The sequence below is a fragment of the Pararge aegeria genome, chromosome 9 (assembly GCF_905163445.1).
Source record: "Pararge aegeria chromosome 9, ilParAegt1.1, whole genome shotgun sequence".
In the NCBI taxonomy this organism is placed as follows: Eukaryota; Metazoa; Arthropoda; class Insecta; order Lepidoptera; family Nymphalidae; genus Pararge; species Pararge aegeria.
Genome location: NC_053188.1, coordinates 11,245,955 through 11,318,043, shown reverse-complemented (window position 1 = coordinate 11,318,043; position 72,089 = coordinate 11,245,955). Strand labels below are relative to the sequence as shown.

The window sequence follows — 72,089 nt, the reverse complement described above, 5'->3', positions numbered from 1 at the left end:
CAAGACATTTAATTAATACTCATTTGTCCTTCCTAATGACGGTGCTTTTCCTGTTAAAAATAAAGAGTTTTTAAAACTGAAAGTTATGAAAGTGTACCTAGGACCTGAGCGGAGTTCAAAAAAGACTTCGTATTAAAAGAATATACTCGCGTAACGTACGAGTATGTCTGAAATATGGGAGCTCCGTCTTATGTTGCAGAAGTACAAGATTTTTAAGTGAAAACTTCTTTATCCATTTTGAGTGATTTTCGGTAGAGGAAAAACTTACGGGTTGGCGCTCCAATGACCTCGACATACTCGTGTCGATTGCGCCAGACTAGGTACGCGTAGTATAAATGCATGTGTACATCATTGTGTAAACTCAACTATAACACGGATAGTGTTTGCTTTTTGGATGGGTAAAATCTCGTGAATTTGGATGAAGGACTGCTTAAATTTTTGTAATTCCATAGTTTTGAGTTTTCATTTCTGTTAAATTGTCAATGTCAATTAAATTATTCCCGTGATTTCACCAGTGGGCAATATCTCACTTCCGTAGTTATATAATGCTAGCTTAAAATGAAATGGCGATTTTTTTTTTAATCAGTTAATACATAAGACTGCGTTAAATTAAGCTCATATGATTATTTAAACGACAGAATAAACCAAAAAATACGGTTATAAAATGTTTGTCTTTTAAATTGGTTTTTTTGTATTGTATATTATATTTCGAACTCTTAAGCCAATTTTGACCAGCATTTTAACAGGTCGGTAAAGAATTATACAGGGAGTGATACAAATTCCTTTTTTATCTTTTATCCCCTTTAGAAGATGACATTAAATGGATTTTAGAAAATCCTATTGCCTAAAAGTAAAGCTACCGTTATCGTTTTGAAGGATAATGGATGAAGACTACATTTTGCTTTTAAAATACGAACGCACCGAGCTCCTTTCTAGACCAAAATCACTTTATTGATTTCAGTCAAGCGCTAGTATATATTCAAAAATCATTATATTAAAAGGTTGATCTTTCAAGCAAGCTATAATTTTTAATAGGTTAATAAAGTCTTCTAGTAAACGAATATTTCTTGAACACAAAAACAAGATTAGTCGTACTTATGCGACTACCTAAAGGGGTAGACTGGAGTTCAGAAGTGTCGGGCGTCTCGACAAGATAACAGTGATCGATGTGCTGCTTTTAAGCCGCTGTAAGCTACTTATACCCACTTACTGATTTTGGGTTGCCAAGTTTTTTATACCTAGAGTTTGCTTATGTTTAATTACCGCAGCCTATACCTGCTCTACATAAAAAAAAAACCGAACAATGGCCTTGCCTAAAGACGATGGTTCTGCTGATTTTTAAAAAGCTTATTTTAAGACATGATTTTACTATCTCGAAAATATTTATATAATTAAAAAGCGTGATGAAGGTAACGTAGTAAAAAAACTCATAAAGGGGGAAAAAAACCATTTATTTAGTTAGCCAGTTTGTTATTATATATTAGTTTAGCCTAATTTCATGATTATAAATATGAAACATGAATAACATTGGTTTTGATGCTCAGTCAGTAATTGAGTCCTGCATTGTGTTTAAATAATTATAGTTTGTATAGGGAAGCTTTAATGTCGATATAGAATCTAACAATGCATTGTTGTGAGATATAGAATCCAACACAGATTAGTTTTTCTCTCTGTCTATCTGTCTGTCTGTTTGTCAGTAAATACGTCTGCCTGTTTGCCGCTGCTCATGAAGCTAAAATTAGTAACGAATTTATGCCATTTGTTACACTGTATGCCATTTGTTTTGGTTTGGTAGTTTCAGAAATACAAACAAACCGTTTTGATTTAGGTACAGAGAAAAAAACCTTCGCGATCTTATTCACGTTCGCTTTCTAAATGACCAATGTAACATAAATACTTTGTTCAATAAATATACTGGTTTAGTAGATTTACAAAAAGTTGTAAATATTGGATAGAATATTGGATAGAATATTTATAACTTTGCGGAAATCCATAATATATTATGAAAATGAAGCTTAATTTGCTATACCCCGCGAACAGCAGCCGAATCTGTATGGTGTAATTTATAATTACATACTTCAATCCGTATACTCCACACCAAATAAACTAACTTTTTTTCTCTCTTTATTGCACAATTATTAATCGGCATACAAAAAGCGGACTTAATGTTAAAGCATTTTCTACCAGACAACCTTCGAACGTGCGAACTTTCTTAAAAGTTAATAGTAAATTATCAATTCTTCATATTATATTTTCCCATCGCGACAGTAGTAGTGTTTAAGGGATTAACTCGACGTGGATGCAATCACCAAATTACTCGTCCGTTTAAAACAAATCACGTGATGCGTGAGTTCAATTAATCCAATACACCTAACATTCATTTAACATTCAGTAAGCAATTCAGAAAGGCCGCGTCACATAAAAAGAGTCCTAATCAAGCAGTTCAGTGATTTAACGAATAACTTGCTAATGTAAAAAATATTATTTTCAAGCTAAGTTTGCTGTGGGTTCTTGCCAGTATATACCCCGTGCGTACCGCGAGATAATTATGTCTTCTCATTATATCGTCTTATAACATAGAAATAGGAGAAAAAGAACCTAGAAATAATAATTATCTCGTCTCTTGCACTTTAGCCCAACAGGGAGCATTTCACACCATCGTTTTAGTAGTCCCTATTCTTTGATCTATTCTGTGGTTTTTGTTTCGACTACTTACTTTAAGGCTAACTACACTAGTTATTATTTGATCCAAAATTGGCGTTTTGTAAGGATGTAACATAAAGACGATTTTAAGAAATATAATATATTTGTTTAATCAAAGTACTATTACCTATGTACCATTGCTATCTATGCACTTTGGCCATCTCATAAGTAGTTCATTGATCCCTTTACTAAACAAACAATTCGGACCGGTATCAAATAAATCTTGGAAGGGTCTTGGGACTGCACCATTGGAGTTGGATGTATTCCCTTCCAAGTTGGCGTAAAGCGATTGATCAGCTTCGGTTGTTTAACAGCTAGCTTTTCCATCGTGGTTTGCAGTTGCTGAGACAATAGACATCCGCCGTAATCGTCTGGCCAGATTTAAGAAAGCTGCAATACACCGGCACTAACCCGCCAAACACTCAAATTTTTTTTTTGAGTCAATTTACGCTTTGGGCAGAATTTGGCTGGTTCGTCAAGGTACAGTGATTATCGTATAGGAGGTTTCATCAAAGATAATGATTCGATTTTAAATCCCTTTATTATTGTAATGAAGGGATTTTAAATCGAATCATTCAGATTTCAAAACGAATGAGGTTGTGGCCAAAAAATAATTTTCTTCTATGAGAGAGGAGGCTTTTGTCCAGCAGTGGGGCGTTAATATGCAGCGGATGTTGATGATGTATTGTTTCTCATACTACATTCATGCACTAAAATACTATACGTAGTGCTGGCTCGTTTGCTTTATTAACAAGTTTTCCATTGCCCTAGTTACTCCCCGGGTCTTCAAGTATCACTACGCAAAAAACTGCGTGTACCAGTTAACTACAAGATAAAGATATGTCTTTCTAAACTCACGTGAAGCTTAATCAAGAATGGTGACTCCACGTTACACAGTGACAATGAGCCCTACAATCCATCGCGCTATTTTAAACAGAGCTACCAAGCTTGCATAATAGCAAAAGAGCTTGAATAACAAACTGCAACGTCGGTAATGTTACATTTTGCTATTTTTATAATGTGCTGCGTCAATGCGACCATCTTTAAAAAAACTACAAAATATAAATGAAGAACTCAAAGCGCAAATTAACTTAAATGTCCCAAAATGCATTTCGTGCTTAGTTAAGATTTCAACATCATAGAAAGTTAGGCACGCCCTGTCTGTCAGTGCATCTTTTACGTGACGCGAATTTAGGAGCGAGCCAGTGAGCCGAAAACTTAACTATAAGCTACACATATAACATTACTAGCTACGGAATATCGGTTCGGGATAATTGTTTCCCAGTTACCAGTTCGAAGTTAGGATGGTGGTCTATCTACTACTACTACTACTTGGAGAGCATGTCAATCTCGCGGTTCCAGTTATTAACACTCAGATGTGATATGATTAAAACCCATCAGCCCGCTTTGGAGCTGCATAATTGGTTATGCATGCAGTTATACCCTTTTTCCAATAGGAGAAAAGGCATGTGCCCAGCTGTGGGATTTTAATAGGATGTTTATGATCATGATCGTGCTGATGATAAGAGCGATATTCGTGCTTAACATTCAAAAAGCAGCAAGTGACAGACGATCTTGTTTTAAGCACAAGGTCATACGTGTAATAGGTTATTTTAGATATATTGAAACAGTAAATAGGTTCTAACCAAGATCAGTAAAAAATTATAAAACGGACACTAATTGCTACGTTTTCTATGGGCCGTCATATCTCGTAATTTATTGATCGGAGCCTTCGAGCCCTACGCTGCCCCAATGCGGATTGGCTGGGTTTTTACTAGACGGTGCAAATATCCGTAAAAATATATACTAACTCAACCCTGCGGGTGCTTGGCTCTGGTCGCCTAGATAAGATAACATTGATGGATAGTTCTGCACTTAAATCCTAAAAGCTACTAACATGGTATGATAGCGAATGATATATATAAAAACCTATACACTATGTATTTAGTGTCGATCCAGATTGACGCAACATGCGATTTGTTTCTTAAAATATAATAGCGACCTATTTCCACCAGTAATATTTTAATTTAATTGTACTTACATAGCGGAAATGCAGCTAAAATTCTTGCGACCATTCCGCATGGCCGTGACTTGCATAATAATACTTAGCATAAGCATTGAGATAACTTTTAACTTTTTAAAATAAGAAAAAATTAAAGAAATTTAAAAAAAAAATAAAAAAAAAGGAGACAGTTTTTTTTTGGCAGACTAGCAATGGTAGCGTAGAAAAGCGAAGTTTGGTGGTGGAAAAAAGTGAATAGCGTGAAAATCGCTAGTGAGATTTTAAGGCTCACATTGTTTCTTATCGATTTCTCAGTGCTTCGATAAGACGAGGTCAGGGTAATCATACCATTGTTTGCAATTCATTAATATACTCGTACTTCACAATTTTTGGGGGGTCTATTCCCCATACAAAAACGATTGTCTCATTTAAATAAGCATCAAACTTATCCATCTATAATATCTAGATTTAATTTTTTTTTGTACTAGATATGTTATACTAACAGTTTAGTTTTGCCTAAATTTCGTGAAGAGTCGATGAATATAATTGGACATAGAGGACAGAACTCCTCAGCGCACAGCAGCGAACCCCTCACTAAAGGCTTAACAATACTGAATACGTAAGAGTTCTGCTAGGACTAAGTAAAAAACGTTACAATTTTTCTGTGTTAACCTTTAGCATTCGTATCAACTATGCGATTGCGATTCTTTCCTTAACGATTTCCATTCTTTGTTAGTGAAAGTAGCTGAGACTGATGGATACCAAAATATCTTTCAAATTTCCAAATACGGGCCCCCATCCATTTACTGACTTGGGTCAACGTTGCTTACCCAGCGCTATTGACTAATATGTAGTTCTGCTGTTAAGCCACACATTATTAATTCAAGCATTTGTAATATGGAATTCAAAGTATTTTAAATAAGGCAAAGTGGAAGTAGGTCCTTGGGACAGGCATTTGGAGAGTTCGCCATAATGTTCTCAATTTGGGAGAGAGGATATGATGATGATGATGAGTAAATAATACTCACATTTTCTGTATGTGAACGTTGTACTTTCACACAGAGAACAGACGCGCAAGCAAAAACAGATACACGGGTGACTCCGCGATTCACTCCGTTCGCAATTTGGGAATTTATTATTTCTGAATTTCTCCGATACCAACGTGACGCTAAGCTATTAAGCGTTCTTAGTAGCACAATAAAACTGTCATAAATCTAGTAACACGTTATCCTTTATCTACCAGGTTTTTTAAGCAAATAAGTCACATTGCAGTGAAAGGCTATTTAGAAGTAGACAAAAAGAAATGTGATTGTTAATTATGTTTTGCCAAAAAATCCCGGATTTTCCTGGTTTCCCTTTACCTCCTTACATGTAAATGCAAAGTCATAGTTAATACTCGCGATCCCCAAATGAATAACTGCCAATTGCCAAGCTGGCACGGTACCAGCTACGGTTAGATCTCAAATTAGGATATAATTTTTCACCTGACTTACACCATTCTCCTATCGAAGCTTCGTGTTTTCATGAATTAAAAAAGGGTTAATCCGAAACATGGGATTAATTTATGTATTTACCAGTTAAAACGTTCTAAGAAACCTCAAACAGATAAGGATATATTCAGATAGAGTTATAACGCTATTTAACAAAATTTCGATCCATTGATATTGTTTATTAATTCATATTTCACTACTCGTACGATAATCTCTAAGTGGGTTACCATCATCAAACCATTACCAGCTGACAAGGCCACCCCGAATGAGTAGGGTTTAGGCCGTAGTCTACCAATCCTGGCCACACCTTTGAGAGCATTATGGGGAAATATCAGGAATGCACATTTCCGTACGATGTTTTCCTTCACCGTTGAATGAAGTGATATTTTTATTGCTGAAAATGTACTTAACTTAAAGAAGTTAGAGGTGCGTGATGGGATTCGAACTCGGCCCCCCAAAAAGCAAACCAAAGCCTTACCCACTGGCATGCACAGCAATTTGTTTCGATATTAACCCCAGTTTTGATTCAACAATGAGTTTGCGTTAAGTTTCGCAAGTAATATTCCAGTTTCGAATAAAGCAATATTAAAGTTAAATTTGAATATGAATACTTCCTACCTTTTTGTTATAATTATAATATATGCAAGAATAGGCGTTATAATTAATATATATTTTATCTGCACTGTGTTAACCAATAACAAGCTTTTTTCTAACGATTAATATACTGTACTCTTAAAAGTTCGTAAATTCAGTTGCATAATTTAATGTATTCTTTTCTTTTTCGTTTCCATATATATCCTATTTTGAGTGCCTTTATTGCCGTTGAATATTCAGGCATTTGATGTGTTTGAGAAAAGATCAATCCGGCTGTAATTTGATACACAGCGCTCTTTTGTCTGGTACACAGGTTTTGAGCACTACATTTGGAATTTAATACGAGTCGAGCGATTGTGATTCGAGTTGAAAGTAGAAAAGATTGATGCAATAGTACACTTTATTGCACACGAATTCCATAGGAATGACATAAATAAACTAAGTCTAATATAATTTCTGCTATCTCCATGTGTGAACCAATAACTTCCGTGCGTATGATGCACAAAAACTCGAAATTATTTTGATAGTCAAAAGTGCTTATAATCTGGCCCTACTTGAAATAAATGATTGTTGAATTTTGTATTTTGAATTTTGAATTGTGGGTGGTGTGGTACATTATTGCAATTTTCTTAAGTACCTCCATTTTTTTAGAAAATTAATTATTCTTATTACTTTATGTTACTTGAATAAAGCTTTCTTTTGGCGACGAAATGGTTGAAATTGTTTCAGTACTGTTGGAGCTTTTTCGTTTGATTATGGGTACCTGACAAGGAAAAATCCTTTCCTCTTTATAATAATAGTCTTTTATAACGCCTTCGAAAATTCAGAACCCCGCTCACCGCGGTAACGATCCATTTTTCATTATTATTAATATTGAAATGACTGCCTCATTGGTCTAGTGGTTAGAATATTTAACTACGGATTACGAGGTCAGGGCTTAGAATCTCGCGTCGGGTCTTGTTAGTTATCGGGTTTTTCTGTTAAAGAATTTTCTGTACCAGCCCGGAGATAGAGAATTGGCGGAGTTAACCCCGTCGCCTCGGATAGCACGTTAAGCCGACGGTCCAGGTTATTACCTACCTACCACTTACTCGTGAAATATTAAAAACTCTCGAATTGGAGCAGCGGGATGGTTCTACGCTCTAAAACCTCTCTCCATTGGGAGATGATACCATGCCGCAGCAGGGGCATACACGAGGGTCGAATATTCAAATAGGTTTACTATAAGTACTTCATTGCACAAAAATACGTGTAGTAACGTTTATCTTCATTTGGCGGCAGGCGTCACTAGCGATTAGTCAGCCATGCGCCGCCCGCACAGAGACATCAAGGTAAATGGGCTCTGAATCGCTTTGATCGTTTTTCCGGAAGGTTAATGAATTCTCTCGCTCCAATAAACATTTCGGTTCAACGATTACAAGAGCTCTATTTTAATTTTGTACTTCATTTATCGATACAAATTTAAAATTATCGATACATTCTTTTTCAATTCACGTCATAGAAAAAAATTAATTGAAGATTTTGTTGTTCTAGGTCGTTCTCTATTTGTCGTAGATCAGTCCATTTACTCCCACACGCAGAGGTTAGAAATGGTCTGTAAGCCAACTTCCTTGCTGATAGTCGCCAAAGGCAACCTGTGCTATTTACTGGGACCGCGCCTGAATTCTTCATTGTCCTTGGAGTTATTGCTTTGGGTTGTTCCGTTCGGATGTTTTTGTTAAGTCGGATAGTGTCATATAGTGTTGTAGATGCCCGCAGAAAACATCCGTCCAGTAATTTGGCTTGAAAAAAGGCTTTAGATTAGGCGACCATTTACGAAATATATATATGTAACATAATGTAAGCACGCACGTCACGTAATATAAAGTAAGCATTGACATGGTATACTTAAATGATTGTGTCTGTACTTTAGAATAAATGTCTTTCCAGGAATCTGGCACAACCACGAGAATACAGTGGCGATGAGCGGGGGAACCCGTCGCGGGCGATAATACAGCGCACGCCCGCGCTGGTCTCCCTCCCCGTAGTACGCGTGCCCGCACGCCTACCCCGTAGCCATGGTGCGAGATAAGAAGTCGCCGCTCAAGACTGACTCCCAAAAATGTAAGTTTAGTACCATTAAGTATATTATTTCAACCGATAATTCCACGAAAGCTATAAGAAACTTCTACAGCTGCAGAAAGTACTCACGCGGTCCAATTGCAGTCGACCCTGCAGAAGCTAAGATACACGAAAAGCAACATGCGAACGCTTCGCAGAATCTATAGTACCCATCCATATATACCGTTTGGAAAGTTTATTGGTTGATGATTAGCTTAATTGCAGCTGTTCAAAATTTAGGTAAGGAACGACTGTACCTACTCTGAGAGTTATTTATTTTTAATAGGTATATAGCTAAAGCCGGAAACACATTAGTAAAACCCCACCCATCCAACTACAGGTTCTATCAAAGGCAAAATACACGGTTTCACATCTCTTTGCGTAGCGTCAGAGGTTGGTTTGAATATCTGTGCTTTAATACTTTTTATTTCGAGCGGTTTTCTACTACCCTACCTACATCTCCTAAAAATAATAGAAACAGTAGGTACTTTATCGAAATCGCAACAGTAAAATGCAATACTTAATCCAGGCGAAAATTTGTCGGGGAAGGACCGGAATTGTTCCCTTGGGACCTACCTCCACTTGCAGTGTTGGCTTCCATCCAATATAGCACGTTAGCGCTAGTCTATTCATATTGGCCGTTAGGATACTTCCTGCAGTCAAAGGCTTCCAGAGAAAATAACCAGACTCCATTCAGATCCAAGGCAATTTTAAACAGATCGGTGCCCTTCCCCTAAATAAAGATCTGAAATTTTGAATAAGAAATCGTAGCCCTAAGATCTAGGACATTAAAAATTTTAGACTATATTAGTGATTTATCACGAAATAAGATCGCGCAGTAAGAAAAAAAAATAGAATCATATTACGTTTACATTTATTATTATACATTTTTTATTTATGAATATTATTACGTATTTGTTATTAAACAACATGATATGACTTAAATTAAAAGAAACTTAAATGACTGAAGTTGAAGAATGAAGACTTAAATGAAAAGCCGTTTTTGGCATTGTTGAAGTTGAACGTATAATATAGGAAAGTTAAAATACTAATAATAATTAAAAAGTTACAATAAAAGTAACATAATTATTGCTTGTGGTGCGTTTATCATGTCATATTACATATAGACCAGATTAAATTCAGAAATTATAAATTCCCAAATTGCCCCTGCCGGGAATCGAACCCGGGACCTCCAACTTAAATTCAAAGCGCTCACCATTGCGCCAGGGAGGTCGTCATAAGTAAATTTTCTTTAAACTTAATTATCTATGTTCTTACAGACGGTCTGACATTGACGAGATTATTCAAGTTGCAACTTCGTAACTAGCATTTTGCTAAAAGACAGAAGAAATATGGAGTATGCCAAGAATACGAAATTATTAATAATGGGTTACGTTAAAAAGTTAAATAGTAAAACGATATACGAGAAGCGTGACTATGGGACTACATGGACCCTTTTCAATCATAGCGACATTGTATCAGTCTCTGTGAAGCTTTTCGAGGCGTCAACAAGCGTGTTGGAGGCGATAAGCTTTTCTTTGAAATCTCCTATATTTCCTGGATCGAGTTTCGGATAGGCGGATAAATGGGTTCATTACAGAGGATGGAGCGTCAGAGGATTTAGGAGGCTTCCCTTGCCAATTCCCAGCATCCTTTTACTTTAGTTTAACGTAAACAAATAGTAGCTAACTTATAGTTGTCATTCTTACTGTGCGATACAACTATGGGGTTTTTTATTCAAGTATCAGTATTACATTAAATTAACTTATTTGTTGTGTAGTTGTGATGAACTTAAACTTGCGTTTTTTTTTTAATTTTATCTATTTGGAGACGAACAAGCGATAGCAATATATTTTATAACTAACGATAATAGGCTATAGGCATTGAAATTGAATTTATATAAAAACCCAATACAAATTCAATACTATGAGAGGAAATTGGGTCATATATCGCATTATTTGTGTATCTTCAGATATTTATTTAGAGTTAAGTAGAAAGGAAACATTAACTGAGATAGATTTTTTTCTAGAAAATCAATCTGAATGTTAATTATTTACTTTAGTTTGTAATTATTATTTCCCTTGTAAATAAATAAATAAAAGCTAGATTAAAAAAAAAATTGAATGTCATATTAAAAAAATATTCAGAATCTCGTATTATTCTTTCAATCATTATTTAAATCAATATGATTTTCATATTAAACCATACCCTAATTAATGAACCTAATGGCTTGTTATTAATTTTCATTGTGATCATCAATCTTAATACCAAGTAGGTACGTATATTGTTAAGCTTCCTAAAATGAAGAAATGATTCCCGAATGGGACCCGGATACCTGGATGCGACCCTGATTTATTGAAGGTTATAGGTCTCTATCTTATTTGGAACGAAATAAACTCTAATAAACCATTTAAATTTCGTCGTATCAGTAGTATTTTATATATTGGATAGAAGCAGGCGTTCCTTTGCGGAATTCCATGATATCCTCAGGAGATATTGACTTTACAATGAATAATTGTTAAGTTGATGTTTACTTAACCATAGATGGTACATTGCCGAAGATCTGTTTGGTGTGGAGTATAAGAAAATTGAAGAAATTATAAATTACACCTTACAGATTCTCCTGCTTTTCGCGGAGTATAGCAAATTAAGTTTAATTTTCATAGTATTTTATATTTTTACTTTGTAAATTTTTTGCACAAAGAATAAATCTTATTTGCGCATGCATTTTAACAAGTAGGTAAAAATGCCGACAAAAGGACATAAATTCTTGTGATGGACGGATCCCCCAATTGATCCATTTACAATCAGGGGATTGCTAGTGGAACAACATATTCATACGAACAGTGCAACACTTCGCATGCACGGCATGCAAGGTACACATTCTGAAAAGTGCCTGTGTCAACCTGAGGCAACCATGCGCTCCAGACTGGAACACAGCATTACAACAATACTGTTTTGCGGCACATATAAGCATGGCGGTAGTATTCGAGCGAGCTTTGTCACAAAAAGCTCTACTAATACTGTAAATAATGTAAATATATAAAATATGTGTAGTCAACTGGGGATCACGATAATAAATAATCACTTTCATAAATAAATATGTCCGCCAAATTGGGAATCTAATTCTTTTACAAGTTACATTTCAAAGAAATTAACCTTGAAAAGAAAACTAGGTAAAGTTTAAACGTAGTAGTAAAATTGATAATGCGATATAATTATACTGAGACTCAGATAATATTAGGACAATCTTCAATAAGAACGCATTCTACGGACAGGAATTTATCGATCGCAATCAAATAAAGTTGTGACTATAAACAACGTCTTAATTGGACCTTGGAATTCATACCGCATTCCAATTTGTCTGATCAGTGAATGGAACTGTTGGTAGAACGTGGTTAGAACTATCCTACCTAGTTATTTCTTCTTCGACATCTCGTACTATTCTTGTTCGAAGTTACACAAAGTACTATTTTAATTGAAATAAATCCTTAGGGTCAGCGTAGACCGAGCTATATTCTACTGCGAGACGTTTTTTCCCCCGTTTAATTAATTTTAACCTTATCCAACTCAGTTACTTGACTAGAGAACTAAATGTTAATATAAACAAACGAACAATGCATGAATACATTCGAGCTTTACAATTTCATTTGAATTAGTCGAGATATTTACTTATCCGTGAAAATCTACGAGAGCGTGTGGTTTAACAGTTATTCTCTAAAACCTTCAACACTTTGACACCTTTATTTATCACTGTAATAGGTATACAAGTAAATGTAACTTTATTGTCTGTCTGGGATTTTTTAATATTTTTATTAAGCTCAGAAGTCTAATGATTAATTACACTAACATCATCATCATTCGTAACCTTATAATGCTTTATTGTTGCTAGACACACGCCTCTTTTCTCAAAGGAACAGAAAACAGAAATTACGCGTTGACTACGTAAAAAAGGCTAAATCCAAATTATATTACTATAATAGTATTCGACTGCACAAACAAGAAGGACGTAATTCTTGTATACCTACATATTTAGGTACTTATAGTGATTTTGTTTAAGTATGGTGTGGGTGATTTAGCTCGCTCGCTCACTCATTGAAAATAATACTTTGGTACCTCAGTGAGGTGTGCAAACGGCAACATGCTGCAGCGGAAAAACTGTAGTTGCCTATATTTTTCAACGATAAGCAACACTGATTAAAAACCAGAACACGTTATAAATATCGTTACAAAAACTAAGTAGTGCACGAATGACGATGCATTAATGAGTGCGGCGGCCCCTTATAATCTGCTTTACACATGCACTTTGAATTTTTACTTTCTTTTCGCCCATAATGTTTGGCTTCAGGGGTTGTGTATGTCACACATATTACTGCGATAGAACTGGGTGATTGAATAAACGAAATGGCACTGAATTATTGGTGCGAAAATGTTAAAAGTGCGCCATTGGTAAGGCACTCAATCTGGAAGCTTTAATTTGGAAATACATGCTGGCGTACGAGGCACGGCAGCAGGGCTAGCACGGGCAGGAAATAAAAATTATATCCCCCGATTATATCCCCTTACAAGGGACATAATTTAAGTGTCCACCTGCTAAAGCACGGGAATATGATAAAACACGACATAGTTCATACGTGATTCGTAATAATTTTAAATGATCATTATCAACACATTACTGGCTCTCTACAGGGCACGGATCTCCTCTCAGAATTGTTTTCGAATATGTTGTATAAAGCCGGCGATTAGTTATGCAATGATTTATCTTTTTCTATCATCAGAAATTCGGCATTCGAAAGAAGATGATTAAACATTATGTTACCATACAACAGCTTTACAATTTTTATACTTAGTAGTTAGTACTAAAGTATCGGGATGATTTTCAAGGTGCGGAAGTACTAATATTTTAAATTCAAAGTTGTGTTTGTTTGGTTTTTTTCATTTATATGGTCAGTTAGACAATTGCACTGCTTTTGATTTTTCACTGCAATAGTTCGTATCCTGGGAATAAACATAGGATACGTATTATCATCAAAGAACACTTGATGTTTCGCAAGATATAAAAATAGACTTTTATTAGTTTTGCACGGATTCTAAGTTAACAGATTGTATTAATTTTCTTAATACATTTTATCTTCTTTACTTAATAAGTTTTTTACATAGCACGCTGGACAGGTAAAGTATTCTCTTTATCCCGGGGAAACAAAAAACTAAAGAATTTTCAAGAAACTCAGACAAACCTGGATGAGACGTCCAGCACCATATCTAAAAAGCATCGATTTTCTTACAGGATTTCAGATGATCTCAGTTGTATACACAAAGATCGGAAAGACAAAACATTTCATCAGACAGACGAACTTTGGTATTGTTCACAATTCTTTTGTCTTTCCAAATCTTTGATAGCTTTTTACCAACTGATCTCGTCCCGAATAGATAGTGATTTGTGACAATGATAGTAAAATATGGTGATAGTGAGAATAATTATTTTTCTCGACGACCATTTTCGCAACTGCTTTGCTAAGGTTATTAGTCATGTAAAGTTCGTATGTATTACAAAGAGAGAATAACATCACATGAACCACGAGTGTTGCCAAAATAACTGGAGCTTAAAACGCAAATTGTACAATGAATTTTGCTAGCGAATTCTGCAGGTAAGTCTATCGACTTTTTGTCGCTGCAGTTACAAATAGTACATCGTAATCCTAATGTGCACGTATGGATGCAATTGCATGCACATTATTTAATCAAGGCTAAACATTTTTGAAAAAAGAGTTTGTTATACAACTAAAAAGCAAGAAATAAATATTTTCTGCAACAGTTTAAGTCGGTGTCAAGTAAAGTGTATCAAGTTACTATGAAACTATGGATCATATACTTCGTATTCCTTTTAATATAGTAACAAGGAAAGTACCAGTAATATTCTACATTTTACTGGGAACCGATTTAAAAATGTTGTAGAAAATATTTATTTCTTCCTTTTTGGTTGTAAGTATAAGAAAGTCGGTTAGTTTTTGTCAAAAAAATATTTGATGGGTTCTGTGTCGCACGCATTAAACCATTTTGATATCCTGAAAGTAAACTGGAGCAAAAAAATATACAGACTTGAAGTTTCTTTTTTTTTTGTGGGCCAAGACCCCGAAGGCATTCTTCATATTTATTATTTTTATATGTATTCCGTATGACAGATTGTATTTTGTTTGTTTATTTGATATTAATCTTCAGAAAAACCGAGGGATACGCATGCATGGTAAAAATATATTAAACCAATAGAGAGACGAGGCAAAACAACGTCGAAATAATACAAAGGTTTCGATTTCGTGACATTGAAGTCCTATCCACTAGGCTATCACCGCTTTTTTTCACCGAAAGCTTTTATATTCTAGTTCAAAAAAAGGAAGAGGTTCTCAATTCTGTTGTATGTAATATGTAAACATTTTATTGCACACCACATACAAAAGAATTAATACAATTTCTTACTCGATCCCAGTTCCACAGCGATATCGTGACTATTAATGTGCAGATTTTGCTCCACTTTTTCACAGATGTCATCCACTTTATGTGTAACAAAGCAACCAGTACGAACTTTCTCCCCATCGTAAAAGTTTTTGATGAAACGTTTGAACTGACCTATCTTAAATAATACTGTGTTATAAATACTGTGATAAGTCCATTACAAGCACGATTTTATTATATTTTACTTTACTCATTTTCTGAAAGGTGAACATGGGAAATCGAGCTTTTAGCTTCACGATTTTGCGTGACATTCTTGATTGGATCATATTAGGTTCTCTGCTCTGTATCGGTTAGATTTTATTACCTTTAGCTGTTCCCCTAAGGTAAGTTCTTACACGTATTAATATTATAATTTTTGAACCGCATACTCATACAAATAATCTTACTATCGCTATAGGGATTTTTGAGTGTATTTATAATACAATACCAAAAATCAAATCTTTCCTATTTATAAAAGTAAAATGTAGACAATTATATAGTTTACAAAGTTAGTTTGAATAGTTAACAAAGAAAGTACCTAGTGCTTTACAAAAAGGAATCGTATAGGTACAAAGTACTTCTATTTATACTTGGTTACTTCACATTCTTCTTGGCAATGGAAAGTACCAGTAATTTTACTGGGAACCGATTTAAAAATGTTGTAGAATATATTTTATTTCTTGCTAACTCTTTACCCAAATGAACAGCCCAAAAATCAAAGTTCTTTTGGAGTTACCTAATATATGATGAATCATTTACCGAAAGTGTAACGCTACAGTGAGACACAATAAAAATGCGCCACCCTTTGCTTCACCTGTAGCAATACTAGATTTGATTTAAATGTATAATGTCACAGACGCACTGCGGATATGGGTAGAACAACATTTTATGTTAATAGGTATTATAGGATTACCCACTTTGCAAGTATTTTACTCGTGAAAACAAAACAGCGTACCCTTAGTACAGGATTTAATACTTCGCAAGCGTCGGTTTTACGATTATAAAGAACAAGCACATCTAACGTTTAACGTAATTAAAGTTTTCCAAAATGTTCTCAAAGAGTTGCGGAGTCCACCAATCCGCACTGGGCCTGGTGGGTGGACTACGGCCTTAACCTTTCTTATGTTAGTAGTTTACATTAATTATGGGTAATTTCATGTATGTTAATATCTTATTTGTATTTATATGTAATATATTTATACATATATATTTTATTTATATATTTATATATTTGTATAATTTTTAAATCTTATTTATTGCACCACCTACCTTTTTTTATGTTTTTTTATTTTACGCCATTGGTTACCTGGAAGAAATCGCTATGTAGCGATAAGGCCACCAAATTGTACTCTCTCGCTATGTATTTATATCTCTGTAACTACTTTTTTTCTTTGGTGTACAATAAAAGTGTATTCATTCATTCAAGGAGACCCGTGCCCTGTGGGCCGGTAGTGGGTTGACATGAAGATGACTACTCTAGAAGAATACAATTATTACTCTGCTATCAGCAATGGCTACTGTGCTATCACAGATCACTATCATCGTCTGCGATCACTAGTCCGTCTGCCTAGTGGGTAATGTGGTGATTATGTGCAAATCCTCCCGCAGGAAGAGGCCTTTCGTCCAGTGGACTGTTATAGGCTATTGATGATGACGATGACTAGCAATTGCCAAGGACTTCTCCCGCGTTTGTTTCGGTGTGTATAACCCCTCAGGATAATTCGATTCAGACCGGGCGCATTGTTGGAGCAGATAATGGATAAGTACTATAAAAAAATAGTGGCGAATTTTTTTGTTTAAATATAGATAGAGTTAAAGTAAATTAGATTTGAAAATCCTAAATATGTGGTATCGGCGATCGGCTTAGGCTTTGGGGTTAGGTACGATTCGCGAGGCGTTTTCTTTCTCCCGAGCTACTTTCGCGGGGCAGAAGTTCTTCCCCGGCGTTGTGTTTTAAGCTTTTCTGCCATCTTGGCTGGTGGTAGTGTTGGCCAGTTTGACACGATCTTGCATTAAGGTGAAAGCATCACGGGTGCAGTCTAGACTCTAGAGGAATATCTAAACTGAAAGTCCTGGATTCGCGATGGATTACGTAATTTCTCTGGGTTCTCACAGTTCGTAAAAGTCGTATATTCGACCTATAGGTTTTCATTCTAAAGTTTTTATTATCTGTGTATGTATGGATACTTAATTAAATTATAATGGACCTTTACTTTAGGACTGAGGTCATAGTGTTTTGATACTCGAAAATCATCAACGTAATCGCGAACTCGTAACAAGGGTGTACTGTACTCATTAATGCGTTGTCACCCATGCACCAATTCCCTTATGTAATGGTACTTTCAACGTGTTCCAGTTTTTAATCCGAGTTTTCCTGCCTCGTCGGTAATTGTGTTGTTATTTAACTTAAAACGGGCACTAATTGGTACTATTACTCTTTGAAGTGGTAAAAGTCGTTTTACCGTCGATGTTAAGAGAGTAAGCAACATAAATAATTTTATTTCTAACCGAGCGACTCTGTATTTGACTCTGAATTTCTACCTACTGTATTTTGTATTTTACTTGCGTGAAATTACACTTCGTCCTCCTGCCGTCCTTAACAGTGTATGAGAGCCATCAATAAGTCCAAGAAGAATAAGAATCTATACAAATATTATCTATTTACCTATTTATATTGTAAACTAGCGAAACCCGCGCGACTTCGTCCGCGAATAAGTCGACTTAAAAACCACGTCAATTATGCCTATCCAAAAAACCACATCACGTCGTCTAAAACTCCGTTGCGCGGATACTGAAAGACAAATAGGGAAAAAATAGCTAAGCCATCCTGTAGAAGCTGTTCGCTTTTCCGGGATAAAAAGAAGCCTATGAGCTATGCCAGAATATGTTGTAGGTATCTCTGCCAAATTTTAGCCAAATCGGTTAATTCGTTGTGGCGTTAAAGCGTAACAAACATCCATCCATACATACATCCATTCATCTATTCTCACATACATTCGCATTTATAATATTAGTAGGATGGCACGCATACATTCGATCGTTGTCCCTTGCTGACTTGCTGTTATCTGTGAAGAATTATGTCCTTGATCTCCGACAATATTCATCAGATCAGAATAAAAAAAGAATGATTAAAATCGGTTCAAATTTAACGGCGATATGAAGTAAAATTGATAAAAAATTTCATCCCATATCTATAAAAAGTATCCTATATGTTGACCCGGGATATCAGCTACCACTGTAAAAATTTTATTTAAATCCGTTCAGTAGTTTTCACGTGATGCCCGGACAGACAGACAGACAGACAGACAGAATAAAATTAAATAAAAATCTGTTTTGGACTCAGTATCGATCTTCCCCCGGTCAACATTTTCAAAATATATTCAATGTACATGCGGTTACGTCATAGAAGAAAGGCTGTTCGTTTTTATCTCAGTCAGTCAGGACTGAGTCTTATATATACTTCTAGATTAAGAGTAGCACCACAGAGTAAAAAAAATCATCTTTTAAATAAAGACACGTGATGTAAGTCATCTTAGTCATACCTATGGAGACTTTTTCTACATAGGCCCATCTTAGGTACAGTGTAAAAAAACAATATATTTATGATAAAAAAACTGTACCATTGGTCCATTAGTTAACCACCATCGACTATTCATCACTCGGGTTCAATCTTCGGGTTACGCCAAAAATTGATGGATACTGGATTATACTGGAGGATACTGGGCTAATTATTTTTTTTTAATTCTTAGTTATTACCAGCCAGGAGTGTAAAATATAAATTGTCCATCCCCGTGTCGGTCAGGGAAATCGTTAAAAGCCACCAAGCCGGAGCAGTACTAGCGTGGTAGGTCAATGCTCTGAAACCACTATTTCCTCTGTTCTCAACAGGGGCAGCACATTAATAAACAGGGGAAGCAATGCAAAAATAAATCCATTAGTATGTTTATTAATATATGTGTAAGTTCTGTTTATGAATGTTTATTATAACCTATATATAATCACAATATATGTGATTAGAATATTTATTTTGATAAAATTTTGTATGTATCTATTTAGGGTTTAATTATAGTACTTATAATATGTAATTTTATGTAAGTTTATTGTGTGTTTTAAAATAAAAAAATCGGTTTTCTTTTTACTTTTTCTTTTTTATCTGTGCACCAACCACCAGTTAACTCCTTTTTTATTCTTAACCTTTAGTGTTTGCCTGGAAGAGATCATTACCAATGATAAGGCCGGCCTTACCACTGGTAGTTAGGTTACTCTTTCAAACTATACAAGAGGTGTTATAAAGTTGAATAAAAATCCACTCATAAAGTTGTAGTTGTTTTTCCTTTAAGTAAAATCATGCTGAGCCAATCTTCAAGAAATAAAGCTTATCGAGAGCTTTCTTTATAATTTCTTAGCCTTCATTTTGTCAGAAAGCTTTAATTCGGAAAACGAATAAGGATAGCTTGCGAAAATTTTAACGAACTACATATAAGTAGCGTTATAAGAAGGTCGAAACAAACAAAACGCGATTTTATATTCTATTCATGTACCGCAGTTCTACCTTGCGTAAGAACGAGGCAAAATTAACACCGACTCGTTAGCAGCGAAAACCTTTTCCTTGCGAGGTCAATAAATAGTCTTCCTTAATTTCCAAGAAAAACTTGCTTCGTAACGTTTACGAAGGCTTTATGTAATCCCTTGAGTTGGGCTCGAATTTAAGTCTATTAAGTTTATATAACCACTTATGTACTTTATCTAGATTTTATATTCTTTATTCCTATACTTCACAAAATGGGCCTTGATTCTTTATTACGGAATGTAATGCATACACTCTGTGACGTAGACAGTACGTGCAACAGTGTATGAAAAGGCGGCAAATTTCTCTCAAAACATTAATTTAGTACGCATAATACCATAGAGAGTAACAATGACTCATACGAGGCGTAGGTGGTAAAGCTTATGCGTCAGTAAATATTTTATTTTATTTATTTCGAATACATAAATACAGCATGTAAATGAAAACCGATATAATACTTCACAAGCTTTAGAGGTATCTAAATTAAGTAGTCTCTGAGACTTATCTGTGAAACCGAAAACCTAATAGTTTTTGAGTAAACCACTGCTATAGTTTTTACTGAAAGAAATCAGAAACAGCCCTAACATGACATTCAAAATTAAAATCATGTGACTCCTGTCACTTTATTACAAACGCGTCGCGTAGCTTAGATGCGCGAATCTATTTTATACATTCAATTTGGGTAATCATAAGTAAATACTTAGAATGTTTTTAATTGGTTTGTTTTAAAAAACAAATATGCTTCTTTTGATTTCTTATTATTACAGAGTGATTCTTTATGAAATATAATTTTGGATCCTTCAATATTATATCGTAATTATGAATAATATCGTATCTAAGAAATAATTCGGAATTTTACACGTTGAATGTGAAATTCAGAATAAAATAACAGCGGCCGCCACGCCATTCGGCACGGGACATGACAAAGCTGCACCGCGTAAAATAATAGTCAATTTGCAGTAATACTTCCCCGGACGAGCTCTGTCACAAAAAGCTCTTCTACTACTATTTAAAAACTCATTTAAGAAAGGTTATCTTCAAGGTGTAAATGCTTCCATGGGATAGTCTAGTTTCCCGTTAGCTCAATGGTGGTTCCACCATTCGGATTTATATTTTCGAGATGAATAAAAACCTAAAACACTTTTTGTATAAAACAAAATGAAATACCAAATATGCGACGACAATGAATAACGTTACGGTATTGCGTGCTTGATCCTCGTCGATATTTAATAAAATGTGTTTCAGCGGGAAATAAAATCGCCGTCGGGATGAAAGGGTCCCGCCGTTCGGCGTAATTGCTTTGCCATGAAATATAAGTTTAACGACTGAACTTTGTCCAGATCATGTGCTCTTCTTTGGCCTTTACTCTTGCATTTTTTAACAGTAATGGTGCACATAAATATGCGGAAGTTGCCATTTTATTTAAAACGTTGCAGTTGACATTTATATGTTTTATTATTTACAATTCGCATTTGTGTAACCGCTTTTGCCTGTTGGAAAACTGTTGAAAATCTTATTGCAATTATTTCAAATGTTGCAGTTTTTTTAGTCAAATTCATAGTTCTCTCGTTAAAATTTTGAATTTTAGTCTGTAGTGAAACAAGATTGAGCCAAGAGCCTAATAAAAAGCATCACATATGCAAGATTTTCGCTGTCATTGAATGATAATTTAACCCCATGAAATATTAGAACTCTTCTATCAAATTTTAATGATTATTCATCATTCAACGATTTTTCCATCCGAATGAGTGAATATGGCTTTTTTTGCATTAAAGAGCGTCGGTCGTCGCTAAAATTCTTATCACTTACCTACACCTGACAATCTCGTCAAAATAATAATTCTAAAACTAAGCTCCTCGTTTATGTACCTGTAACCTGTAACCGGTTTCGGAGGTCAGATAAAAATAGCGTTCCAAGAAAAAACTTGTCGCACAGTATAAGAAATAATAGTACTTATTAATGAACTTAAAAAACGTTGCAAACGATATAAAACCTACCCTGGGTAAACACGATCGCATATAAACCATACCGAGATTTATCAAAAAATATATAAGTTGTGAACATCTAATACAGCGGGTCGTTGGTGTTGCGAACCTTCATAAGTTTCCCTTTTTTAAGGACTTTCTAAGAAATAAATGTTTATATCGAAAGTTCAAAGTACATAATCATCAAAAAAATGTTTCTTTAAAACTACTCAATATTTTATTTTTGATTATATCATATTTTTTTTTAGTAAAACATTCTTGAATGCACGTTTTTCCCGTGTTTCTTTTTTGCCAGCCATCCTGTGTTGTCAATGTTATTAATGTCTGCACGTTGACCCTGTAGTAACTGCCCTTTGAGCAAACTTTTCAGACATCGACAACCGGATTGGAAATGGAAAAATTGGCATGTCTCTGCTCCTACTTGCTAATAAATTTGCCTAACTTGCTATTGCACTTGGATCTATATATACTTATGTTTATGTATATGGATACAACTTTATGTCTAACTTACTGTTGGCACTTCGTGGCTATACGCCGGTGTTAGTCAGCGTTCAGGTTTTCCCAAGGATCCTAATTACGTAAATACTTATTATTGCTCATAATATCCATGACTTTGGTCTTTGCTGAACCGTATTAATATAGGCAGCTGTGTAAAATTAAGCCTTAAAAGTTGAGTCACTGAATTTAATAAGACTTAATAAGAGTTAGAATTAGATGCCTAATTGAGGAGGCAGTCAATTAGGCATCTAATTCTCAAGGAAATTTTATCAAAATCGTGGCATATTATGAAAATTAACTATATTATCCACTATTTGATTGATTGATTGTCAGCTTGCTCGCTTGCTTGCTGGGTTTGTTTGCTTGCTTTCTTGCTTGCTTGCTACCTTGCAGCAAATAATTGAGCCATCAAAATAATGCCGTGCATCAAAATAGTACTAGAACATAATCTTTAATTACAGCACAAATGTTTATTACGACCATCAAAATACTTCGCAACCTCGGGTAAACAAAAAGTATTTTATAGGCAATAAAGACGTCCCAGGTGTACCGTTTACCTGGTTTTATTACTTAAAGGCGATTGATAAGATAACTTTCCTTGTATTATTTCAGAGGAAAAAGTTTAGATTCCAATTTGATTACCATTATTATTGTACCCCATGATAATAAATTTCAGTTTTTGGAAAATCCGCTAAAACTTTTTCTATGCTAATAATTAATCTATATCTGTCTCTAAAATGCAAGGTATCTTCACGATGGGTTATTTACTACTAACTACTGCGGTAAATGTTTCCAGTTGCTAGTCTATATCCGGGATGCATGTTATATTGTTAGATATTTGTGCCAAATTTTACTGAGATAGGTTCAGCCGATATTCTGATGTATGTATTGTATTTATGATATGTTAAAGTACATATTAGTTAATTATTTTTATTTTTTAAAATATTTATTATATTATGTGTTATTTCATTTGTTTAATCTAGTTATGCGCATCCTGCAGTCTGTTATCCTTTTGTTTTCCTTATCCTAAGGCTGCCTGGAAGACATCTCTACGAAGCGATAAGGCCGCCTTTTGTATACTGCTTCTGTCTGTGTTTTTTTATTCTTCTTCTGTATTTTTGTTATTTATTATTTGTGTGCAAATAAAGAGTATAAATAAAAAAAAAATGTGCCCAGGTAAAGACAGTGCTACCAGTTAGTTATGCAATTGCTCTTTTCAAATGTCACCATTTTACATTAAAAGAATATGTTTATTCTATCTTGTGTGCAACCGGTCCTTTATTCAGTTGCTCTTTCTAAATGACACCATTTAACATTTTAACATCATCATTCTATCTTGTGGGAAACAGACAGTGGTACCAATTCTGATTTACTTATTTTCTAAAGTAAACAACTTAACAGTTTCAAAAGTTGCGCTGTCCATTCTGCTACCTATGTCTATTTAATATAGTTCCGAGATGTTTGTTAAACAGATGTTGTTAACATGTGGAAACAGACAGTGGTACTTTTGAGGTGAAAGTGTGTTTGTTGTTATCAACATAACTATTAATTTTTTTCTGTCTGTCTGTTTTTTTTCGGGCTCGGTATTTTAGAACCACTTCCAAATGGATGGTTGGATGGTTATACTAGTAAGCACTACAAGTTCCACCATCCCTATATCATGCATTCTTTTAGAAATACTTAATATATAAAATCATTTTCGAGTAGGTTTTGGAAATTTTTGCAAGAGTGTTACTCTTAGGCATTCGACATCGAACGAGTCGCTGGGAGCAACTGGAAACAAGCGGCCGAACCATGAATTTTGGAATACCCTATAAAAGACCTATGTCCAGCAGTGGACGTCAACCGGTTGAAGTGATGATGATGATGAAACATTCTCGTTTTATTAAAAATAAAATAGAGGGTTAAATTGTGATTCATTTTATTTTATAACTGGTTATTCGTTGTAACAGTTTAAATAGATTTAAAACGATGTATTTATTTCAAGGTCAATGTAATTGTTATAGGTATGTGCATGCAATAAAAATATTTCACTGTGCGAACAACCGGCGAACTATGACTGAATTATCATATTCATGCAGAACAATAGAGACAAACAAATAACTTGCTTTACAATTCACAATTTAGGTATTTCCTACAGCAATCTGTATGAATAATATAAAAGTTTGTCATTTCCGCACTGATTTGATAAATCTATTTCTTCGCTATTTATATTACTTTAATGGCAAGTCAACGTATAGGTATTTATAAAAGATTCACATACATTAGTTTTAATTTATTTATTCTACCTCAGTTACTTGTACTTGGCTGTAATCACATTTGGTAAGTGATGATACAGTCTACGGGGTAACTTGTTAGGTGTATGGCAGTTATATTAAACCGATATCCAAATCTGGTGACTAATCGAGGCCGAAGCCTCCGGACCAGACAAAATAACAAAAAAGTAAATGGCAAGTCAACAAAAAATAACATTGGCCGTTTAATGTGGAGTTGGTATTACACAATAGCTAGGAATATACGGTTACTTGTTGCCGGGATCAAGCTGGCTAAACGCCAGAACAGATTTATACATTATTAACTTGAACTAAACTCTGCTTCAGTTAGGGTTACCACACGCTCAAATATCTTAGGGTAATATGCTCAGATATTTGGTTGCAAAGTTTATATATTATTTTAGCTTTATATTGTTCCAAAGTTATTTCTGTCATATGATTAACTGATCTATCAGTAGTTATTTGTAGCAGCCTTTTTAAAATGAAAACAGAAACACGATGGCATTTCAAATATTTTTAATGGGTAAGTAATATTATAGTCAGCAAACGAAAATAATTATAATGGTTTTAATGCGGAAATTTCCACCATGCGTCTTGACAGCTGACATAAATCGTAATGAAATTAAAAATACAAAAATGTTTTTTCTTTAACATTTACTGTGGGTAGTACATATCCTTCGTAATTCTTTAACGTTTTGGAAGCTCATTTTGCAAATAACCATTTACATTAAATTAAAGTGTTAGGTGTCCTTAGGTGTTGGCAGTTGTGGTATATGAATAGTTGTCTCAGAAACTAATGGCTGAAATAAAGTAAATCTTAAATATCCAAAATAATTTAGTTACATTTGTAACTTAAAAATTTTAGGATTAATATCTATATAATTACACAAAAGCTAACATTAAAAAACTAACAGGATTTTTTCCCGATGAAGAAGAACTCACTTCTTTATAACTATCGTCAGACGTATAGGCATTTTTCGACGAATATGGCAAGTCTCTGAGTTAGGCTCTGCCATGAAGAGTTTGAACACTAGAGCTCGAAGAAGCGAAGGGATCGTCGGCATGACGGCGCCTTACGTGAGGCCGGACCTCAGGCCGCGGCGGTTGGAGTGACGGGGTTTCGGACGTCACGTCGTCACAAGTCGGAGACCTCGTCTTCGCCGGCCAAATAAACAGACGACATAAGCTAATAGCCGCGTACCGTAGAATTACTAAACATTACTTATATTATATCTATATAAAAATTAAAAAGCCCAAAATTACTTTTAGTAAGTTGACATAATTATGTAGTGATAAATAATAAGAATTTATTTATGTATACCAAATAATAGTCGTTTAATAAATACTTAATAATGATTGTTACGTTTATTTAAACACTAACATATTTTTATCGTAAATTCAACGTCACTTCAAAGTTATGTCGCTCATTCGATCTAAACCCTATCAGGAAAGCATTTTTTCATTTGTCAAACTTTAAGTTCGTACTTGTGATCGTTTATATCTAAAATTAATAATCTATTAATACCGTTCCTAATTTAAACTTAAGTATATCGACTAGTGCATGAGTTTTAATTTCACTAATCATTCCACCAATTACCGGCCCAGTACAGGACAGAAGTAGGTATCTTCGCAGGACAGAAGTATCCTCTTAAAATGAGAAGGGTTAAGACTGTAGTCTATCACGGTGGTGAGTGCGGATTGATAGACTTCACCAGTGGCGGGCACTTGGTTTCTTACCAGGGAAATCTCCTCCTATACGAGTTATGTATCAATATTACGGTAGTCAGTGCTTTTGTGAATGTATGAAGTGCACGCCACTGGACTTCACATGTCTTTGAGAACAATAGGGAGAACTATAACGCATACAGGTTTTCTGACAATATTTTACTTTACCGGTAAGAAAGATGAAATTAATTGCATAAAGTAAAAACGCACGTAACTAAAAAGTAGAGATGAGTGTCGAGAATCTCAGTCCCCCGAAAGAGAGACTGAAGCCCTAACTACTAGGCTACCAACGCTTGCAATTACACTAAAACTAAGTACAATAATTTAATGCCGCGCCAACCGTTTGTTTCTGGCATCAAATTTAGTAATTTGTTCTTTTATCCAAATCCCCTAAGGTATAAGTTATCACTTTATTAAATATTGTCGATATTAGTTTAGCTTTTAAGCCTTGCTATGGTTTCTGGGTACTTTAGTGGGAAAATAAATTAATCTAGTCCATCTACAAAATTCAAAAATTCTAATTCAAAATTCATTTATATCAAGTTTAGCCTAGTTTATAAGCACTTTTGAAACGTCAAGTTCTGTCTGTAGTGACTCTACTACCGGTTCGGAAGGCAGATTCCACTGAGAAGAGCCGGCAAGAAACTCAGCAGATTGCTCTTTCCCAAGATCATTTTATAGTTTAACAATCTTTAGAATTTTTCTGTCTTGTGAGAGATGAGAGAAGAGTGGCCTGCTTCCAAGCAGCCTTGTCGTTAAGGAATTCATCAATTGTGTAGGAACCACGATTGGAATGTAATGAATGTGTAGTATATTGTTTAAACTTGGGTAAAGGTAGATCTAACATTACCCATCCCCACAAAGGATTTCTGTAACTTTTCTCAGACGATATGCAGATATCACTAATTTATGTCCGTTTCTAGTTAGCCAATTTTTTTGTATTCGACTTTTTGTTTATAATTACTTATGTTTTGTTTTATAAAGATCATATTAAAGAGGCTACTGTAAGTATACCTATTTCTTTTAATTTGGTACGAAGGTATCCGCGTGATATAAATTTTATATATCGATCGCACATCACTTTTCTGTAGTATAAATATAGTTTCTATATCAGCAGTGTAGTATGCAAAATAAACAAGCTTAGCAGTTAGCCTAGCATAGCAGTATGTAGCAGCCGCAATACAGGATGCCGCCACCATACAATGGCGAATTGTATGGTGGCGACATCCGGGCGGGTTTTTTGGCAACTCATATCAAACGAATGAGCTTGACTAGCAGAATACTATACAATGTGTAAATGAAAACCGAAATAATACTTCACAGGCTTTAGAAGTACATTAAGTACCGTCCCTGGGACTCTCTGTGAAACCGAAATCCTTATATTTGAGTAAACCACTGCCATAGTTTTCACTGAAAGAAATCAGATACAGCCCTAACATCGCATGCAAAATTTAAATCAAGTGACTCCTGTCACTTTATTAGGTACGCGTCCCGTAGCGTAAGTACAATACGCGTGTCGGTCTTTTATCTTCAACAGGTCTTTTGTCATAAGTAAACACATAAGAATGTTTTGAATTCGTTTGTAAGGAACAATTAATATGCTTCTTTTCATTTAATATTTTTACAGGTGATTCCTTATGAAATGTACTTAAGCATCCTTCAATATTGTTTCATAATTATGTTACGCGTTGTACCTACACTACACTATGTACAAATATGTGACAAATTTAAAATTTTAGATGGCCGCTACGACAAAATGGTACGTACATAACATTTTTTTTCCTAACTTGATACCCATATAGGGCGGGCCTATATGGGTATCAAATCAAATGGTTTGACTAGTAGAATCATGTACACTATATCAAAAGGGAATCAGGAAATTATTACTAAACAAATGAAAATTGATGGATTGCCCTGAGCATGGATTGATGAGAAAATTACTAGAGTGATGACTGGTACCAAGGAACCTAATGAAATATATTTAAACTATTTTTCCATGATGCAACTTATTTCAACCATGCCGTTACTTTTGCCTCTCTTAGATCTTGAACGCTTCTTATATTACCGAAGGTTATTTCTACCAAGTTAAAATCGTATTCACAACTGAATACGTTAGGTTTACTTTAATTATTTTTCCTTAAACGCTGTCTCAGTGATCATTCAACGTTTTCAAATTCGTTACGCTGAGGCGACTGCGTTAAACTGTTCGTAAAATAGTTTCGCTGCTTCTAGAGCGTCTATAATAAATTTGTCTTCACAGGGGTTGTCGTCGAAAAAGTGGGCTCCACATTTGAGATTTTCAGAACAAGTCTCATTCATCGCTTTGTTGTTGCAGCACCCTAATATAGCTCTAGCGCATGGCGTTAAGTGCTTTGGTTGCATCCCGGCCACACCATGTCTGGATTGGAGTATAAAGAGTAATTCGTTGTACGTTGGTCCTAACTTTGGGTTTTCTATTAATACAGGTGTATTTCGGGCTTGAGTTTGTGCTATAATTGTAGCGACAGCAGCAAACAGTAAGTATTTCTCCATGCCTGTAATACAAAAATTTCATAGGTTAGTGTTATGTTAAACGCAATATAACAATAGCATCGTATCACTTATTACAGCCTGCTAAATAACATAATTAACATCTTTTTTTTAATTATCCATTATATTTAAAACTTTAAGCTACTGAGTACTGTTTTGTTAATTTTCACCAACACGTAGCTACCTTCGTTCACTTTATTATTTCCGATTTGTCTCATTAAGGTATGTTTTATATATGTAAAAAAAAATAAGTCCGAGATAAACAAAATTAAAAGAGATTTTCCTTATGTACGAGTAAGATTGTTTCTAAATCTTCAATGTACTCTGGAAGTTAGATAATACCTACTGCTATATTAATCAAGTAAACAAAGTTTTTTCCAATTTCAACATGGGATTACAGCTACAAACAATTTCTCTTATCTGAACGACAGCGACGCGGCTGCTCTGAGTCAGAGGTTGCGTTGATCGGGTTTTTCCGGTTTGTATTAAATGTGTAATCTGTATTTACTTTTGAACTGAGGAATATCCAGCAATTTTTACTTCTTACTATTACCAAGATCTGCACATATTTAACTTTATTCAGTTTTACAAAAACTATGACTTTCCATACTTTTATTATAAATAGCGAAAGTGTGTGTGTTGTGCTATGTTCGGCTCAAGCACCGAAATGATCTTGATGATATTTCGCACATAATATAGCTTGCACCCATTAGATGTACATAGGATTTTTTGGACATAGGGTACGGTAAAATCTATACTTATAATAAAACTGTAACTGGAAGATTTCTGTACATTTAATATATTTTGATAGTTTTGATTGGGGTATTCTTTATAATAGATACCGAGCCCAAAACAGATTTTTATTTGATTTTTGTCTGTCTGCCTGTCTGTTTGTCTGTCCGGGCATCACGTGAAAACTACTGAACGGATTTAAATAAAATTTGGTATACTGGTAGCTGGTATTCCGGGTCAACATACAGGCTACTTTTTATCCCGATAAACAATAAGTTTCCTCCAGGAAAGGGATGAAAATTTTTATTGATTTTACTTCATAGCTCCGTTAAATTTGAACCGATTTTAATAATTCTTTTTTTATTTGAAAGTGTATACTAACAAGCATGTATCGTGTAGATCTGATAAATATTATTGGAGATAAAGGACATAACTCTTTACAGATACTAGCAAGTCGCAAGGCATATGGCACAACGATTGAATGCATGCGTACCATCCTATTTCTGTAAATTGGCTGAAATATAACGATGTTTTCTAAAGATGTCATGCCGACTTTGAAGTAACAAAATGCAGCGGGCCGCCCGGCCGCGAATAATATAGTTTGGAAATAAAACTGGACCTGGTAGCGTTGCAATTTGTTTCTAGGTTTTTTAAGATATTGAAACCTCTAATAACCGATTCGGTGCAGACGAAGTTGCGCGGGTCAGCTAGTAATAATATAATATAATAATAATTAATAATATATCATTTGGAATGTACGGCTTCACTGCTAAACCGATCTTGTAAGGAAAGCGTGTGTAAGGAAATAGGGAATTACAGCTCTTTGTCTATGATAAACCCGATGATTATATTAAATATATCAAAAAACCATACTTTGTATACTCATTGATAATGTTTTGAAAATAGAATAGTGGCCTTTACTAGACTATAAAAGAAAAGTATAGGATCTATGGCGGGTGACGCGAGTTTGACAAGATAGATTGGCGGGAAAGAAAAGTTAGGACGGATTTGAATTAATTAATTGAAAAAACAAAACTATGGTGATAAAACGTTACAAATTGGGAATAGATGATATACAAACGATATACTTAATGAAATATTTTTGTGGCGGAACAAGAGTCGAGATAATGAATGCTAAGAAACTAGGTATTTAGCTTCAATAATACTGTTAATTAATGAAAGATTTAAGTGCCATCACATTGTTAGTATTTTAAGTTAATATCTGGTGTACCATCGCCTTACTTTTTAGCACGTGCATCGTGAAAACTAACGGTTTCCACGGGATTTATAACCGTCGAAAAACCGTGAATGTTGTCGTGGGCAATAGCTAGTGCGATTATAAAGCTAAATAATTTGTTGACCAGTTTTGTTAATATTAGACTTTTCAACATTTTCTTTTAAATTAAATTTTTTGGAGGACTGCACAACTCCACGCTACTACACAAGGGAGCGGAGCTTTTGATTGGGCTTCAGGCTGCAAGCTATATTTTTGCAAAATTTCATAAAATTATATAAGGTTTTGTGTTTAAGTTGTATATAGATAGCAAATGCTTTATTTTTTAATTTACCGAAGACTATAATTCTCAGGCTCGACGAAAACTGTGCGCCAAACCTCGTCCAAATTGATGCAGCCAGCAGAGTTTGATGACTCAAACTCACATACGTAACTAATAAACTAACAGGCTCACTTTTGCATTCATAATTTTATTACGGACGGACAAGATGCACTTGATTCCAAAACTCTCACAATATGGGCTCAAATGGGCAATAAAACCTTCAACGCTCTTCTAGAGTATAGCAATAAAAGTACACACTGTTACAATATATACGTTAATCTCACGCGCCAAATAAAGAACTGTAAGAAGTGACAAAGTGGAGGCTTACTACACACTTACATTATTATTTTAATATTTTGTTATTTTAAGTTATGTTTCAGAACTATAGCCCTCGTAGTATTATTAAGAATTCAACGTTTGCCAGATGAGATTTCAAGATAGGTAATTCTGTCCCCATATGACCAAAAACACAATGTTAACTTTCGAATATTACATATGAATAAAAATAACTCCGAGTTCACAAAGCTACGAGTATCTACTTACTTTCACACATTTTATGGTATGTTTTAAATTTTATTAATGCACCGTTCACTTTTCAGAATATTTGTTAGTTGGTAGGTATTATACCTAATCACTTTTTGTTCAAACGTCTACACTGGGCCGTGCGCTTTTGCTATCTGATGACATGAGAGGAGGACCCAATAATATTATAAACATAGTAGCGATGAAATACCTACCTACTACGTCAGTACTAAGGATAATACGGAGTTTGGACTGATATGTTAGGTATATATGTTTGTAGAAATCGCCGAACCGTTTTAGTATGTATTACTAATTAATTTACTTGACGTAAACTGGAATTGCGGTTATTTTTAGGCAAAGATTATGAATCGCGCGACGATGCGACTTTGTCTGTTCTTCAGAATTGGGTCCAAAGCATCGCTCGCTAACAATTTTCAATCCTACAACGAGAACTAACGAGATCGGTATAGAAAGTACTTGTCCTTTTCCATAGCGTAGGTGAAATGCATACCAAATATCAAAGCGGGCTGCCTGCGGCTTAGCTCGTAAATAATTTTCAAATTACCCTCGTGAACTTCTTAAGGAATCGGGATAAAAGGTAGCCTATGTTCTTTTCCATGCCAAAGGCTACATGCATGCCAAATTTCATCCAATCTACCGTTTTTGCGTGATTCAATAACTAAAATACACACTTTTAGATTTATACATAATATTAGTCGGAATAGTAGTATAAATAGTAGTACTTATGTAATTTGTATTACGTACTACCTACCTACTGTAATTTATTTTCAAATTATTCATGTATGATGTAGGATAGAGAGAAAAGTTACGTTGAGTTGATATATTACAATCTCTGTTCAAGGTAATTACAATTAAAAGTATACAACATAATAGATGATTGATAAAGATTAAGACACCGGGAGATATCTTTGCATCGTTCGAGTCCACGTAGAACTGAAGTGTATCATGAAATTGGTTTTTAATCGAATTTGTAAAAGTCCTCATCAATTTAATAAAATATATATACAAATATCAATTGATAGTTATCAAAAGTTTAATTATTTAACCACTTTATAAATTTACTGTAACATTCGACCATCCTGACAAAAGTTTGCGACCCCGCAAATGTACCTATGCCTACAATTATTGAGAAGCTAAAGCTGTGAAACTACCACCGATTCGGAACGCTGATTGTCCTGAGAAGAATCGGCAAGAAACTCAAAACTTGCTCTTTTTACATAAAAAACAGACATATTTTAGTAGGTAATTGGCATGGCAAATATGGTGCAGCTAATACGACTCGGCTCACAATTCAGATGGTCACTCAAACGTCATCATACATGGTCACATAAACTTCCTCATATATAGGTCACTCAGACACATAGCACAATCACCACTTCTGTCATAAGCTTAGGAGGCAATCGTTAAAGATGGCCACAGTCTGGAGAAGAATAGTCACTTAGAACAATCGTCATTTCAGCTGACAGTCAGATCGAACAAGGACACCACGTGGGCTAGACTTTTGTATCATACCACTTCTGCCTGATAAAGACTTAAGACACCGGGTATCTTTGCATCGTTAGAGTCCATGTAGGATGAAGTGTATCGAAAATGTACCACCCGTATTTATATCGAAATATCCACCAACTCAATGGCATGAACATTAGTTTTTGATCGAATTTGTAAAAATCCTAATCAATTTAATAAAATATCTGACAAATATGAATTGATAGTTATCAAAAGTTTAACTATTTACCCACTTTATAATTTTACTGTAACATGATATATTACGAGTATATTTAAACTTAAAACACATACCTCTATTATATTATGTTTAAATTTAAATTACCTATGACTCTATCCTTACCGGAAAGTTGCGATAAGGTTTAGGGAAGTTTATGACTAAAACGGAAAAGACAATAAAGAACAGCATAATAATATGGTACTGTTTGTAACTTCACTATTAGCATTATTACTTACTTCTTTATTCTTATGTCTGTGGTCTTAGGTTAACTTAATTTTTTTAACATATAGGTAAGTATATTGAAATCCCTATGGCGCCGATAATAGTGACGATGGTACTTACACTGTAAAAAATATGCTAAACCCAAAACAAAATATATTTCTTCAAAAAACAAAATATATTTGCCCACGTTCTCCGTGGCGTTTACTACGGTTTTTCACAAATTCCGTGGGAATCGTTTTTTTTTCTGGGATAAAATGTAGCCTATGTTACATAGAGTTAGTTGAAAGGACGGACCTTTCAAGAATCTCTATGTCTGTAGTCCAGTTTATTGGTTGCTTGGGGCGCAAAGGAAGGACAAACAAACGTACGAACAAACACACAAACAAACACACTTTCGCATTTATAATATTTGTTAGGATAAGGATTGGTTAATTTAATCGGTCAACGGACAGTAGGATGCTCTGCTACTAGTAGCATTACTATTATTTGGTTTATAAGCACTGTACGAAGAGCGATGAAATCCACCTACCTTGTTTTTATATTGACAACATTTTACTATTTTTTCTTAAAAGCCTTATTATAAAATACATTAGAAAGTAATATACACACTTTATTACTTTTTTAATACCTGCTGATGAAAGCTATTTTTTTAATTTAGAGTGTTTATTCCTAGGGACTGTTCACTTTAGGCCAAAACCTCCATAAAAGTGTGGGCAATCCCTTTTGAACAAAGACTTTATATTACGAAGGTTCCAAATTTCATTTCATTTAAGTTTTAAGGTATCCGTTTACATTTTGAATAGCAAAGATTGCGAATAAATCAAAAATATTAACAATTATAGTGCTGATTGAGATATGAGCAAAAATAAAATGACATTCAATTTTATAATATGAAATTTATTTAATACTTACAAACTAAAAAAAAAAACATTAATATTTAACTAAATTAAAAACTTTCTAGTAGTATGGCACTGGTGGATTTTCGTTAATTACTAATAATAAAATACTGAAAGGTTCACACACCAATATCCATTAGGCCCAGACTAGCATTTTATAACTATATTTAATTTTATTACTATAGTTAAAGCTTGAATGTAAAAATTTATTTAACAAATAACATCAAAAAACGTCTTAGTTCATACCGCCCTTATTTTCAGTTTTTGGTAGTATATGTAAGCTAAACATGAAACAGGCATAATAATCAATTTCCACTCTAAGAAAATCAAACAACCTTTAAATATCGGAATTATAGTCACATCATATAAAACTTATAACTCTTCTAATACCTTCCTGTAAAACTCTTGCATCGCACAAATCGGACTTATTTTCCAAATTGAAACATTCACTTGCTTTGGAACAGTTGTTCAAATCCAAATTATCAAAACAACATTTGATACGTGCTACATCGCATTGCAAAGGAATTTTCCGTGGCACATTATTATTCGTTACTTTTAATACACCGTTCACTTCAGGCTTTTGGTCCAAGAATCGTTTTGTTTTAAAAGGCACACTAATTTCAGATATTTTTTGTCCAATATTTTCTGTTGACAAATGAGGGTTGTTAGCTGATAGTCTAGGTATTGTTATCGGCCTAGAACCATAGTTTGTATCATCGTTTTCATTGTAGATTGACCCATTTCTTAGTAACCCCCAATTTTGTCTTTTATCTTCTAAATTAAATCTATTGGCAAGAATAGGTGTTCCTAAAGGCGCCTCTTTCTGGGTGTTTTCTTGATAATGTGATATTCTTTCCGATATCCAACTATCCGTTAAAGGAGTAGGTGCCGGTTCCACGTTTACAAAGTGCAAAAGTCCCACAATCATTATATATAATGACGCCATCTGAAAATAGAAATATATTTTTAATTAAAATTTTAACTATACTATACTTAGACTAAACCGAGTCTCAAACCTCTGATGTTTTATATTATTGTAAATATAAAAAAAATTAGACGTATTATATACAATAATTTTGTAAAAAGAGTAAACACCTCTAGTAAGGTGGTAATAAGTTCTTAATATAGATAGTTACGACAGTAAATAAATGAACCGGTTAACATTCCAGTTAAAGGTCAGTACAGATTGCAATTTTGAAAAACTTCCACTTTAAAGTTAATTTTTAATAATAAAAACTTTCGTACTGATATTATTTAAATAAGAGAACAATTTTTAGATATGTAATTGAATAAGCCTCTTAAATATGAACAATTGAACTAAATTACGGTACAGGGCCAACCAAAAACCAGGGTTTTGTATTAGGGTTGTGCCCTAGAAAACTACACAACACTGACACAATATTTAACTATCCAAGTAAACTATAAACGATAGATTGAATAATACCACACAGACACAGGAATTTTTGTATATTTATGTACAACAAAATACTTAACAAATTAGATACAAGAATTTTGTGAAGCACTTGGAAACTTACTTCTATATGTTTTTCTACGACTTTATATATAAAAATAAATAACTGGTCAAAGAGAGTCGACTTGTGATCTAGTCAATGGGTAAGTTGTAAGTGCTGTCACACCTCTCTTGCACGAGATTAAATACGAACACGGTCGTCGCATGCGTCAGTGAACTTATATTTACGTTCCATTATTCGCACCCAGTTTATGTCACATAGCAGATAGTGCGAAAGAAAAAAAGGATTCCCACGTTTTAATTATTATAGGATTTTCACAAGTGGTTTTATAAATTACAAGAATATAATACCTATTTTACTTACTTAGCAGTTTACTAACGGTTAGTATGATATAATTGCAGCCTTAGATATAATATTTTACCCATACTTTTTATTTGTACGAACTTAATAAATATATTTTTATTCATATAACGGTAGTAACATATTAAATCTTATATTGTAACAGTTTGACTAACTAGTGTGAAATACATTCTTTATTGGATATACCTAATATAGTTTACCAATAGGTTTATTATTTTTGAATATTATTTTACATAACGAATTATTTTTTTGCCTATATTGTAAAAGGTAAAAAATTAACATTGTAACATTTTCTGTACAGACCCATCTAAGAAATCTAAAAGTATACTTTCATGTGGGTATTTCTCTTAAATAACTAGCTCGAGGAAGCTCTTCGGTACTTGCCCTTAACTCATTGGGATGTTACAATAATCTTCGATGCAATCTTTCCTCTTAACTTAAAAGACTTTCTCGTTCGAGTTGAACACCAAAGAAGATTATACCGACTGATTAGTATTTAGGACTGGTGGTGGTAGCTACAATAAGAGTTTTACATTCGTATTAGGTTAGGATTTGTAATTCCTATTTATTGTTATTATTGTGCAGCTGTTCGTATTTTAGAATTAATTCATCCTCATCATTATCATTTCAGCCAGTGTACGTCATCTGTTGAACCTTAATCTAGGCCTTTCCCAAAAACGTTACAACAGGCCGTGCCCGATGCCTTCCTCATCCACCCCCGTCACTGTCTTTATGTCGTCAGTCCATCGTGCTGGAGGCCATCCTACATTACGCTTACTTGTTAGCGGTCCCCAGTCTAGGACTTCTGATTTTTTTTTATACTACGACAATACACACATCGCTACCTAGCCCCAAAATAAGCGTAGCTTGTGTTATGGGTACTAAGATGTCTGATGAATATGAATACTATACATAAATACTTAGAATATACATATTAACACCCAACACTGAAAAACATTCATGCTCATCACATAAACATATTTCTGTTGTGAGAATCGAACCCACGGCCTTGGACTCTGAAAGGAGGGTCACTGCAAACTGTGCCAATCGGCCGTCTTGTTTATTTAATTTTATTTTATTAGATATATCTGTAATCTATTAGACATAGTGTGTTAAGATATTATCAATCATTCTGCCATTTGTGTGGTCCTTTATTGTTGACTTAAACACTTGATGATCTAATATTCCAAAAAAATTGATATGTGTACCGATGATAAACAAAAACTGGTCAAGTGGGTGTATTTGCACGCATGAAGTAGGGTTCCGTTGCCCCTTAAAAAAATTGTTTACGTAAAACAAAAAATAACTTCTAATAACACTGAAGTAAGTAGTCGTTGCGATTGATATTAGAAAATCTGATTATTATTATTTTAAAATGTAGATTTGAGTACGAGTCATTCTATTTAGGTTTCCGTACCCAAAGGGTATTACATGACCCTATTACTAAGCCTCCGCTTTGTCGTATTAATAGATTATTAGCTTATGCCCGCGACTTCGTCCACGTTAGTAAAAGTTTTTAAAGAATCATTGAGATGCCTATCTTCATATTCTAGATTCAAGTACTATTTTATATTTATATTTTAGCTATTTTATATAGACTGTTCTCGCAGCAAGATAGTTCTCAAATAATCCCTTATTTTAAGCATCCGGAAACTGTAACCGTGGTCATTTTTGGGATTCAAAGTACCCTATGTCCTTATCCTATATTTGTGCCAAATTCCATCAAGATCGACGAAGGATGAATCAAACATAGATAATAAAAAAACATATAGACAATCTTTTGCAATCAATATTACCTACTATAGTTGCATGTTACTATATGTGCGACTTATATAAGCAACACCAAAAAATTGACGATTAAATGGATGAATGTTAAATTTGGAGGTTTAAATGAAAATTAACCTATCACCAAAGACGAATTGCAATGGTTAAATTAAGTGTCACAATAATATAGAAACAAGAAAATATCTAAACAATTTTTATAAAATTTTTCGGCCAGGCCCTTTTGTAATAAATGGTGTGCGTGTGCATATGAAAAGTTTGTTGCTGCTAGCTGCTGCAGTTCTGTTCTCTGTCTTTAATGATATTCACCAGATCTTCACCATATTTCCGCAGAGCTAAGCCGATGATACTACCATTTTCTTTTAAATTAAAATAGTTTGAGATATAATACAGCTTTATTTAAAATTAAAAAAAAAACATTTTTTTTAATTTACTGTAAGATTCCCCTGATTAAACATTTAAAAAATATTAAATGTGATGACATGAATTGTCCAGTTACAGTTGTTTTATACGCGTAAGTATTTAACCCATTTTACTTAGGGGTGGAATTTAAAAATATACTTTCTTTGTGGTTATACACTTTATAAAGAAAACGCCCTCAAAAATTCACGTCTCTTGGACTAGGTTTAGGCTCTGCGTTGATTTCTCAGTCAGTCAGTTAGTTAAATTAAGTGATAAAATACCTAGTTTCATAGACATAACTTGAAAAATGGAAGACTTTCATAGAAACTTTAAACCCTTATTAAACCCCCTTGCGTCATTTTCAAAAAGCCTAATTCGCGTCACCTGCACGTCATTAAAGAAACCTACTATAAAAATTCCGAGATTCTAACCCCAACCGTTAAGGCTTTGTGTTAATATCTCAGTCAGAACTTGTGTTAATGTCTCAGGACTTTGAATTTTATACATAGACTAGCTGACCCGCGCAACTTCGTCTGCACCAAGTCGTTTTAATATCTTTAAAAAACCTAGAAACGAATTGCAGCGCTACCTACCAGGTCCAGTTTTATTTCCAAACTATGTTATTCGCGGCCCGTCGTCGCCGTACGTGTTATTCTATACCCGTCGCATCTTCTAAGCGATAGGTTCAATTTGAATAGTTTAAAAATGAATTTGCAGGTATATAATCAAACTTAATATTTATATTATTTTATTTGTTTCGCATTTATAATATTAGTAGGATGGTACGCATACATTCGATCGTTGTCCCGTATGCCTTGCGACTTGATGTTATTTGTGAAGAGTTATGTCCTGTATCTCCGACAATATTTATCATATCTCCATTCAAATTAGACAATACATGCTTGATAGTATACACTTTCAAATAAAAAAAGAATTATTAATAGCGGTTCAAATTTAACGGAGCTATAAAGGAAAATTGATAAAAATTTTCATCCCGTTTCCCGGAGAAAAGTTATTGTTTATCGGGATAAAAAGTACCTATAATATATGTTGACCCGAAATACCAGCTACAACTTTGCCAAATTTTATTTAAATCCATTCAGTAGTTTTCACGTGATGCCCGGACAGACAGACAGACAAAAATGAAATAAAAATCTGTTTTGGACTCAGTATCGATTATAAAGCATCCCCGGTTAAAATTTTCCCCCACCCAGTCCCACTTAAACGGTTTTTTTTTTCGACTTAGACATATATGACAAAGTATAGATTTTATTTTTTATTCTAGTAAAATCCTTGACTGCGATCACACCTGATAGTGATGATGCAGTCTCACTAATATATATTGTTGAATGTTATATACAGAACCCTAAGTACAAAAGCGAGATTATGTAAAGACAGATGAGTCAAATGTCTGAGTCGTTGAATGAGCTCTTCCAGTAGGTGTGTTTAAACCCAATCTTTCTTGTTCTGTTTACAATCTTTTATTTAACTTGTGAGTATGTATATCTTTCCGGTTATAAAATTGTAGTCATTTTACACGATACAGTATAGATTGCTAGTTCAATAAAGTTGATTTACAGATCGATAATTGTAGCCCCCGGGCATGAACGGGCGTGAACCAAAAACCAACCGTGTTTTCATTAAAACTAAGGCATCGCCTAAATCGAATGCCTAATGTTATAGGCGATATTTATTTTAAAAAAAAAACAGTTCTCTTAGACGATAAGTATTTTTGGATGCTTAGGAATCTTCTTACAGTCGTAGTCTAGGAATCGTTACTTATTAAGGCCTTCTTCTTAAAATAGAATTATATCAGCAACAGGTTAAAAAAATAAAGATTCCGTAATCATTTATTAAACAATGTTTGTCTTTGTAGAAATAATATGGTAAGTACAATATCGACCATTTTTAATAATACACAATATTACAGACTGATAACATACTCGTAAAATAGTGACGGTGGTTATCACACAACCCACGTGGTCCGTTGAAATTCCCTGGCCTCGTAAATAAATTCCAGTATATTTTTGGGTTTTTCATACTTATTCTTTTACTATATAACCTACCATTAGGTATTTGTGTGAGGGTGGCGGTGGCCTAGTTGCGGCCAAATTACTCAATTGCGCTGGTTATTACGTTGACGTAATTCCGTAACGAGTTCGGAGCTGCGTTATACCTTTTCTTTCCCGGGGAAAGGATACAAATTTATCTTCTCCCTCAGCTGTATCAACTCTCAAAGGACTGGCGCACAAGTGGAAATAATATTCAAATAATATACGTGTAATAATAAACGGGGGTAAACTTCTTCTATTCCATGTTCCCGTATTTTAGCAGGTGGACACGTTAATTATATCCCCCTGACTGCTGACTTGGGCTAGTCCATTAATCCCAATGATAATGTTATCATAGGCACGTCTCCAGGAAGAGGGGCTCTCCAGTTGAGGGAGTCCCATTCGGGCATGTTTTAGATCATTACAAAAATAGCCGGCAACAGAAGCCGATGGAAACAATTCACTCTGTTCAGGCTGATTATAAGAGGACCACAATCTTCAAGATTTAGGAATCGATCATAGATATGTTGTACCGATTTACATTGTGTAGATAATTCATGAATAGTGATTCATGACTTATCTACACAATCGACGCACAGCTTTTTTATCTCTATCATATAATCAAGGGCAAGTGCTAAAGGGTCACCGGTTCCATCCCTATTCCATCGCACGAATGTTGTACCTACAGTTCTTCGGCTTAAATAGTTTAGGCGCACCCACACGCTATTTTAGTAACCACATAATTGTAAATAAATGTTAACATTATTAATCATCCAGTTCATCATTTTATAAAGAAAACATCAAAATATGTTGGTAGATATTGGGTATCTAAGCCTTTGCCGATACACAGTAAGTAGGTGTCGAGATGGCTTTGTACGTGCGTAAACTATTTGAGCGAATGAACTATTTCTACCTTTTATTGAAGAATTGTTATTATTGGTTTACAAAATTAGGTTCCACAGTCTAGGCTAAAAACTATACTAATGAAACTGCTAACATTTTAAAGTATTTTTTCCCTTACCGCGAAATGGAAATAGGTATCGAATAGGTACGTTATTTGCATATTGCGTCATAGGTAAGTTACTTTGAAGTCCTAATATGAAGAACAGCCGTTTACGTCACAAAATGCATTTCGTGTACCGACCTGGTTTTCTGCTCACGCTGCCGTCGTCATAATAAGAAGCGTTTATGAATAACCCTGAAGCCCGTCAGCGCACTGACCGCACATACCACGGTAACCCACTTCATTGGCCGTCCCTATAAAAGTCACAAATTTCGTCCCCATTTGAAGCGCCAAGTATAACAAACGAGTGTCGTTGCAATTATTATCAAAGTGATTCGCGATAGGATTCAAATTTTAGTTCCAATTGGGGCGCAGTAATGTTATTTCATGTAAATTAAATCCTACCAAAAACATTCTGTAAAAAACTAGGCAAGTCTTGATGGAGCTGCTTGTTTATCTCTAAAAAGTAATCAAATCATCTAGATTTTATTACTTTTTAGAGATAAACAAATAAAGATAAAACAGATAAAGTCGTGCCAAGCCTCAGGTTCGTTACTGCGATTTCTTTAAATAAAATAAAATAAAAATAAAATCTCTATAGTTAACTTCATTTCTAATTACATGAGTGATATAAATTTAGGTAATTTAAAACCCTTCATATAAACTTATTTAAGCTAACGGAAAGTATTAAAATTTCCAAACTCTTTTCATATTTTGGTGAACAATCTTAGTTTTGACATCAGTCAATAGATGGCGTCGTTCACACCGAATTTATTACATTACATTTTTATTATTATCTTCATCAGTGTAACATTAGATTATTGTTCGAGGAAACCCCCTGTTATTAGTAGACAAAAACTTTATTTGGGATATTTTTGTACTGGTCAAGCCTGCTGTGATTTCGAAGAGCTGCGCCTTGTTGTTATGAAGAGCATTATGTTTGTAGACGTAAAATTATCGTATTCTCAGTCTCCATTCCTAACTATAAGTGCCAAGTATTTATTGGTTTTATTGTAACTCTTAAATTTATTGTTGGTTTCTAATTAGAGTAGCGAAGCTCCATACCCCTCTTTCCTATTTTAGGGAATGATTTACTTTAAATGGAATTCAGGAATAACAACGACACCATCCTTAAAATTCCGAATCTCTCTGAGGTATTCTACGTATTAAGTGCTCGGTTATATATCATTCCGTTTTATTTGTCCGTTATATAAATTATTATATTTGTTAAGGATTTTCAGTTTTTGTCATTTAATAGTCAATCAATTCAGGTATACACGATGTTCCCGTGTAACTCATATTTTATTGATTTTATATAGGTACTTATATTATTATCAAAAACCAAACAAATGTGTTTCGTGTGTATTTATTATTTCTAGTATAAAAAAAATCATAAATAATTTATATTCACATCAATTAGAATTATTATTTAAATAATCGTAACCAGAAATTACTTGTTTTATAGCATTATTATCTAATTATCAATTATTTGCGACGGGAATAAAAATGGAAGTCTGCTTTAACTTTCGTTGTTTTATGCTTCTTCCTATATAGTATTTGCTCATGGGATGTTAAACATGTTATATCTAAATTAAATTTTTACTGTACAATTTCAAATAGTGTAGCCATTTATAATCTAATTTGACAAGTTCTGCAACCTTAAAATGTAAGGTACAATAATATAATTTCAATTCGATTTGTTATAAGTTATATTTTCTCGATACCCGGTAGAACTAACATTTCCGCGTCTAGAGAATTATGTCTACCAGTTACTTGTCCTAGTTCTATGACAAAATGTTTAGACATACTAATCACGTGGCGCGCATCTTAGTCCTGCGGGTACCAGATTGTAGATTTTTGTTTAAGTGGGGTAACAGTTAGCCTATCTACTTACTTAGCTTAGCTACTGACTTAGCTATAAAATTATGAAAAGTTACAACAAAAATTATGCCAGTCAGAAAAAGAAAATAAAATATAAATTTATATGCTCACACCGTCACACGGTACTAAACAAAAATAGAAATACCTTGGTCTAATAGGTGTATAACGTCAAACAATTTATTTCTGATTGGCGGAAAAATACAGAACATCCCACATTAACCAAACGACTAATAACATTTTAACTTCTAGTTAATTAATTTCGTTTTCCATTTTTTTAATAAGTATAATATTTTAGAATTTAAACTATCGTAAGTGAAGTTCATTTTACAGTGAAACCTCTCAAGACGCGGAAATTCCAAATAATAAAAATTATAATAATATAATTTTTATTATTTGGAATATACCGTTCAGCAGGTTAAGAAAAAATGTTCAAAGAAATAGCTCAATGGAATAAGGCATTAAAAACACATTCATAATTTTGTTTCATTTATAACCAAGAATGAGGAATAATTAAGAATCTATGTATGGTTAAGTAACCAAGAATTAAAAAGGTAAGCTACATCAAGCAAACCTATTGAATTTCCAACATTATTTAAAATTATTTTTTAATATTAATAAGTTTAATAGTTTACAAATACATACTTGTTTTATAAAAAATCTTAAGTTTTATGTTTATATTTTTTAACTGTATTTGAACGAAAGTTAATTAATTATACGTATAAAAATATTTGACTAAACACATTAATGTTGGACACTTAACTTAGTTATTGTATAGAGATAAAGAAATTCTCCGGGAAATATACGTTGTTTAATGTACTGCAGTGTCATGGCTCATATCTTTAGAATAGAAAAGAAAATTTATCAAACACTAGGTATAGGAACAAAGTATCACAATATATTATTACACTTCATCTAGAATACTTATTGACGATTAAATTTTGAGTCTTTAGGTACAGCCAATTGTATTTATTTCGAGAAAATATTATACAGGGCAAATATTGTAAAAGATCATAAATATTAATGATTACATTAATTATTATAAATATCAATCGTGTTACTAATTAGTATTAATTTCCCGTATAGATAAACAATATTGTTTGATACATTAGGCACAGTAAATATTTTAAAGCTAAGTAAATATATCTTCGTAGTATCGAAACCAACAAATATATTTACTGGGTTTTAGATGAATATATAATTAATTTATTAATAATACCATCCTTTTCTGTTCTAATTTTAACTTTCATTCAATACATTTAGTTATAAATAATGATTAAATTTTATTAAAGTCACGATTAGCTTATCGCAGTCTGCCGAAATGCAATCTACCCATTGCGATAACTACGTGGTCTTGCAAGTTTTCAGGCAAAGTGGCACTTGCGACCAACTTTTATATAATGCCGACAAAAAAAATAATTCTGAAGTTTTTTTTATATACCGCCGAGGAATAAAATAATTCTGAAGTTTTATAAAATAATTTTATACCTATTTAATTTAATATAAAATAATTTTAAAGTAGCAATTTGCTAACTTTCAAACTTAACCTTTTAATTTTATCTCAGTTTCAACCTCTTCTTGTCTTATGAAAGGCCTGAAATTTATTTATAACTTTTAGTTGTACTTCAGCGTCACAAGGATTGCCGTAAATGGATGGATCCTCGCAACCTTGTAGTTCAAAACATTTATCTGTAATTTGAATTTGATTACAGCACCTTATTATAGCTCCATCACAGAGAGATGGAATATTTTTTTTGAAACTGGTTGATGGTGTTGATTGTTGATTGCCAGATGCTATCGGCCTACTTGGCTGAAAGCTAGGTGCAGGGGTATTCTGTAATTGTGGAGATGGAACGATTGGGTTTGAATTTTGTTCAGATTCAGCGCCAGCTTGTACAGTTCCATGATCCACAGGTGGCACTGGTACTTCCAAGGGTTCTTCAGAAAGAACAGGATTAAAATTGATTGGCCTGCTTCCATCACCCTCAGTACCGATATTATTTAAATCAGGTTTGTTTGTCATTAGACCCCAATTTCGTTTGTTATCATCTAATCCAAATCTATTACCTAAAGGATACACAGTATTCGATGTTGTTGTGGTTTCAGTAGATGGCGTATAACTATTTGTAGGTTGAGGATTAGGATAATTTACTGGCGGCGCAGGTCCTTGGTTATTACTAGTACAACCACAGTCAAATTGTGGTATATAAACGAATGGTATATATGCTGGTACTGGAGTTTGTACAGGTCGTGGTACATTTTGGTATCTTACATCTCTTAATATTTCGCGCAATCTTCGGAAAATAAGACTTAATGCATCTTCAGTACCATATACAGCAGTATTCCGGGTATCGTCTCGTTTAGAATAATGAGGTTGGCTTGGGTAGGGGTAATTAGGAAAATCGTATGGTGGATAATCAAAACCTACATAGTCGTAAAATCGTTTCTGTCGTTGGTTTTGACTAGCATCATTATCTCTTGTTTGATGATTATGACTATGTGGTTCATGATCGAGAGTGACATCTTCTCCAGCACCGTCTGCAGGATGACTTTTTTCATTTGGTGCGGCTTCGGAACATCCTTGAAAGACTATTATACCAAATAATAGAAGCAAAACTTGCGCCATCTGAAATAAAAACAAAAAATAATTAGAAAGCTTATTCTGTAATATTTTCTTTTATATTGTGAAGAGTTCAATGATTTAAAAATATAACAAAGGATAATAATATAAAGACTTTAAATATCATATCTCCCTTATCTTCTTTACCATCAAGAAAATTTGCTAGCAATAATAGTTTTCTTAAATGTTCTCTTTAAAATGGTACAAAAATATAGATATGTAATGTTTATAATACTTTATGCATAACTGCGCATGAAACACATCGCTGTGAAGTTTTTCTAGGCTTTCACATTTCTATTGTCTTTTAACAATAGGGACAAAGGGATCGGGTTGAAAGTACTGTTTGAAAAGAACTTTTAGGTTAATAAATATAAAAAAGCCGAAAAACATTTTTATATTTTATTTACATATTTTGTAAGTCTAAATTAATTTGACAATATTATGGGTTCTTGGAGTTATAGCTTCAACTCTTAAACAATAAGTTCAATTTAATCCAAGTGTCTACAAAATGGTACTTAAGTAACTATTCAAGCGTAAACTACTCTGTATTTTTAATTGTATTGGATACATAATAGCATCAAATATTATTAAAGGTTCTTATGGAAAACGTTATTGAAATTTGTATTGTGTCGTTATCTTACTGCACTTTAGAACATGGAATATTAAAAATAGTTTGATTATTATGCTGACATAGATAATAAAACTTATACTAACGTGTTTTGTCACACTTTAATTGACAGCACCTTTCAAACGTCTTTCTGACTAAGCTTGTTTTATAAATAGCAAGTCTAATGTGCTACAGTCATTGACATTTAATCACTGATTTGTAATATTTATATTAGTCTCACAAAGGTTGTGTCTTTTATAAATGAAGAGGATTAAAAACTTATTGACCTTTATAAAAGTCAATTCGTTTGTAATAATAATAACTAAGTAACATTTTAATCGATGCTTTATATTTTGAGTGGTCGTTTCACGTCACGGGCCGACGCTGTCGTATGCTAATATCATAAAGAGGAAAGATTTATTTTTTTATGTATGTCCATGTAATTGATATGCTTAGATATTATTTTTTGACGACCTACTGGCGCAATGGTGGGCGCCTTGAATTTAAGTAGGAGGTCCCGGTCAATCCAGGGCAGGGGCAATTTGGGACTTTATTATTTCTGAATTTTCTCTGGTCTTTCTCTGCCAATTACCTCCCTACCGACAGCGACGGGCCGCTAAGGGATTTAGTGCTCCGGTGCAATGTCGTGTAGAAACCGATTAGGGGATATGACTACCATACTCCCTAACAGTTTTGCCTGCTACCACCTTAGACTGCATCATAACTTACTACCAGGTGAGATTGTACTTAAGGACTAACCTATAGTGAAATATAAATAAATAAAAAAATAAAAATGAACACTGAACCGATTTAAAAATTGTTTCGCCTATAAAAAAACTACTTTCTCAGTGAAATACACAGGCTATATTTAATTTAATACTAATAAGATTATAGCCTGAATTTCAAATTGCCATTAGGGCGTTTTGAAATGCAAGCCACAAGAATAAAACAGTAGAGAGCTTCTTTATCCGCATGAGCTTACATGCGTAAAAACCATTTCTTTAGAAAAGCTTATAAGAAGTCCGTCGACCCATATAATTTTATTTTTTAAAATAAACTACAAAATGCCTTTTATGTCAAAAATAATTTAATAAATATAAAAATGTTATGATCATTATAACGCATTTAATATTAATGTATTCAAAAATAGTAATTTTACGATCAAGACAATTTTTTGTAGTTAAGCGTAATGGCTGCACCGTTTAGGAAATCATGAAAAATTAAAACTAGTTTTTGAAAGCGGTTTACACTTTGCGTCAACATGACGTCGAATGGTAAGTTTACGTCTATGAGTACGTTGTTCTAAGTATCATTACTTTATAGATTGATTTACCTATCAGATGTAACAGTATGATCGGAATAGACTGCATTGAAATACTTGTAATCATAAATTATTATAAATAAATGTAACCTTAAACTTGGCATTGCATACATGGCCACAACTTGGCTAACAGATAATGGACTTTTAAAATGTCAGTTTAAATATCAAAATAATTAGTTAGATAATCTTTTCAACTCGATAACACATTAATCCGATGGATATTTCCCTGTTATATGAAGACAGATGATGTCAACATTATTGTCAGATATAAATTACAATACTTATAGTACATATACTTGATCTCTCGCAAAATCACAACCGGACAATTTAATACTCAGGGGAACCAACATAAATTTTTGTGAAGAGAGATATAATAGTTGTTACCTAATTAAGAGAAGCAGTTATTTTAAGCTTTGGACTAATATCCTTGTGAATAAAGTCGCCGAGGCTATATCTAATCGGCATATGGATTTATTATTTACTAACCTCGTCCCGCGGTGTTATCCGCGGTAAATACATGTATTTTTATTGTTGCAATTACAATTGTAATTATTGAAAATAAAACTAATTTCGTGAGTTTCTTTGGCAAATTATAACTATAGACATTAGACATAGCTCATCAAAGTGAAATTCAGCTTTTCACACATCGCGCAGGAATTATGGATTTTCCTGGCTAAAAATAATCGTTTCGATAATCCAGAGTTTGATCTTCTACTACTTACTAGTTTAGTGTTTGTGGTGTGAAGGAGTAACAAATATGTAAACGTACCTTTATACGTACTAATATTTAGTGTAAAAATTGATATTGAGAATAAAAAAACGTTTATTTATTTATTGTTTCAGGCAACTAGACAATTTTAAAAACTTGATCTTTTATGGGTTGCGTCCATTGGCAAAATTAATTTATTCCTATATACATAGTGTAACGGAATTACGAAGTACCTTCTGATGAAGGGTGCATAAGATATTTCATACGGAATCACCCTGTAAAAATATTTAATCGAAAGAAGCATATTCATTGCATACAAACTAATTCAAAACATTCCGAGTGTTTACTTATGGCAACCCTATTACAGATAAAAGAACGACACATGCATAGTACCTACGCTACGCATTGCGATTTACATTTCAAATCTCTAGGGTTGTAGTGCGAACTTCTTAACCGAAATACCACATACCTTTCAACTTATGAACATCTCAGTAATTAAAGCCAGACCTCACGATTCCTAGAAACAAAATTTTAATATTTCAAGTAGGCCTACTTATAAGCACTTTTAAAACGTCAACTGTGTCTGTTTGTAAGTGACTCACCCACCTGTTCGTAAGGCAGGTTCCATCGAGAAGAATTATCATCATCATCATATCAATCCATTACCGGCCCACTACAGGGCGCGGGTCTCTTCCCACAATGACTAAACACACTTTTGAGAACATTTTGGAGAACTCTCAGGTATGCAGGTTTCCTCACGTAGTTTCCTTCACCGTTGAAGCAAGTGATATTTTTTCTCATTTTTCTTTCTTGCTGAAGTTGATAGCGGAGCTGACAGCTTCCAAGCATTCTTTTTACTAAGAAGTTCCATAATTGTATAGTAGCCCCGCGTTATAAATGATTTTTAACGCATTGTTTAAGCTTATGATAGCGAGTACATACTAACTTGAGTCAGTAAGTTAGTTAACTAACGGTTACAACCAGGCAGTTCTCTAGATAAAATGTTGACTTTTTGCTTTCATCAGTACACCAAAATATTAACCTCTTACTAAATCAGAATCAAATATCCTTTGAAATTCACCATTGTAATAAACTGCTAGATCTTTGTTCATTCAGGATCGTTTGTGGTATAAAGTACAATCGCTTAGAAAAATATGCGCGGTAATTCCAGATCGTGCGTGGTTTATTGCTATTGTTTGTTTTTGTTAACAGTATGAAGGTCAAAATGAATACACGCCAATTCTGAGTTAGTTTGTACAATTTATAATGGTGCTGTACTGGCGCCACTTTGTTTGAGTAATGTCAAAACTATTGATAAAACGATAAAATCGAATAAAACAGTTGTTCAATTTAATCTAATGTTTCAAACTACTAGAAATAGAATAGAATCGCTCCGTTCCATGAAAAAAGAAACTTCACGATGATACTAATGAGGTATGTAAATCAACTTAGCTCAACAATCGTTTCTTTAACCGTTTTTTTATTTAACTAACACAATATGGCTTGTATACGTATGGGCACACCATAATTATATTGTTCAACCTTGATTTTATAATCAAGTACCGATGTTAGAGAACAACTTCAATTGTTTTGGCTTTATGAATGCCGGTACAGACTTGGTTAATCTGGTGTAGCATCGATTGTGCGATACATCTTAATTATAGCAACTACTGTGAAATTTTTAGATTTACGTGAGGCTATGATCATAATAATTGTTGGTTATGAGTCAGTGCAACTAGCCTTCAAAAGTTTACTTAAGTATTTTAAGATTTTGTTTAGTTTTATGGTATAGTGCTATGCTTGCTAGTATTCATTTTGGTTTAAATTTATGTAAATTCTTACAAAATTATCATTTTATTTATTATGTTAAGCGTATTAACAAATGTAAAGCGTATTAACAAATGCTACGCGCATTAATATAATAAAAGAGTGGAACTAGTGTGAACTTGTAAAACTGGTTGTGACGATTATCCAGGATAATTTCTAATGAGTCGGAAATGAGAATAGTAGAATAAACATTTAAGTTATTTCAAAATGGATAAGAGGACGTAGGTATACTTATAATATGTTGTTCACTCAGTCGTATGTTTTCATGCTGTGATAGCTTCAGCTTTAATTTTGTACACATATTTACACGCAGTTTTTATCCTATTTAATCATACTGTTACTTTATCAGAAATTACCGCGCCGCTATCTGTATATGATGATATCCTAAGAGTTTTGAATACCTTTGTAAAATATTTTTTCACTTACAGAAGTTCAAAATTACATTTTACGGTAACTAATTACTGACTCACTTTTATAAATTCTAAAGCACTTCCCGTGTAGGCAGGAAGTTGTTATTCGGAAGGATGTGGGGCCTTGTTCAATGGATAATTTCAAATCATTGTCGGGTTTTACGAACTGTTTAAAATACTATTTACAAAAATCTGGGCTAAAGATGCTGTTTAATGAGTTAAATATCATTTACTCTTGGTTCTAACTTATTCACTACTATAATGATAGATGCAGAAAATTCTATAATGTTAGTCATAATATCAACCCATTACGGGCCCACTACATGGTACGGGTCTTCTCCCAGAATGAGAAGGGTTAAGGCCATAGTCCACTACGCAGGCCCAGTGCGCATCCGTGTACCACGAATTAAATAATTTAATTGTAAAAAAAAGTTATTGTTGTGAGCACATGGACACTTTAAGGATGATATGCATTGTATATTGTCTGAATAGGAAATTGAACCAGATTTCGGTCTAAGATAAGCAACGATTGACTTACCAGAAATGTAAAACAAAAAATGCTTGCCTTCAAAATCGAAATCCCTTCCTCACGAACAAATAGTAAAATATTTAAAATTATTTCTGTGAGCGTTTAAATTGTGGCTGCAATCATTATTACTGCTATTTGACCCTTTCAAAGTCTGTTAAAAATATTTGTATCACTTACGCGTGTCAATTACAAGAAATGACTCAGCGATAATCACAAAGGGCATCCGTGAAGATCACCAAATGCTTTCAGATTAAAAATGTCAAATTCGTGTTTTGCTTTTGTTTTTTTTAATTGTGAGTTTTTAACGGCTGTGAATGAAAATAACTATCTATTGATATTTAAAATAACGCATTTTAAGTATATTTGCATTTTCTTCTTTTTAGAGTAGTACAAACTGAAAAAATCTAATAAAAAATACTCATTTTTTTTTCTAAAAATACGTTCGTAATAAGTGAGTGAAAAGTAAACTCGCTTATCAATGTCATCGTAACATAGTCGTCGCAATGCCACATGTGATAGCCCAGTGGGTAGTAGCTCGACTTAACTTTCGGGGGGTCGAGTTCGAATCCCAGATCGCACCTCTAACTTTTTGGAGTTACGTGCGTTTTAAGGAATTTGCTTATTAAATACCATTTGCTTCAACGGTGAAGGAAAACATCTTGAGGAAAACTGCATGCCTGAGAGTTCTACATAATGTTTTCAAAGGTACCTTTAAGAACAGTTCGCTGGCCCAGTTCGGATTTTGTAGAGTACACAATCCTCCTATAGAGGGCCGGTAATGGGTTGATAAGATGAAGACCACAGGAAAATAGAATTATAAGTAACTTGTAAGTAGGTTATAGCAGCCAAGCCTATACCCTAATGTCTAAGAAATAACGAATGGAGAAGTTATTAATAAATCCCAAACAAGAACATAAATGTTAAAAAACACCGAATTCAATTGAACTCCGACTATTTTTAGATTCTGATAAGTTCCACAATCATCCAAATTTAATTCAACTAAATGAACTAGTTGTAGATATCCTGCACACAACATTATTATATATATACATAATATATTGAATACTCTACTATTATACACTTAAAGAATTTGTATGCATTGAAGTGTAAATCTACATATATCTTTTGAACAGCCTTTTATAAAATTGGTTGAAAACCAGGTTAAAATATCAATATATGCATAAAACTAAGGAATTCGGCAAATATTTTAAAATCATGTTGAGAATATTAATAAATTTGCGGCCAGTTAACATCATTCAAGGCAATTTTGATTTGCTAATGGTCGTAAAATACAGCGACATCTATTCTGTTAGGTTAAGGTTCAGATAATTTAATATTCATTGGATACTGTAATATATAAGTATCTACATATTTTTTTTACCTTTTCTTAGCAAAAGTAAAACCAAGTGGGTAGTTTAATTATCACATGTATAGACTGTCAAGTTTTGCTACCTAGCTCAATAAATGTGTTACTATCCAATAGCGTATTATTTATATGTATACAAAGGTATTTTTGGATATAGGTTTGCGCTCAATGGCTATAATAGTCATTGAGCCTGATTGGAGGCAATTGTTTTCACTCTTGCCATTGGGGTATTCAGGTTATAATTGGCAGAAAACACTGGTAATGTTGTAAAGGCCGTTTTTTTTTTTGGTAGAGTTTAAAGTTTGGGTTTCATTCATATTTTAGATAAATAAAATCAGCTATGTGATGATAGCCCAATGTTCACAACTTCTTATCAAGGAACAGGTCCTGCATCGTGCCGCTTTGTTAACCTGAGGCGTAGGCGATGCGTAAGGTGAGGCGTAAGCGGCATGTGTCTGTCATTAAGTTCACAACATTACAGGCAATTGCGGCAATCACTGCCTTGAGACCGGCACACAGAATTGCCTGACGGCAGAAATAAGCATGGCGGTAGCATAGTACTCTATACTACTAAAAAACCCTTATCGGGCATATTTTAACGGTTGTCTCACAATGTCATTGCCATTTGCCAAATCCGGTTAATAGAGTAGGTGTAGGTAATAGAATAGATTGTTTTTAATTCGAAAAACTTGCTCTTTAAGTGACATCATTTTAGTTGAACAAAACCCAAATAAAGTCTTACAAGTCGTATCTCCAAAAAGAGCGTCTGACGTATACTACTAACAATACATAAGTATCGCCCGACGATCTTCTACGCATTGTTGGTTTTAAATCAACTTCCAAAATGAGCATGTAATCAAACCAACGCGCAACGTAGGGTTTTTCCGGTATATGTCCAATTTTTTTTATAACAGCAATATGTAGTTCCGTCGGAATAGGTTTTCTAGCTCGGTCTCACTGTTTACAAATTCTTTTCTTCCTAACAAACTTCCAAACAACGAAAATACTGTAATCTTCGATTTTGAACAATAAATTAAAATAAAACCCACATTTAAAATAAAACCGTGGAATTTCCGTTACAAAACCTGTGACGATCACGTTGATATGATACGTTAACAAAATATTTTAGTCATTAATACAATGCAAATTTAGATGTTTAACAACGAGATATATTAAGAATACGTAGCGGACGTGAGCAAAATGAATTCAGGACTAATAAAGGACAATTTCATAAAATATTAATAATCTTACTATTGTTGTTAATAGCATGCAATGACACGCATCGCAATAATGATAAGTAGGTACATCATGAATCATGATGCATAAGAGATGTCACATGCATCAGGTAAATGGGTTTATTTTCAGCCTAGTCGATTTAATCAATTAACGTTCCGTGGAATGTTTTTATTTGTTAATTGCCTTGACTTCTATGATGATATAAAAGATGATCATCGACTAGTATTAAAGTCACAACGGTGGGGCATATTTATACTATTGATTTTGCAATTAAAATTGATGAATAGATATACTTTCTGGGCCGTGAGTTCTATTCCCAAAGGAAAATGTTTGTGTGTTGAACATGAATGTTTTTCAGTGCCGAGGACATGGATTTTGTGAGTATTTATGTATTTTATTCATAAAAATATTTCTCAGTCATCTTAGGGGCTATTGCACAAGCTACTACTTTGGGTCTAGATGGCTATGTGTGTATTGTCGTAGTATATTAATTTATTTATTATTTCTTTACATATTATGTGATTTCTATGATTACTGAAATTAATTCTTCAACAAACTTTAAGGCTTTTTTAAGGGTTTGAATTCTTTTTTGAGGGTTTAAGCCAGGTAGGCTTACAGTCCGCCGTTTTTATATTTCGCTAAAAATAGCGACCACACGTATACCAGTTATACTGGTGTCCGCATATCAATAGTGGACATTATTATAATAAACAAGTTATATTTAAGACAAACGCTTCTAAAACGACAGTGTTCCGAGATATACGCTATAAAAAGTTGAAGGTACTCATGCCATCCCCACTTTTGATTTGATTATTTATTTATACTCTTTACTAGTACTCCATAACTAGGAAAATAAAAGAAAGTACACTCTCAAGTCGATACAAAAGGCGGCCTTATCGCTAAGTAGCGATGTCTGCCAGGCAACCTTAGGTTTAGGAAAACTAAAAATAAAAAGGTACACTTAATAGAAGAAATTGAACCACTCGTCTGTGGGGATATTTTAGTTGTGATTTTTAATCATTTAGGTATCTATAATCTTCCTCTTAGCCTTGCGGCCGGCAAGGGCAATATGACGTTTTGACAAATGCAATATGGTAAAAATGGTTCTTGTTGAATTTTATATAATTTTGTATAACGCTATGAGCCTTTTTATTAAATACCTACATCGAATAAAAAGGCGTTAATGTCAAAAACATATAAATTACTTAAGAATTGAACAAGTAGCTATTCAAGAATACTATATGTCTGGATTTAGTTTGCCACTTTGTCTTGTTACAATATTAATAATGACATAGTGTTCTCCTATAGTTTTAAGTTTTACTACTTTAAAGATTCTAATACGGATTTAGAAACCGCGTAAAAAATGCTAATCTAGGTATGTATGACATCTCATATTATCTGCATAATATATACCTTCCTGTATACCTCTTTAAGGTCACCTATACGAGCGATCATGCGTAGTCTTATTTAGTACATGCTATTAAGTTAGCATAGGTAAATTTGGTACGGTCGTTAACCGGTTTACATCCGTTTTATTTTTTCAACAAATTACACATATCAGAGTCCTGATTTAGTTATTTGCACGTTTAAAATAATTAAAAGTATTGTTTGATAACTGCCTCACTTGTGTAGCGCCTGGTATGTTTGATAAGGCTTCGCCTTCCCTTTCGGGGGGGCCGACCTCGATCCCCGGCACGCACCTCTAACTTTTCGCAGTTATGTGCTTTTCTAATTTAAGTAATCATATATCACACGCTTTAGCGGTGAAGGAAAATATCGTGAGGAAAGTTACGTGCCTGAGAGTTCGAAACAATGTGGATGACGGCCCAAGCCCTTCTAATTCTGAGAGCCGGTAGTGGGTTGATAATGACGATGAGTGGGTCGATGATGATGATGATGATGATGATGATGATGATGATGATGATGATGATGATGATGATGATGATGATGATGATGATGATGACACACATCAGAATCCCATTATGATTACTAGCAACTTTTAAATAATTAATAGTATTAATAGCTAACTGCCTCATTTTTTTAAGTATGTTTTATAACAAAACATAGGGTATCCATCTCCAGGTCGGCAAAAAAATTTTGGTATTGGTATTTTATTTTAAAGAAATTCACAGTACCAGTACTCGTCCAAAAACATGTAAATAAATAAATAATATATAAATATACTACGACATTATACACATCGCCACCTAGCCCCAAATTAAGCAAAGCTTGTGTTATGGGTACTAAGACGACTGATGAATATTTTTATGAATAATATTCATAAATACTTACAACATACATATAAACACCCAGACATTTAATAACATTAATGCTCATCACACAAAATTTTTCAGAAGTGTAAATCGAACTGACGGCCTTGGACTTAGAAAGCAGGGTCACAAACTACGCAAATCGGCCATCAAATGGCATGTTATTACCATACTTGTGAAAATTGCCGTGAAAGCCTTCAAACCCGCAGGGTGGTTAGTAAAAATTTTAACCGTGCATGGTAGAAAGTAAAAGACTCAGGATTAGTTACTTTTGGTCCGATATCTTTAAATCTAATTAAAAACACAATAAGCCTGCCTTGGCACCGGATTTTTTAATAGATACACAATTTACCTGTTATATTGATCGGTTCTGAATATTATTAAAGCTCAACTTGTAGGTTTCAAAAACAGATTGTTATATAATATGTATTGATAGAAACTAATATAATACTCGACGCGTTGATAAGCACGTTGGCATTTTTAGCTTGTATCACGTCATTACATGACCACGACGCTGTCTACCGACGTGTCTGTATGTTTGTTTTCAAACAAACGCGTCTGATTTTGTGTCCACAAATATTTGTAAACGTTTTCTATAAATCCTCACACATATTATAAATGCGTATTTATAATATGATAATTTAATATAAATAATCTATTTTACTTCGTATCTCCGTTAAATTTGCACCGATTTTAATCATTGTTTTTTTAATTTGATAGCTTAGTACTACGAAGTACTTGTACTAGTATTCTACTATTGTCTAATTTTAATGAAGAGCTGATGAATATTGTTGGAGCTCAAGAACATAATTCTTCACAGATAACAGCAAATCGCAAGGCTACTTATATTATAAATGCGAAAGATTGTCAGAAAAGATGTATGGATGGATGGATGTATGAATGGATGGATGTTTGTTACGCTTTAACGCCACAACGAATGAACCGATTTAACACACAACGAAAGATACCTACAATATAGTCTGGCATAGCTCATAGTCTTCTTTTTATCCCGGAAAAGCAAACAGCTTCTACAGGATAGCAACGCTATTTTTTCCCAATTTGTCTTTCAAAATCCGCGCAACGGAGTTAGATTGACGTGGTTTTTGGATAGGCATAATTGACGTGTTTTTTTTATGTCGACTTATTCGCCGACGAAGTCGCGCTGGTCCGCTAGTATGTAGATAAATATAGTTCGCAAAATAGTGTATTTTGTTGTATAAACCAAGAGTTACTTTCTTTTAAGCTTTAGTCCACTCTCGCAATGATTTCTTTCTTTCTAATCGTGTGTTGTCGAGTCATCATCTGAGGATTTTCCATTGACGAATAAGAACGTGGGTAGGGAGGAATGTATTTTGGACACTCTGCGTAGTGTTAGCGTCAGCGTATCATGTTCTTGTGTGGTCGGTACAATAGTGGATGACACATCATACACAATGAAGATTTATGTGGTTTGTTAAGCAGATTATATCAAATTAGGCTTCACGTCTGTTTATAGTACTTTTATATTGTGTAAACTTCCGCAACGTAACGCCTGCTTCCTTCCAATATGACTAAAACATTTTGTGTAGGTATCCTATTGTGTATAGGCTATTTATACATAAAAAAATCATAACTTTATCTAAATCAAATTCTTCAAGTCTGTTTGTGACTTGTGACGCTACCATTGGTTCGGAAGGTAGATTCTTCTGAGAAAAAGCCTGCAAAAAACTCAGCATTAGCTCTATATCTACATCAGCAATTTACAGTTTACATTTTAACATTCATTTTTCTATCTTGTGTTATGAAAGCCTCCGCTTTCATGTTGTTGTTATTTAAATAAATAAGCCATTTAATCCCAAGTAACATATTCAACATCGAATTACATAAAAATAAAGAAATAAATAAAATGGTAAAAAAAAAACAAAAAATCGAAATGATAAACATGCATTAAAGTTAGTTGGGTACCTATCTGCGGGTAAAGGCCCAAAAAATGTTCTCTCAGTGTCCAAAATATCCTGTGAATGTATTAATTGAGCGGAAAAACTCTATTCGCGCAATGCATTTGATTTTTTATCATCAGGTAGGTACGTGGACGGTATTTAATTTTTTAATAATTTTAATAAATCATTGCCCATAATATATAGTATTTATATAGTAGCACTAGTCGCAAAGTAAAATGGCTGTGACATTATATGTCTTCACAGATACGGTTTAGACGCACAGATGGACAGGAATAAATTCCCTTGCCTCAGGGTTCCCAGGTCTGGGGAAACATCTCAGATAAATTCAGTTTTGGTACATGCAAAAATACCTTCCTACGCGTCATATTGAGAACGCGACACCAAAGAGAAAAAAAGATCGAGTGTAACGGTAATGAACTATATGTACCTGTTTTCTTTTCCATAATTTAGTTTTCGGTCATTGACTCAAGGAAGTACTTTATCAGTTATTAGTGAGAACGAATTATGATTAAATTTTTAGCCAGACTGACAGACGAAAAAAATGCAAGTCTACCCAAGTTAACTCTTAAAGATTAGGGTAAATGTATCAAAGCCACTAACTAGCACGACTTTTTACTTTTAGAGGGTTACTCGTCGGGCTTAGAAAAGCGTGGTGGGTTACGTCAGCTCAGGCGGCCTTTGCCCAACGGTAAGATATTAATAGGCAGAGAATGGGTGAAGAAAATTTGTTAAGAACAAAATATATCTTTTTCTGACGCTTGTGACTAATGTTTTAAACAGTAATTTTATAAGCAATGCAACGCACGTTTTGGGCCAAGGAAAACGTTTCGGAAATACCTGCCCCTCTAAAAGCGTGTGGATTTTTTTAAGTACTACGAAAATATACGGAATAGTGTACGAAAATCTTAAACTCTCGCGATTTTGCGATTTTATACAAAATATGTCTAAAATCGCAAAATCGCGTAAATGTTTTAGCTGTTTCATGCACAACGGAATCGTTGACTTTTATGATGTAATACATATTAGTAAAGCTTGTTTGCTGAGCTTATCTATACCTAACCTTCTACTCATACCTATTACCTATTATTAATACCAAATATACTTTTTTTAGTAGGTACTTACGTAGGTGTCTAATAAATAATCTAATTTATAAAGAAGTGATAATATGGTGTCAACTCTAATGTCGTCATCATCATCATTACCGGCCCACTACAGGGCACGGGTCTCCTCCCACAATGAGAAGGGTTTAAGGGGAGTGCGGATTGGTCTACTCCACACACGTCGGAGAACATTATGCAGAACACGCAGGCATGCAGGTTTCCTCACGATGTTTACTTTCACCGTTGAAGCAAGTGATATTTAATTACTTAAAACGCACATAAGTTATAAGTGTAAAAAGTCAAAGGTGGGATTCGAACTCGGCCCCCCGAAAGGTAAGTCGAGCTCCTACTCACTGCTTCTAAATCAAATGTAAATAATCTAAATCGAACTAAATTGACATGTTTAATAGCATGGCCGATATCATCATTATCAACCCATTACCAAAGAAGAGTTTTGGCCGTAATCCACCACTCACTCACTCATTAATTAAATTCAAATTATTTAGAAATAATTAATTAATTAATAAATATATTCAGTTTTTTAGGTTTTTCCTCTCATTATCATATTATAGATCTAATAATCCTAAAATATGATAATGAATGTAGAAGTTACTTGATAATAGAAAAATTCAGTAATTAGATACCCCACTGAGTGACACTCAGCGAGGGATAGTGGCAGTGAAAGACTTTTTAAAAGACTTCGAGAATTCATGATAATCAACAAACTGCACTCGAAGTTAGGTACATAAATATGTGAATTTTGGTACCTGTTTTAAATCAGTAATTACATTTTTAAAAGAATTTAAATTTTCTGACAGTTTCATAGGTAAATACCTGATTTAGACCATAACATAGTAGGTATATCGAGTATATCGCCTAAACTAATTACTGTGCTTGTCCGAGTCATGCCCACGCGACATGCAAATCCAGTCAGTATTCTTGGCACTATGCCAAGAATGCTGACTGCATTTCCGCGTTGAACAGCCAGGCTGATAAGAAACATTAAGAAAGGCTTCCCTCATAATAAGAGATTGTCAAAAGATATTTACTACTAAAGCTATATCTTACTAGCTGTTTACTATGGTTTCATCCCCGTTGATAAAGGTACCGAATTTTAAGCTTAACATAAACTCATAAACTCTCAGTCATAGATGGAAAATCCAATCCCGTGCGTATTTTAATTACATTTTTTCATATTATCTGTGTGCATGGTTTACCTATCTGCCCAAAAGTGAAAGAATTATTAAAATTAGTTCTGAAACTGCATTAAATTAATATTAAAAACAAAAAATCTTTGCTCTTCATAATTTAGCCTTGATAGAATAATTTATAAGATTAATTAGGCTTCTAAAGCTAATTCTCACACCTTAACGGAAATAAAGTTGTGAGAATACTATTCTATAGTATAATGTACCTATCTACCGTTATTCTAATAATGATGCATTTGACACCTATTGTACCTATTATATCTTCGCGTTAGACAGCGTGCACCAAAAACAATAATGTGACTCGAGAAGACGAAGGTAGTTATTTCGAAACATTATATATTTATTTCTCACGTCTAGTTGGTAATATACCTACCTATTGTTAGACTTTGAACGTACCTTATTTTAAAAAATAGAAGGTTTTAAACAAGGTACAATACCGTCTTTGTTATAGTACTTATTTTTTATTATTTTATGTCTTCCTTTGAGAATACCTCTGAGAATAGGCCTATTTGTATTTATTTGTTATATTGTCCCAAAGTTTACCAACAATGAGTGTTTCGGCGTTTTTTATGTGGAAACCCGCTAGACTTCAATATCAAACGCGTATACCGAGGTAATACACTATTTATTTTGTAATGCTTTTAAAGAAAATATAATCGATGCTTATGAATATCATAATATTCTATAAACGTTTACAAAAGAATATTTACTGTCAGTAATATGGTAGGGTGAATAAATAATAGTATGGTAAAAATCATATAGTTAGGTATCCTTAAAGCTACTCATGTATTAAGTTATCACTAGGGAGAAACTTTTAAACATGAATAAAAGTAATATTTTATAATTGTGGGTATACAAGCTTAAGTAGAATAAACTCACCAACATAATAATTTTATGTTCATTTGTAAATATAATAACTAAATGAAGATAATAAGCTGTTGATATTACAATATAAACATTTATTGTTACATAATAGTGTTATAGCGCCATCTATCGAGACATATTGCAATTTCTGGACTATAAGAAACCCTTTCTTTTACAGTGTATTATTTTGTTTTTAATTCAGTTATTATTCAAATTCATTTAATGCATTTGTGATATAGATCCAATGGTCCAATGTTTTAATTCAGAAGGTGTATCGCTACGACAATCAGACAGACAGACGGGCGGACGGACAATTTACACGGTATAAATGTAATTTCATCCGATATTTGTATCATCATCACTAAACTGTAAACTCGCTTCACAAATATATATGTACATATTTTTTTAATAAACAAATTTACAGTTTAAAATTGTCCTCAATTTAGGTATATCGATTCATCCTCAATACCGTAGTACAGTAAAACCGCTTCACAATTTTATGCTTTTAATAATTAACAGTACAGCTAATGTTTCCTTACCTTGAATGTCAAATCAATGAGTTCCAAGATTAATTTCAGTATTATATTATTATCTGCAATAGCGTAATACTGTTCACATTCACTAAATCCGAAAACACGTTATTCTATTGTTTGTTTTTCTTCTTCTGTCATTATTCGTGCGAGAAGGCGCTGCAAACGCACTCGCTCGATTCGAGATTAGATAGTCAACTGACTTGTTCACACACTGGTCGGCCGCTTAAACTCATATCTACCATAGGTACTGTGTTTTGTTTCGACTTAGTACAATATCTATATTAAGAGCAACAGTTTCTAACTATCTAGCTATATAAATAGGTGCGTTTGCTCGCAAACTCTAAACATCACCGATTTTTTTTATTGCCAAGCAAGAATATAAATATAAAAACTGTCAATTTCCTACCATATAGTTTAAACACGTACGTTTTCGTGAAATGTACATCACCCATTTTTATTTACAACACATCCCATACCTACTCATAAGCGAAATATCACTGACTCGCTGATTGACTTACTAAAAGAGATGTCTAAAGAAATATTAAATCTGGAAACTTTTAATATGAAAGGAACCCCTCAGCTTTTACTGTACGACATGATTTATGAAAATTCGTGGTGATAAGTGAAAATAAAAAATCTTCTAACATGAAGGTTAGAAGATTTTTTTCTTTTCTCTTATCCCTGAAAAAAGGTTCCCATGGGATTTATAGAAAACCTGTTATAAAGGCTGATGCAAACCGCAAGTAATGGTTATATTTTATTCCTCCTCCTTTCTTTTTTGCCTTGGTGCGGAAAAAAGCGCTGTGGTCGTACACCTAATAGGTATATTATTATGTGTGAGCGCCTGAGAGCAATTTGGCGGGGGCAAACAAGCTATGGATTGATTTAAAAATAATATAAATAAAATAGAATAATTGTAATAAATATTTATGAAAACTTACGTTCCCACCAATTATTTACCTTCGTAATATTATATTTATCAATACTTGCAGCGTGAATTAATGCTATTCCCAGTGGCGTGCATTTCTTACATGCGCAAAAGCACTGCCTACCCTAAAATTTATATATAAATCGCATAGAAGGAAGATTTTTGACCTTTCATGCAATTTTACTGCCGTATGCATACCCTGGTAAGAAACCCAGTGCACGCCACTGGCTATTCCTAATTAATTTCCTATAATCCACAAAAACCAGAAGTGAAACCGTGACAGCGAAAATTCATAAGGATTTTCATACAATTTAACAAATTAACCAATGTTCACTGTATATTATGGGATTTCGCAATCTATACAAGAATTAGCTTTAAGTACGTACCAGAGAGCTTTCTAGTACGTACTAAAAGCTTAACAAGAGCGCTATCTCCGAATAAAGTGAACAATTTTCTATAAAATATAGGTGTCAAAAGTAGTTTGGAGTTGGGATTAGCATACAGATTAGAAGGTGTGACGCAAACAGTGTACAATATAATGTTCTCATCAGCGTATAATGTCCCCCTACAGGCCACAGGTATACTTTAATAAAATAGAGAAGATATAAGACCTTCGACCCACCATTCTGTTGAAACAAAATCAATTTGTTAACTCCGCTCTAAATATACTGTCGAGTAGCCCCGTAGTAAGCGTAGGTTGTGTTATGGATAATAAGATAGCTAATGTATATTTTTCTGAATATAATACACATAAATGCTTCTAATACTCTGAAAAACATTCATATTCACCACACAAACATTTTCCAGTTATGGGAATCGAACCCACGACCTTGGACGCAGAAAGCAGGATCGCTGCTCACTGCGCAATTCAGCTGTCTAAATTTTACTTATATATTCGCCATGTTAATTGAATGACAAACATTTATGCAATAGCAATAAGGTCTTATCCATAAATCCTATAAATAGTTTTGTATATTCTCAATCATAACGTGGAACCTCTTTTACCTAAAAGCGTTATGGTTTGAAAAGAATGAAACGAAGATCTCGCGTTTTGCACTTTCGCCAATGCGGTTTAACCGGTTTAGCGTGCAACAACTTTCTTGATGCGAAAGAGGTTCAATCATCTCGTTTAAATGTTTTTATTGCTCTTACTGTTGGAGAATGGTCAAGTAGCAATGTGCCATATTAATTGATTGCGATGTATAAAAAACGTCGGAGGCGGATTTGATACCCGGGATGCAAATAAAAGACTGTCGCTACGTCTGTAAACAATGAACTAACCATCATCATCTCCTATTTACGTCTGACTGCGGCGAACTGGCTTATTCCCTCATATGAGAGACTGTTTTAGAGCAGAAACCATGCTGCTCCAATGCAGATTGGCAGGTATTAACGATAATATCCACAAGTAAGTGATAATAACAGGGACCGACTGCTTAAAGAGCGTTCCGAGGCAAGGGGTTTAAAGAAAATTCTTTAATAGAAAATACCTCATAATAATAAATCAATTGAATTAAGGTAAAATAATAACAATAGTATGTAAATAATAAAATTATCTAAATCAGTGTCGTTTGATACCGATGCCTATAGTTTTTGTTTGTGTGTAACAATGAGATGTTATTTACAAATTGTCTTTAGCCTGACCTTCTGAGCAGCGAAGTTCATTAGATCATCACAATCAGAAGACCTAATCCTAAGGTTGCCTGGCAGAGATCGCTACTAAGCGATGGGACCGCCTTTTCTAGTCTACTTCCGACCGCCTTTTCTAAAATAAAAGAACAGAGACAAAGATGTCTCTGTTCTTTTATTTTCCTAACTTCATAGTGGTGTACAAATAAAGAGTTAAATAGAATAAATAAATAAAGACAGCAGCAAATGTTATTTGTTGAAAAGGATGGCGAGTTCGAAGTTCAAAATTTCCTGGGTCATTTTCAAGCGCGTTTCTAGTTGACGTCAAATGTCACCAAGTCTCTGCCGCTCCCGAAATGTTGTCGCCCTAGGCCCGGGCCAATTCGGCCTATAGAGAAATCAGCCCCTGTGCAACGATGACCGTTATTAACTGAACTTGTGGCCGACTTGAGCCTTTACAATTCTTCCGAGCCTTGAAGTCGTTAAGCCGGACATTGCCACTATCCCTTGATATGTAGTACCTAATGGTACCTAATTGGTTTGGTTTTATAAACTTTACATTAAATTAAAAATAAAATAAAATATTTATCTATTTTAAGTGGCTTATTTATAAGTACTTATAAAACGTCAAGTCTCTATGTTTGCTGTGACTGTACCACTGGTTCGCTAGGCAGATTCTACCGTGAAGATGCCAGCAAGAAACTCAGCAGTTGCACTTTTTCAACATCAAACCTACTTTTACAATAGAATAATTACTAGGTATACTATTGAAACTGGTTCCGACTGCATCCGAACAACCTTGGCCTTAAATAAATTACTGAATGTATAGTTACCACTTTGTGTTTTGACCCAATTCAGTTTTATTTATTATTCATAAACTAATAAATAATAACTAAATAAATAATAAATAATAACTATTATTTGTTTGCCTTACAAAGACTGTAGTGTCTTTTTATAAAATATATCTAGCTATTCCCCTTGGTTTCACCCGCGTTAATTTAATCATACCTACTAAGATAATGTTATAATGAATACCATGATGTTCTGTGATATAAATTTTAATGATTACCTGAGCTAGACTAAATAGCATACTGATAAGTGCAAGGTTTATCTAAATAAGATTGGCTTGATAATAAATTGACTCTTTGGTGTAAGAATTATAAATTGAAAATGCGCAACTGAGTCTGTTTGTTTCTTGATTACCTATGTTCGCAACCGATTAACCGATCTTGATAAAATTTTGTATATTTAAAATTATTACAAACAGACATACTCTATCTTCGTCAAGAACCATTCAAGAGCATGATGAATAGCTACCTAAGCCTAAATGAAAGACTTATGTTTGTGATGTATCATTAAATTTTAATATTTTAAAACCTTTTCATACTTAAATTTATTTTCTAACTCTTAGACTCATATACACCTAAACACATGTCGTTTTCCTTGAATATATGTATAACAAGAACATTACAGCCCCAAAACATTGAAGCATAATATATTAAATCAATCTAATTTTTTTTTTCAAATTCAGTCTCATTGAAAATATACCAATAAAAAATATTTTGCAATAATGGATTCATGTTGCAAAAAGTTCAATTAAAGTAATAAAAAAACCTTCTTCAAATTATAAGATAAATTGATATATTATCTGAACCTACAGGTACGATGCGCACTGATGAATACAACTACTACCGCCCGTATAACGTCTGGTAGTATAAGAGATATAGCCAATCTACTAACGGGCCTACCTGAAATTCATGTTTTCCCGACGTCGCTAGCTAGCTCTCGTTCTTAAATTCAGATCTGCATTTATGATGCTGTCGTAAATATGAATTACGTAAATTTATAATGTTTATAACAATAATCTTTGAAAAATAACCAGGTAGCAAGTAGGAAAATTTAAAGAATAATCTTTAATCGTTATCTACGCGGCATCGTGCCGGCACCTTAAATCGCTTGGCACCAAGCTTAATTAAATTAAATAGGACACTGTACAGATAGAATGGTGTTTTTTTAGGATGATGATGATGAGGATTTAGATGAACTCTTTGGTATATTATTTTTAAGTATTTTTTAGGTTAGCCATATAAATTAATTTTTCGGCGACTTGGTCGTATTCTTTTTTCTACTTAATAAAAAACTTTACTAAGCTTTATTAGATACATAAGACGAGACGTTGAAAACGGCATCAAATTGTGTGGTTTAGGACGAGGTGGAGAATAAATAGACAGATGCCGAAAACGACTCTTTTTTTTTACTATGAAGAATTATACTGAATAACTCCAAGTGTAAGTAGGTATAGTACTTTAGTAAAAATATAAAATTTAATTTAAGTACACTGAAATCGATCACTCATAGAAATCAGCAATAAAAGAACATAAAACACAAGTTATACAAAAAGAAAAGGTAGAAAATGCAGTACTGTTTATAATAAACAGTACTTTTAATAACTTTCAAAAGCTGTTATTTTGCCATCACAAACAGAAACTTTGATTTATATAGATTAAACCAAACCACGATATTGGAAATTATCTGTATATCGATTTGATTCAAATAGAAATGTTTTTATTTATTTTAGGTTATAGGTTAACTCAAACACTTTTTTCGTAAATTTTGTAAGAGACACGTCGGGTCTCATACAAAATTTACGAAAAAAGTGTAAACTAACATGAATATAGTTAGTCTTCAATATAAATAAACCATAGTAGAAGAATCACCTACTGTACGATAAGGGAAGTTATTTTATTTATAGTTGTTTTATTCATCAAGTTAAAACCTATGCATCGTGCAATTTGCAACGTGACTAACGATAACGTGAATTATAGCTTTAATTCCCGTTTAGATCAATATCTTTTCTTTATCAAACCCTTCGTTATTTATATCTCCTTATTTTAAGTTAATACATCTATCCACCTATATGTGAGATGAATATAGTTAATATCACATTTGATAATAACCAAAGGCAAAACGTGCTATGATTCTCGATCATTTCGTTTTGTGCCCTGGGACACCAGCGGCTTGCACCACTGGTAGTGTACTTGTGAATTCTGGGTATGGCTCGGTTTTTAAGCCCAGAAATTCGTTATTATACCTCTTATACATATTACGGGTTTTGGTGAATGAAATATTTCACATTTTTAACTTATACTCAAAATTTAAGATATGAGCGTGGAAAAAATCTAGTTATAATGACAATAAATTCTACATAAGAGATAGGCGGCCACTTATTAATATTTTCTTACAATGGTTTCTCATAATAATAATAATTAAACATTTAAATGCTGTTACAACAATGAAGTGTCTAAGGAAGGTAAAAGTATGTTAAAATATTTCCAAAGACCAATTGACCCACTGTATCTCTATTTAGTAACATACTAATTTATATACGATTTGGCAAGATTTTAACACACTATCCGAAGACGAAAAATTGTTTTGTGGGGTTTCTAACACTTTATAACCTAGCTGTGGTAGTTTTTCCCAGTAAACTGCTGGTTATTGCGTACCGCTACATAGTCCACAAACTTCATTAATAAGTCGGCTAGAATATCATCATCATATCATCTTTCAATCGTACTGGTAGTTCCAGTCATGTATGGCCTAAAAATATTGTTCGATTGCACTTGGTAAGCAACGATGACTCCGGTCATTAAATGTAAACTTATGAGGTTTAAACACCGACCTAATATCAAATACGAGTACATCAGTGGGTTGAAGGATAATTTGGCGTTAGTCGATTTCATCTTATAATGTCGAATAGTAATCGTTAAATGAAGAGTCGATTTCGTACTCTTAGCAGTCTCGTATGCAGAAGGTTACCGAAGAAAATTACCTACCTTTTTGTTGATTTTTATTGGTCACGCCCTCATATAATTATGTACTAAGTAACATCTTAAGTGCAGGATTTGGCTGCCGCTAACCACTGAACAGTTCTGTCCTCTTTTTCCTGATCTACACGAAATGTCCTCCATTATACAAAGGTTGGGGTATTTTAAGGTGTAGAAATGGCGACCCCGCACCGGTAAACACAGGTCGGCCCCCAGCGAGGTGGATAGACGACATGAGGCGGGCCGCTGGAAACACCGTGACCGTGGATTTTGGCACTCCCTAAAGAAGACCTATATCCAGCAGTGGACGTCAATCGGCTGTAATGATGATGATGATGACAGGAAATCTGCATAGAATTTAACTAAAACTACCTTTTCAGGAAATTTATTAAAATAATAATCGACAAAAACGCCAATTCCGTATCCCGAAAGAACCTTACTAAACCACAAGAACAAAGTAGTGATCATCGTCATCATCATCAACCAATTAACGTTCCACTATAGTTCACGGGCTCCTCTCAGAATGAAGAGGGTTTAAGCCGATGGCCAAGCGCGACTTTGCTTGACTTCACTTGCCTCTGAGAAGATAGTGGAGAATTATTAGGTATGCAGGTTTATTCACGATGTCTTCCTTCATCTTTGAACAGTTATACCTATTTCATTGCTTAAAATGCACATAACTCTGAGTAATTTGAGATGCGGCCGGGGATCGAACTCGGTCCTCCGGAAAGGAAAGCCAAAGTCTTACCCACCAGGCTAACACCTGATTGAAAATAGGTGAATTATCAAATAAGCGTAATAGATGTCCACCATATTAGGAAACAAACGACGATTACGGCTTGCACAGTGTGAATACTGAGAAGTGATTTAGAACTGATGAAGTATAGCCCTAAACATATATATGCCATTGGCGTACTTTCTTCTACTATTTTTTTGCCCAAGCTGCATATTATGTTATTTCTTTAGCGTTTAAATGAATTTAATTGCACAATCGAGTAGGTATAAGGCAACTTCTTGAGCTCTTTCAAAGTACCTTTTCACAAGTGAAGTTACTAAAGACTGTGTTGCTAGGTATGTGAGTAAATAATCGTGAAATTTGTAGAGACGTCTCCGTGAGTTTCTGATGTTTTTCCTTTTTAAACCGACAAAAAAAAGGCGAAAAGAGCTCAATTGGACTCTAATATTTTTTTTATACTCAGTTACTCCGCCAATCATAAACCGATTATGAAGATTCTTTTTTTGTTTTTTGGTCAAGATTTGTTGAAGGAAGAAAGTGTCCTGGAGAAATTGAGGAAACTCTACGAATATTATAGCAATTTGGGTATTTTTTAAAATAACTTGTGAATGATCTTGTGAGAAGCACCATATCGTCATGTGGAACTGATCCTGAAGACCATGGTTGCGCTTCGATTATGGTTATGGCTACTAATTAATTTATGATCATCACAATAAAAAAAGCAGATGGGGACGTGATGGGAGAACTCTTCGACCATTAACACCCATTAGGGAAAAGAAATATCTTATAAAGAGTTATGAGCAGTTAACATTCGGCGTATATAATTGTACTAGAAACGACCCACTAAAAAGCGTGACAAAATTTTGTTTGACAAAAAAGAACCGACTTTGTTAAACAACTAAAAAGCAAGAAATTAATATTTCCTACGACATTTTAGAGTCGATGCCCAGTAAAATGTAGAAAATTACTAGGTACTTTCCTTGTTAGGTACTATAACAAAAGAAACCGTACATAAAGTAACAAGTGCACAGGATAGTAATTTTACATTTTACTTGGCACCGAATTAAAATGTCGTATGTACAAAATATTTATTTTTTGTTTTTTAGTTGTTTAAAAAAAAGCGGTTCTTTTTGGTCAAAATATTTGTTATTAAAACCTACGAATTATATTTTTAAAAACCTGGTTATTGTGTACATTTATTCTTAAGTATAATCAGCTCATAAAAAGTGAGTTCATAGAGAAGCGTGCTTTGTTTTCACACTTTACCATCGAGCAAAGGCCAAACATAATAATCAGACTAAGCTACGCGGAAACTGCGAGTTCATTTTGATTATTTTCTAATACCAAACAAGTTATTAGAACAGTTTATAAGTAATAAAAAAAACTTGTTTCTTTAGTAATTTTACATATACCTATTACCTACTTGATAAAATATTCAAAACAATCGTGATTTCATTTATTTTAAATAAAACAAGTTCACTGATTTCATATTTTAAATTAGAACAGAAAACACAAAGCTACAGCTCTTTCAACAAAGAGAAGTGCCATAGTTTCAAATAAGCTACGGAGACAATGCTTATAAAAAAAGCGAAGTTCGCACGAAGAATCACAATAAAATCAACAGGCGGGGTAAATCTTTTATAAAGAAAAGGAATGAACCGGTACAGGTCTCTATCAATAAATAAACTATCATTGGCTTTGTCTTACCGTTCTATTTCGCAAAAGAATCATTCCCCCTTATATTATAAATGCGAATGTGTTTGTTTGTTTGTCCTAACTAAGCAACCAATCTACTTGATTATTGGCATAGAGTTCGTAAAAAACCGTCATAAGCGCGGATGAGGAACGTCAACAGCTAGTACAAATTTAATTGATATTTTTTAATAAATAAACATCAATTATCTAGTTCAGTAAATAAGGTAGGTAGGTAGGGCTTTAAATCTTGACACATTATGTTATGAAAGAGGCTCATAACATAAAGATTGCCTGGAGTGGATTACCAACAACAACATGGTAGGCTGCGCTTGTTGCATGTATAATCATATTCATCATGCGCAGGCGCCGCTATTTCTTTACTCGTGATTGGAGCTGATGAAGCTGCTTCCGTACCCCGAAAAAGCTGGTGGCCGTTCGCTCTATTTTTAAAATCTTTTTCCATCTGCTCATCCATTCCACCAGCAGATGTTGAATGGAATTTGGTGATATTTTAGCAGCATTGCTGGGTTCCGGTCTGAAAGGCGTAGTTGTAGCTGTAATAACAGGCTCGTGAGGATTTTGTAGGACGCGTTCTTTGCATATCCTGCGGAGTGTTGCTCTGTTTAAAGGCGTCTGTTTTCCACTTACCATAAGGTGGAACGTGTCCTTGGTCTGTTTATTATGCTATAAACAAAATATAACTAACGTACGGTACACACTGTCAGCATATAGGGCAAAACGTCTTCTTACCCTCACGTAGGTATCACTGTACTGTATATTTCGGGTGGGGATTTTGGTTAGCGAGCAAGTTTGTAGAAGCTCCACCCGTAGGTCGACATGCCATACGTGGTTGTCCTTCTCGATATCAAGAAAGAACCCAATGGTGCACTTGTCTCTGTTCTTTTTACTGGCGGTTTGGTAAAGTCCTCTTGCGAAAGTCGAATTGTTCATCTCACGTGCTATGTTTTTGTAGTTAGGGCATAAAATGTTTATAGTTTTAAATAAAATAACTCTCAAAGCATTTTTTTAAACCTCCCTCTAAAGTACAAAAAATGGGATAAAAGATTGTACGGAAAATATTTACATGAAAATAAACTACGCATTACAATAAATATTTAAAAATTAATTATTTAAATCCTGTCTCAGTAATTGTTTTTCCTTA

The 72,089-nt window shown here is 33.8% G+C and overlaps 3 protein-coding genes across 3 annotated transcripts; all 3 read right to left on the bottom strand.

Annotated features, from left to right (window-relative positions):
* Nucleotides 1-28,372: 28,372 nt before the first annotated feature.
* On the bottom strand, nucleotides 28,373-31,916 carry LOC120626299. Its single transcript, XM_039893766.1, has 2 exons — nucleotides 31,787-31,916; nucleotides 28,373-28,960 (listed from the first exon to the last, which is right to left on the bottom strand). The coding sequence occupies exons 1-2, from the start codon at nucleotides 31,794-31,796 to the stop codon at nucleotides 28,605-28,607; spliced, it is 366 nt and encodes a 121-aa protein (XP_039749700.1). The 5' UTR covers nucleotides 31,797-31,916; the 3' UTR covers nucleotides 28,373-28,604.
* A 2,896-nt stretch (nucleotides 31,917-34,812) lies between these two features.
* On the bottom strand, nucleotides 34,813-36,304 carry LOC120626304. The gene is made up of 2 exons (XM_039893773.1): nucleotides 36,163-36,304; nucleotides 34,813-35,573 (listed from the first exon to the last, which is right to left on the bottom strand). The coding sequence occupies exon 2, from the start codon at nucleotides 35,571-35,573 to the stop codon at nucleotides 34,989-34,991; it is 585 nt and encodes a 194-aa protein (XP_039749707.1). The 5' UTR covers nucleotides 36,163-36,304; the 3' UTR covers nucleotides 34,813-34,988.
* A 7,975-nt stretch (nucleotides 36,305-44,279) lies between these two features.
* Nucleotides 44,280-62,339, bottom strand: LOC120626540. Its single transcript, XM_039894083.1, has 2 exons — nucleotides 62,122-62,339; nucleotides 44,280-46,201 (listed from the first exon to the last, which is right to left on the bottom strand). The coding sequence occupies exon 2, from the start codon at nucleotides 46,199-46,201 to the stop codon at nucleotides 45,143-45,145; it is 1,059 nt and encodes a 352-aa protein (XP_039750017.1). The 5' UTR covers nucleotides 62,122-62,339; the 3' UTR covers nucleotides 44,280-45,142.
* Nucleotides 62,340-72,089: the final 9,750 nt, after the last annotated feature.

Coding starts and splice junctions, on each gene's coding strand:
- LOC120626304 (XM_039893773.1), bottom strand. CDS start 35,573: ATGGCGTCATTATATATAATGATTGTGGGACTTTTGCACTTTGTAAAC.
- LOC120626540 (XM_039894083.1), bottom strand. CDS start 46,201: ATGGCGCAAGTTTTGCTTCTATTATTTGGTATAATAGTCTTTCAAGGA.